The sequence below is a fragment of the Macrobrachium nipponense genome, chromosome 2 (assembly GCF_015104395.2).
Source record: "Macrobrachium nipponense isolate FS-2020 chromosome 2, ASM1510439v2, whole genome shotgun sequence".
Lineage (NCBI taxonomy): Eukaryota > Metazoa > Arthropoda > Malacostraca > Decapoda > Palaemonidae > Macrobrachium > Macrobrachium nipponense.
Window position 1 is genome coordinate 59,496,963 of NC_087201.1, and position 72,089 is coordinate 59,569,051.

The 72,089-nt window shown below is 37.8% G+C and overlaps 1 protein-coding gene and 1 long non-coding RNA gene across 3 annotated transcripts; both read left to right on the forward strand.

Moving 5' to 3' along the window:
• Positions 1-7,889: 7,889 nt before the first annotated feature.
• LOC135220625 (phenoloxidase-activating factor 2-like) lies at positions 7,890-27,581 on the forward strand. 2 transcript variants are annotated; one of them, XM_064257937.1, is made up of 9 exons: positions 7,890-7,959; positions 17,784-17,915; positions 20,024-20,172; positions 20,429-20,608; positions 22,858-22,982; positions 23,335-23,568; positions 25,006-25,207; positions 26,125-26,276; positions 26,933-27,581. In XM_064257937.1, the coding sequence occupies exons 2-9, from the start codon at positions 17,795-17,797 to the stop codon at positions 26,937-26,939; spliced, it is 1,170 nt and encodes a 389-aa protein (XP_064114007.1). In that variant the 5' UTR covers positions 7,890-7,959; positions 17,784-17,794; the 3' UTR covers positions 26,940-27,581. The 2 variants fall into 2 exon arrangements, with proteins under 2 accessions (XP_064114007.1, XP_064114008.1); XM_064257938.1 differs by having other exon boundaries at positions 17,794-17,915.
• Positions 27,582-31,646: 4,065 nt separating this feature from the next.
• LOC135221430 (uncharacterized) lies at positions 31,647-46,657 on the forward strand. The gene is made up of 3 exons (XR_010315944.1): positions 31,647-31,860; positions 39,149-39,372; positions 45,800-46,657. It is a non-coding gene; the product is annotated as an uncharacterized LOC135221430 (long non-coding RNA).
• The last annotated feature ends 25,432 nt before the right edge of the window (positions 46,658-72,089 follow it).

The following is a 72,089-nucleotide window of genomic DNA, read 5'->3' on the forward strand; positions in this document are numbered from 1 at the left end:
GTAAAGGTACTGAAACTTTCAAGGTAATGTTTATGTTTTTCTGGACACAAACAGGACTCTACGATTGATAAGCAATGAAATGAAATCTGGGATAACGAAATATAGTATTCATTGGATATGCCAACTATCTTATAACCACCTTATACCTACACGGTTCGCAAATCGCAGCGAGTTTTCGTAAGAGAATCCCTCCTTTTCGCGCAGAGGAGCGTTTAGTAGATATTCACCTTCGTTTCCTGCTACAAGATCCGTCAGGTTAGCCAGGGAGTTTATTCTTTCTTGCTTGGTCGGTGGACTGCGGAATGTTGTCCTGCATCCGCTCCGTCTGCATGCGGATGCGTCCATGTTTACATGAAGTGGATTATCCTTGCGTTCAGATACTGAGTGGTAAAGCTGCTATTTATATAGAATAATTGTGACTTGTGAATATGAGGTAAAGCTGTGAAGAAGAAGAAGATGTGTCACACGTTTTTAGAAGACTTCCAAATTTAGTTTTTTTTTTTTGCTTTCAAATGCCAAATGCTGTGAGCGTGTTTCCTTGTCAGTATTCCTCTGTTAACGCAATTATGGATATCCTTCTCTGGTGCCTTTGATGCTTGCAGGCACGAGGTTGCTCTTTTGCATTCTGCTCTCTGAGCTTTTGCGTAGTTGCGACATTGTCAAGTCGCTTAGGAGTAGAAGTCCCTTCTTGTAGTTAGCGTATCTACCTTTCCTATTTGACACTGGGTGCCTTGCAGTTTATTCATTCACTAGCAAGAAAATGTTCAGTATCCTGATTATGACAAGAAATTCACAATCTCACGAAGAACAATCTGTCATGAAATCCATAATTGCTTATCTGACATAGTAATATACTTCACTGTAAAATTGTGGATTTTTATGGCACAATCCTGATTATTTCATGATAATATTGAAAATAGAGAAATATGTTACTTTTGATATGTTACATGACTGCATTGTAGATTGAAATTAAGAAATTAAGAAAATTATCTTTAAATGGAATTATGTTTGGTGATAGGGTTGAGGTTTACTGATAGACTGAAATAGAGACAAAAAAATTAATTTACGAAGAAAAGAAATTGCAGACATTAACAAAATAAAGAAACTTTCACAGAAAAACGTAAGCTTTGCAAAGTGTGTGTGTGTGTGTGTGTGTGTGTGAGAGAGAGAGAGAGAGAGAGAGAGAGAGAGAGAGAGAGATTGTCTCTAATAAAACAATCCTAGGAATAATTACTTATCAAAATGCCGATCTGCAAGGAGAATACCTGACATTCAGAGGTTTTTGCACATTTTAGTAAATCTCTCTCTCTCTCTCTCTCTCTCTCTCCCTTCTCCTCTCTCTCTCTCGTCTCTCTCTCTCTCTCTCCTCCTCGTTCAGGTATAATTGAATTTAAGGTTTTCAACAAATCTTTTCAGATGAAATTGTTATACGTTTCTTGACCTTCACCTCTTGTCAGAGAGCCGAGCATCCTAAACGCTGGACCACGTTTCAAGTGTTGTTAGACACAAGGTATAGTCCTAGCGATTTTTTATTCGTGAGCTTCACTTCTCACTTTTAGCGTTCCCTTCCTGGCCCCTCTTGGCTTGGCTCAGTTCCGGCTTTACGCTTTGTTATTGCCATGGAGATTTGCATGGGACTCGTAGCCTCTTTTTTCATATATCTTCAGCGTTTTTGTGATTTTATCGTTACTATTATCTCTGCTTCGTATGTATAATGATACTTTATGGCATCAGTTTAACCCAATAGAAGATCACATTTTCCCGCTATTAGATTTCAATCATGTTTTTAACAAAATTCTATAATGCCTTCGATGCATACGTCTGTCAGTCATCCGATTTAAGAAGCTAACGTTTAGTCTGGTCAACTAATGCTAAGGTCACACATTCACGTATCAACGCACGCACGGCCACGCATGAGCGTAAATTGGTAGTTGGCAACAGCTCACGTCAGTAAACCGTAAATGTAACGTAAAACACACGTAAAATCGTAAATGTACGGCGACGTGTCGTCCGGGTGCTAAGCTCCGCCCACTAGGGCGCCGTAGCCCACTCCAGTTTTGAAATGTTCAAAACAAGTCGTGGGTGGTCACGCCAATGTCTCCTGACGTAGCTCCAGGCATTGCACGTGGGACCCACGGTGAATGCTGCGGGGTACGCACTAGGGTCACCTGCATTGTTCGCCGTCGTTGTTTTCTTTCCGCCGCGAAGCACGTGGGCCTCCTAATTGCGCTGCAGCCTACGGCGAAACCGATTCACACATTTACAACCCTGTACGACATGGCAACGCTGTAGCGTGGTATAAAAGGTCGGGTCGGCGCCCTCTGGTCATACTGTTTTGGAAAATCAACTTGAAAATATGGCCACAGGATTATCCCAAGACCTGACGGTCTCAGTTATTTCTTTCATTGACAATGGCGGATTTTGGAATAATCCTTTAGCACTGGCTCCTAATACGATTTCCACTTTCTCCTGACTTTTGACCGCTATCATCAATCAAACAATGAATTGGAATCTGTCAGAGGGATACAGGGTAATCCCAGGCTCTATTCCCAAGGTAGTATTCCAGCGTTCCGGTACACAAATCTCAACCAGAAATCAACAACCGGGTCATTTTCGTCAACAGGATTCCGGCATCTACCGCCTATACGTCGTCTGTCACACCTGCTCCAGTAAGAAATTAATTTATGATTACAAACGCAGGAACAGTAGAGGAGTTGGGGCCTGGTGTTATTGGTAAGGTTTCCTTTAGGCCATGAATAATCCCGGGTTGGACGAGTACTTATATGGACCCATGCAGTGCGAACCATTTGTGTGGGAGCAGGACTAATGGCTTCATAGCCCAGGGGCTGTTTCTCTGTGTCTCAGGTGGCTGATCACGATTCAGAATATGGAGACAAGGTTTCAATAAAAGGCGAGTGGGAAATGGATAACGAATATAAAAATACTGGGGAAATTTCTGACGAAGACAATTGTTAGGATGTCTAGTAGTCCTTTTTGAAATAACCTTTACTGCTTAGGCCAAAAATAACAAAAGACTTCACTTGTAGACAGCAAACGTATAGTATAATCTGTTAGAATAACTTTCACACACACACACACACACACACACACACACACACACACGAACACTTTCCCGGTAACACGGTATTCTCAGATTATGGAAGTGTCGAAGATATTTATTTCTTCTGAATAGCAGTCTTACAATAATGGTGTAACAAATAATGTAAATATCTAAGAGGAATTCCTATATACATCTAAAAAAATATTATCTTGAATAGGTAGAATTCCTATTTATTTTTAAGAATGTTTGATAAGTTAGTAGATGTTATTCTATATCGCTTAAATATAAATCGCCCATAGTCAACAGTTTTTTTATAAGTCTAAGTGTATGTCTGAATGGTAAAATCGAAGCAAGACAATTCTAGTGCTAATCTTATATAAGAGCTCCCAAAGCGTTCATAAATCATAATTCCTAAAACTACGTATTGTATTCCTTGTCGACTAGTTACTTGGTTATTGCTATAAATATAATTCAGAAATGGGGTTAATATATAATCAGTGATGTGCTCATTTACAACCATTATTCTAATTGCGTCTACTGAAATGTTTTTGTTGTACAATTAGAAAGTATATATCTTGGTAAATCTCTCTCTCTCTCTCTCTCTCTCTCTCTCGTCTCTCTCTCTCCCTCTCTTCTCTCTCTCTTCTCTCTCTCTCTCTCTCAATGATAATAAATCTCGATTTTGTGTGCATATAATTTTCAACTGTAATATTCAGCTGTGTTGTAGATGTCTTTCGCGGATTCAAACAGAATAAAAATAAAAAAAAATTAAAAACTGTAGTAATGTGCTCATACCCCTGGCAACAGCACAGCCCCACAACGGTGGGCGTAATCTTGACGTGAAGTTGATCGGCGTAAGTTCCAGGTAGACGTCCGACCTTGCTTTCTTTGCGCGTACATTTGCAGCGCAATTTACGTCGCTGGCTTTACGTCCGGTAGCCCGTGTCCTGTTTACCAGCTGTTCAAGGTAATTTCACCGCGATGATGCCCAAGATCCACATACGTGGGCATACGCCGTCGTGATACGTGAATGTGTGACCCCAGCATTATGGATGGATGGTGGCCGAGAGCGCACTCCTGATGCTTCGGCAGGTATCAACCGCAGGCCACTGGTAGCGCGAGGGATGGGGGTTGCAACCTGTTCGGAGAATCTATACTTGGAAACTTTGGCGAATCACCTAACCTAGAGTTCTTCTCTGAAGTGGAAACCTTTATGCATACATAACCACATTTAGACACAAATAATATATATATATATATATATATATATATATATATATATATATATATATGTAATTATGCGCGCACACACACACACACACACACACACACACACATATATATATATATATATATATATATATATATATATATATATATATGTATATACACACTTATAAAGATTTCCACTTTCAGAAGAAAGTGCTATGTGTCAGTTACTAAGACTGGATTTTACGACGTGGCAGCAAAGTTCCTCCCTTGCCTCAGCCGAAAGACATGCAATGATTAATTGGCGTAGTAATGCCAAGGAAAAAATAGCTTCACGGGTGAGGGCGGTATCACCTATGTTTAACGAACTACATATTGTTTAGCGTATTTTGCTACTTTGGTATTTCTGGGAGTATTGGTCAGCGAAAGTTTTGAAAGCATATTTTGCAAAGTACGACCAAGTTTCTTGTCCGTCTTTTTTCTTTGCCGTCATTTAGATGACTGATTCTCATTTTCTCTTCTTTGGAGCCCTTTCGTATTTCAAGGCAAGGTAACATGCTACTTATTTAGAAAACGTTTGTGCGATAACTTCGCATGTTAATTGTGAATTGCATTTGGAATCTGAAACCTTTGTCTTATAGATTATTTAACTGGTTTCTGGGAGCCGTGGATACTGACAGGATCAAGATCAATCTGATTGTGGAGGGCGTTGCTCATTCTGAAGTCATGGCCGGAAGGCATATTCCCGAACTCGAACTGAGTGCGGATTTTCCCTGAAAAAGCGGGACGCCATGTCTTAAAAACTCACCATAAAATCGTCTTGTAAATTATCTCACCATGTTTTCCAGACCCAAAGTTTCTTAAGGGACTTCTGTGACCTATCCTAACCTTAACTAACCTAATATAACATAGAGGCATGGCAAAAAAAAAACCGGGACTGGTGCAATACTAGCATTATCTCGGCAATTTGCGGCCGGGAGAGGATTTCAAGGTAACTCGGTCCAAGAATATATATATATATATATATATATATATATATATATATATATATATATATATATATATATATGTATATATATAAAATATACATATATATGTGTGGGTATGTATGTACGTTTTTAATTCATGTTGGTCCTGCTATCCTTACTGATACGTGAAACAAATGCAAGCACTTATAGCTGATGGAAGTGAGGAGTCATCGATGATAACTAAACAAGATAGCTTTAGTGGCGGGTCATATGATACCAAGAGTGAAGGCAACCATATCTAGTAACGTATTGAGATACACGGAGTAGGAGTAAGGCTATGAAGAGAAGAGCCAGTCGTTTAGGTAAAAAGGCCTAGTCAGCAAAGAGAATGACTAAACTTAATTCAAAATGAGCAAAAAAGAAAAAAATTAATTTTTACAAGAGGTTTTAGTACAGAGTTGAATTGGTATCTTTCATTAAGAAAAACTTTGCCAGAAATTCTTTTTCTAAAGTTCTCAAGTCATAGAGAAGGAGAAGAAGAAGACGAAGAAGAAGAAAAATAGAGGAAGAATAAGAGGAGAGTGATTTTGGTCGCAATGCTGAACAAAAGCAAAACTGTTTTAGAAATTCTGAGCAGTCAGATAGTTCCTGAGAACCAAATATCTACTTTTAAGTCCTGTCATTATTTTGATTTGCTTTTATTTTATTTTATCTTATTTTATTTTAAGTAGAGAAATTAACAAAAGGTTCGGAAACTTACATAAATCTGGAATAAGGGAACGAAATAACTTCAAAGTAAAATTAGTAAACCGTTGGATACATGTTTTAAAAAGTGTGAGAATACACATCTTAATGATGAAAAAGCTGAAAAAAGCAAGGTAACCAACTCCCCCACCCAACCTACCCTCCAGCCAAAGAAATCCTGGCTTTTGTGGTCTTAAGAGAGAGAGAAAAAAAATCAGCGGTAATAAAGTAGGAAGACCAGTCTGAAAGGGGCTATAGACCACTGATAACTAATAGAAACAAGTAAAAAATGCGGCCAAGTTTCTTCGCGCAATCGAGTCTTCTGTACAGCGTATAATGCGGTACGAGCGGTGGCCTGCTGTATAGTGTTACCAGACACACGATCATGGCTAACTTTAACCTACTGAGGCTAGAGGGTTGCAGTTTGGAATGTTTAATGATTGGAGGGTGGATGATCAACATACCAATTTGCAGCCCTCTAGTCTCAGTAGTTTTTAAGGTCTGAATGCGGACAGGAAAGTGCGGACGGACAGACAAAGCCATCTCAATAGTTTTCTATTACAGAAAACTAAAACGTAGAGTTATACCAAATTTTCTTTCTTTTCTGTCTTTAAGGTCGAATTTATTGAGGTCACTCGATAGCAGAGGGTCACAGACAAAAGGAACTGAAGACAATGAGAGGAAGTTGCATTAAAACACTGAACAATTAGAGGAGAAGAAATGAAACCTGAGCAAAGTTCGTGAATAAAGATAATGAACTGCTCATCATGAAAGTGCAAGGCTGTTAAATGAGTTCGAGAATAAGATGAGAATGGCTGCTTCAAAGACAGGTTGACAGGAGACGGGGGAGGCGAAGAATGGTGTAAAGCTGTTGGGAAATGTGATGAAGGGAAAGAGGAGAGATGGTAGGAAATAACATTCGGAATAACGGTGTTTTGATGTGAACGAAGACACAGGAAAGGACAATAATTATGCAGAGAACGTGATGGAAAAGTACGACTTGAAGTAGAGAGGAAAGGCACTGGAATATGTTAGAGAACAGAGTTCCAAAGAGGAAGGAGAAGCACAATAAACTCCTTTCGAGAACGAAGAAAATGCTGCTGGAATTAGGAAAAGAGGACTATGAAAAATGAGTAAAAAAAGAAAAAAAAAAGAGATAAAAAAGGCTTGGGAAAAAGCTTTAGGGGTTTGAAAAATGACGCCAGAGAATGAGTGAAGAAGTGAAATAATCTGCTAACGAGCAACAAATAGCAAGTAAAATTATTATTTAAATAATATTTGAATGAAGTCACACGAAATCGTATTTAAACCCACAGATATTACAGACAAATATTTTTCAGGTTGAGTGTGTGAGCCTATTGCAATTAAAATTTTCTTGTCCCCTCATGATCAGACTCCCGATGCATATTGCATGACTATTAATTAACTCCTTCTTCAGGCAATATGCCACCGTTATTTAACGGCGTCAGATAATTGTAATTAGATCTGCAAGATGGTATATCTCCATGTCTCGTGAATTTATGATGACTGTAGAATTGCGATAATATCTCGCCTTCTGGCCATCAGCAACAGATTCGCCTTAACGATTTTTCCACGCAACAAACGGAGGATAAACGTATTGACGTAACTTCGGAATTTTGATCACGTAACACGAAGAGCCAAAACTTGTAGCCATACCCGTTAAATCCTCATCACTTAACATTTTTCTCTGATATCACATCTTCCGTGGCAGCTAGACAGTCATTAGAATAAATTCTAATGAATTTCGTAAGATCAACGAAAATACGGGGCAAAGAAACCAAAATAGAAAAGAATAAAGAACAACAAGGCCGGCATTTAAAAAGGCGAACTGGCTACTCTGGCAGGACGCTACATAAGGTTGAGTTGGGCGAACACTCGGCATAGTAGATCGCAGTCGGGTCTTGGACCTCGTGCAACTGTCACCCTGTACTGTATTCAAGAAAACTTCAAGAAGAGGTACGTCTACCCCAGTTCAGATGATTGAGGTCCATAATCAGTACACGTGGGCTAAACGCATGTAATATTATATATGTATGCATATATATATATATACACACACACACACACACACACACACACACACACACATATATATATATATATATATATATATATATATATATATATATATATATGTGTGTGTGTGTGTGTGTGTGTGTGTGTATTATATATATATTATATACATACATATTATATCAGTCAAATTCAGATACGCTTTACTTGAACTGCCAGTCCATCCCATTCTAAGACTGATACCGTGGTGTTAGGCAGTGTTTTGTTTTGGGCTGGTGTTTATGAAATAGACGGCCATATTCACTTCCATTTACAAAAATCTGTTTGTTGTGCGTGCGTGCGTGTTTGTGTACTTGTGTGTATGTGAAGTGAGTGTGTGGATACGTGCTGCATGGATATTCATGAACGCGTGTTTCTGCATTGTAGCACACTGACACGCACCCGTAACCCGTAACTTCAAAGACATCAGTCAGTGGATGCTAGAATAATGCAGGATGAGAAAGACTCACTGCAGACATTAATTAAAACCTTTTACAGCATTGTGGTTTGTGGTGATGATGTGACGAAGTAATGAACGTGTGTTTCAGTGAATTTAGTCATCCAGAAAAGCTATGGATCTACTCATCATAAAGTAAAGGTGACGAAAAATTTGTGATGAAAATAACGAAAATATTTAAGGTGACCAATTGTGAAAGTATGAAATGAACAACTTATGAGATCACTGGAACCACGTCATTATAAAAAAAAAAAAATTGGAAAAACCTTAGGATGACTGGCAGCAGTGACCGTGACCTTCTGATTCGCGAAGAAATGAGAAGAAAAATGCCAAGGTAATGAGAAAGAATGAGTTTCACTCAGGGAATTACTAAGGTTAAAAGCAATTGGACCCATGAAATAGATCAAGGTGATGTAGAGAGAGAGAGGGAGAGGGAGAGAGAATGGGAGACATTGTATCTCAGCCTAAGGTTTCTCTGCCATCAATATTCTCTGGTCTGTCTCTCTCTGTCCCCTGCATCTGAATTAAGAATTGAGTGTCCATGTAAAAATGAAGCAGAAATGCGCACTGCATTTTCTAGCCTCGAAGATCTGCCTGATGAGCGCACGTCAGTCACCTCGTGGCTCAGTGTCCACGAAATTGATAACTGCATCTTACAAGGTCGAAATCTGAACCGCAGTGCTTTCCTGGTTGCGAACGAGAGACGAATATCAAAAGTGAGGCATTACTGTAATGTAATACGAAATGAGAACTTAAATACTTAATTCTTGCTTCGTGGTCATTTTGGCTTTATATATACTTTAGCTCAAGTTACGCAAGTTTGCAAAAACGTCTCTTTCTTCTTTAACTAAGATAGAGTGCGTAATTGCTGACAGTAATCATTATGACTATTACTATCATCAATTACGATCAACAGGACGTTTATTGAGGGAGATATCGAGTAATCACAAGATGAGAACAGTCTGGCGGAAAGAAATGGTCAGGCAGTTGCTGAGAGGACCCCAAAAAAGTTTCAGGTTCATGGAACTTAGACTCTCTCTCTCTCTCTCTCTCTCTCTCTCTGCGTTTATGTGTGTGTGGATTGTTTAGTATATATATTCGTACACTTTGCGTAAGATGTCTTTTACATAATTTTTTTTCGTAAGCTGTAAAAAATGCAAGACCTTTTTTCGTGATGTTCTTGATATTATATCATTAAAATATATGAAAGCTGCTGTTAAGTCTTGAAAAATAAAGTATTAGACTTATAGACGGAAGATTGTGCCGATGGACTCTTACACACAGTGGCGACAAATCGATCTTGAAAAAGCGGAAAATTCCACTTTCTGGAGGCAAATAGTATGATGACTCAGCAAAAACGGGTTTCGTATAGAGTTCATAATTACCGCATCATACCTATTGAATCGCGTAAGCTGAGGGACTTTGATTCAGGGAAAATTATATAAGAAGTGTCTACCATGAAATAATCATTAACTAAGCAAATTTTTGCCATTGATAATGATTTATCGAATGAAAACAATGTTCTATTATTTATATCCATGTGGGGGGGGGGGGGGGCGCACGTGGCTAGGTGCCACCCCGCCCTTAAATCCGCCACTGGATTCACAAGAACAATAGTCCTCACAAGAAAGTACGAGTGAGGTAGGAGAGTACGGACAAATCCCGCATATTACAGTGAATATGCAAGACAGATGTGCAGTCATTCGAATGTGCAGTCATTCGAAATTTGAAATTCCGTCTAAAATCAGAAATAGAAATGTAATCATAAAAACAGGTAACAGATAAGAGATGGTTATTCGTGATATTCCAACGCGTATATAGTAGAGGAGATCTTTAATTTGGATACTGGAATTCTTCTAACTGGAGATCTGGACGTTTATCTTATATATATATATATATATATATATATATATATATATATATATATAATTATTATATATATATATATATATATAATATATATATATATATATATATAATATATATATAATTGTATTTATATATATAATGTATATATATAATATATATAATATTATATATATAATATAGAGAGAGAGAGAGAGAGAGAGAGAGAGAGAGAGAGAGAGAGAGAGAGAAGCATAGATCATTCCAAGTAGGAGAAGGGCTAAATGGAAGTGGATTACAATCTATGCTGTACTTGACAGTATTGGAAGCAAGAAAAGGTGGTTGAGGACTGGAAGAAGACGGGCAATATACCCAGTGGTAGGAAGGAGCATTGCATTATTAAACTTGTGATTGGAAAGTGTTTGGAATATTTTTGGGAAAGAGTAAGAGGCGAACTTAACCAAAAGGAAGACTGGAGGGTGATGAGGATGACAGCAATGATTTCCCCAAATATGTACTGACATTTACTATGAATTTATTACTTATGTCTTTCAGTTACATTGACATTATTTAGTGATGAATATATTTTCAAACATTATGATACTATAATACTCTTGGCAACTATATCGTCGTTGTAATCCTAATCTTGTCTTTGTAGCTGGAATATTTTCTGGAAGAATATTAGGAAGACCTTAGATTAAAGGGAAGCAAATAAGTGGCCTTGGGCTAAATGTAACCTGGCATTTTCTTTTCGTGGATCACTTCAGTGAAACAATGGATATCGCAAAGGCCTCGGGATTAAAAAAAATCCAAAGGTGTTTAAAAAATACGGTTCTTTATTTGTAGGAATTTCACAGGCTTTCAGAAAAAACAGTTTTGCCATATTATTTCTTTTTAACTCTTGTGACCGGAGGCCTCATCTTATGCACACGAGAATGTCTTTTCTTTTATCTGTGTTACCGCATTAGGTTAACGTCATTAGCTACAAAGACTCGTTGTGCTGTACATACATGTGTAAATAGGTAAAGAGCACCTATAATTGTTTGTACATACCATTGCGTAAATATATCTCTTGTAGGTATACTCAACTTACATCATACTTTTACGTATACTTCATGTGGAAACGATTTCCACCTGCTTAAAGCAAATGATTTATTTCCGTTCTTAAATATCTGTAATTAAGTTATTGTTTGTTGTCAAACAAAGATGTTTTAACCTTGCCAGCACAGACGACAAGCTGGTGCATCATTTTTCCGTTGCTCCTAAAAACAATAGTGTCGTATTCCTGTTATTGTCATCATTTTAGGGAATCTCTATTGATCATATTTACTATCAGCTATTGCTTTTATTTATCAGCTATTGTATTTTTACTATCAGCTATTGCTGGAGCAGCATCCGTGTCCGTCCAAGGCCGTTTTTGTTTAGTCGGGGAAACTGAGGTTTGGCAGCGGCGGCAAAAGTTATGCCATGTCTCTTTGTTTTTGTGACAATAAATTAGGTTTGCAATGCAAATATTTTGAAGCCAAGTATGTTTCGATATTATCTTTAAATGCATATTTTTTTATATTTCACATGAACAAGTAAAACTTTTAATCTTAACAACGAAACTACGACGTGTGTGGTAACGCACGACTTCCTTACTTGCCCACTAGCGATCTTGAGAGTGCTTGAAAGACTATAGTCATCTAATTATTTTTAATAATTACCCCTTGCACTGGCGTAGGACAGTCCCCTGCACTCTTGAAACTCTCATACATTGAAATTATGGATTTTGTATGAGAATAAAATCCTATCTAATTCCAATTTCAGTAAGAGAGAGAGAGAGAGAGAGAGAGAGAGAGAGAGAGAGAGAGAGAGAGAGAGAGAGATGTGGGGGTTGTGGGGTATGGCTGTCTAAGAAGCAGCATTCAGTCGTGAGTCGTGATATGCACGCCGAGATGTCCCAACCGTCTGCATCTCGACTCCAATTATAGTCATGCAGAATGAAACCAGTTCACTGGTCAAATTTGCACATCAGTATTTGTTTTAATGCTATGAAACGTATTTTGTTTTCTCGCAAGGCTGCAGATAAGCATCACAATTTGAATTTGCAACAGTAGCTTCCATTGTCTGGTTTTTGACCCAAAGGCAACGTCTTCAGCAAGGTTCCAGCTATTATTAGCAGTTAAGCGACCTTGAAAGTCTTATCCTCAGTCACTGCAGGATCATGTTTAGAATGCTGGATAAGATCTGTCTTCCATTGCGACTGTTCTTGTAAGTTGACTGTTCTGTACATGTCGCCCTTTTTGCGAAACTCCCATAAACACGCTCCTCCTAGGATGATAAAAACTACAATTCAGAATTTCATAAAAAAAAAAAGATACAGTGGCATGCAACTGATCGTTCTGCCCCATCCCGGTTCTCTCTGTATCAGGTACAGAGCAGCAGGTCTTCATACTCTTAATAACATAATTTCCTCGTTAGCTTGGATGGTCAGAGGAATAATAATGAACATTTTTGTCTATATCTTATATTCGTTGTTATTTTCCTTATAATGCACGGTGAATTTCAGATGCTGTCCTATCTCCATGATCAAATATTTAACTAGTTTCGATAGTTATTTAATTATCCCTCTGGTTCGTTTCCAATGTTTTCTCTATTCCAAATGTTCTTCAGGAAAACAATGGAAGGAACGAACCGTTAAGTAATTCTACTGGCTGTTGTAAATGCGTATCATCGTATGCATAATAATGAACCTGTGCCAGTACCGTTGTCTCCTGTTTGTGGTCAAAACAAATGGCCTTGAGGATGTTCTTCTGTAAAATAAAGATAAAGGATATACTTCCCGTTACATTGTGGTACAAGTGGCGAAGGAATGGTAGAACGTCTCTTATCACTGAATTGTTAGACAACACCTCTTATTTAAGAAATGCATGGATCGAGCGTACACAAGTACAGACGCACATATCTACCAATGAATTTTTATTTTGCAACGCGTTGATAAACAATCGCTCACTTACTGTTTATCGTTTACTCCTGTTTTCCTTTTGATATGAGAATCCGTTGTATTCTGACTTAGCAGACAACAAAGAGGTGTCTCAAGCGCTAACACGACTCGTTCGGTTATTTAACTTATATAACCACCAGATCTTCCGGGTCCAGAGATTTCGATGCCACTACGTAGTGAGCCAAGGCTACTCGAGCCAACGGGCGATCATATCTTGTATGTAAGTAAATATGTAGAAAGAACATAACAAGAACAGATCTGATGCAATATCCATTAGTAAGGCTTAAGAGAGCTTTGGAAAGCGAATCTATGTAGTAACTTTGTGAAGTAGGTGGTGTTGAGAAACAACATGAAGGTCATTGACACGACAATTGTGTACGGTAAAATAAAGTTGATCCGTGGAAATACAACATTTTCAACAAGAGAAATTAGCTATGGTTCACCGAAGAGCCTAATAATAAAGGAAGACGGATTTTCTACGGTATTCCAATGCATACAAATTCTATCCCTTGAACTTTAAGATGCCACTCTCTTTCTTTCTCTTTTTTCTATCTTTCTCCTTTTCACATTGAATATTATACAGTAATGTTGTGGCTTGGGTTGCATGTTCATTCAACATGGTATAATAATGGGTTAGTCACTGATGTCTACTGACCCACTGAAAAACACGTCTAGCCTCTCGGGTTTTCCCGGGAATTCTGGCGGCTGGGTCCTGCAGTTTTTCTCCAGCTAACCCGGATTTTTAGCAGTAGAAATTTCGTACTTATGTTGGACTTAGGAGTTGGCATGCTCTGAGAGAGAGAGAGAGAGAGAGAGAGAGAGAGAGAGAGAGAGAGAGAGAGAGAGAGAGAGAGAGAGAGTAATTTTATAGGTTCAAACTTTTTGGACCCTCTTATTAATAATTGTTACCCCAATTCTTTTTTGCCACCTTGCATGTCTTGCAAACATTGCGGGTCATGTCTTGTGATGCCCGTAATATGAATGAGACTGTTGTTTATACCTGTCATTCCAGAAACTCAGCTCCACCTTATCTCTCTGTTGTATAACTGTAGCCTCGAAGGGAGATTTGCAACGTCACGTTCTGTGGCTATCCTCTGCCGGATCATCACTCTTTCGTTATGACTGGTTCCTCTCCGGTAATTTCTTCTGGCCTTTTCATCGCCGAATACCGATCTCTGCTCTTTGTTTGATTGTCACTGATATCCGAGTAGTGTCTCGGTTCAATGACTTTCACACTAACGTCAGCCCTCTCTCAATATTTAGTTGAGAGAAAAGTGTAGCTGAAGGAAAGTTTAAATATCCTCTGCTGATCTTTTACATAGTATGTTCAAGTATCAAGGACATTTTCGTTGCCACTACATTCTTCTTGCCTGGAATGTACCTGGCTGGCAGCTCCACCGAGTGAGCTATTAAGCTAACTTTGTAATGAAATTCCAGTAACTTTAATTTCATTTAAAAGTTAGCTTAATACTTACACAAATCTAGAAATATTTCTTTCATACTGAATTGCGTGAATGGTAAATATTTTGTCTTATTATTGATTAGTGAATATGTATACTTCTAAATTTTATGTTTAGATAAAAATCATACATTTACTGGCAAGAAGTTGAACAGCAATATATTTGTCTTTCGCTTGCGTTGTTTTTGTATCAGTATTGAGCCATTTCAAACCTTCAGCGATAAACCTTGGGTTAAGTCTCCGAAAAAAGGACTTTCTTAATGTTTCCAAAGAAGAGTCAGTGTTCATCAACACTGAAGTTTTGTTATTACGAATTTCATTGTTATTTAACTTCAAAACGCATTTCCATTATTATTATTATTCACGATAAACACATATTTCCATAAAACTAACTAAATGAACATGAATTGCTTCATAAATTTCCTAAGAATGGAATTCCAACATGTGAAAAAGTAGTAAAAAAAACGTTAGTAGAGAAAAATGTAGAATATTGCGGGTAAATTTATACATACTTAAAGAATAATCGAGGAAAGTAATACTGCTTTAGGAATTGAATATGAACATGAATTGAACTGAATGTGAGTTTAGGCCAAAGGCCAAATGCTGGGGCCTATGAGGTCATTCAGCGCTGAAACGGAAATTGACAGTAAATAGGTTTGAATGGTGTTACAGGAGGAAAACCTCGCAATTGCACTATGAATCAATTGTTAGGAGAGGGTGGAAAGGGAGATGGAAGAAAGAGAATATGAATGAAGGTACAGTAAAAGAAATGAAAAAGGTGGTAGCTAGGGGCCGAAGGGACGCTGCAAAGAACCTTAAGTAATGCCTACAGTGTACCGAAAGAGGTGCACTGACGGCACTGCCTCCTACAGGGTACTACTTTAGGCAATTGTAAGTGGCATTTCCAACCAGTTTTGCAGGTTGTCTAAAACTTAAGAGCGTCCAAAACCGAAGCAATGCCAGGAAAACTGTCCTACAGTTTTGCAGTGAGGGAATAAAATTTCCGTCGATCTTGGCAATGTGGAATCATGGTCCCTCTGCAGAATGGGAGATTTGGATGCTTACATGAGCAGCAGCACCTCGCGTGTCCAGGGACACAAGTGCTCAAGGTGGCTTGGCTGTGGAGGTCCTTTACTGAAACATGACTAAGGACAAATAGTATAAGACTTGTATAAATATGGACAATTACTCACTCAGTATGTATCAATATACACGTATATATACAGCTTTTGCCCTATACATATATTACATATATATATATATATATATATATATATATATATTTTTTTTTTTCTCGTTTCGAGGGCGTTAACAGAAGGGTAGCGACTTTTAGCTAATCTTTAGTGTGATTGCTGGCCTCATTAATTTTCTTGAGTCCTAACTGACCACAGTACCTATCATATCTATCTATCTATCTATTATCTATCTATCGGATCTATCTATCTATCTATCTATATATATATATATATATATATATATATATATATATATATATATATATATATATATATATATATATATATATACACACACACACAAATAAATAAATATATGTATGTATGAATGTATGTATATTTTACGCACACAAACACACATATATACATATATATAATTAGAGGGAGATTTCGTAACATATAACAAACTAAAAAGGATGTAAATTTTCCATGTGCTCAAGGTCAGTCAAGTATCTCATAAAAACATCATGTTTGTGCTTTTTCTTCCTCCTTTTTTTCTTTTTTTAATTGTCTTGCCGCAAACTGCGCACTATTCGATCTAAAGACGTCGTGCGGGAGACGTGGTGTGTATTTACTTGTAAAGAAATCTCCCGAGGCTCTAGTAACAGGCTTAGAAACTTGTACGCAAAGAGAATTCTAATCACACTTTCTTCCGGACTGCAACGCCCCTCTTAGGGAACACTGTTCTAAATCTACTGTTTCGTGTTAATGACGTATTTGTTCCTTTGCAATTAAAGAACGCTGCGCCTTTGTTACTGCAAGCATGCAAGTGTGCCCAGCGTTCCAAATAAAGAGTTGGGGTGTTGTATGATCACAGAGGCCGCATACCAATAGATTTTATATTTATTTTTTATTTATTTTTGATACAATTATTTTTTATCTACTTTTGATAGAATTATCGATCTGGACATAAATTTACAGCCCTGATAGGAGTCAAAAGTCTTTAATATTTTACAAATTAATGCATATCTCTTGGTTCTTTCCAGCATCTACACATTTTTCTTTTTCCATATTTGCTTCAGAATTTTGTGCTAGAGGAAAACTTCTCTTCCCTTAAAATGCGAACGTTCACATACATACACACCCACATGTATTTGTATATATATACTCATATATATATATTATAATATTAATATAATATTATCTATCTTATATATATATATACATATATACATATATATACATCATATACATATACATATACATATACATATACATATTCATATCATATACATTATACATATACATGTGATATACATTATTATATCTACATACATCTACATAATTAGATAATATAATATATATATATATCTATATATATATATATAAATATAATACATTTATATATATATATAAATATAAATATAATATATATATATATATATATATATAATATATATATATAGTATATATATATTATATATATATATATTATATACTACCATACATTACATACGAGTTTGTGTAAAAAACAGATAATCTTGCACAAAAGCTCACACTTGATACTTGAGATAAAACGGATAAATGAATAATGTTTAAGGAGACAGCTCATATCAAACTGTGCAGTCATTACGAAAAACTCAGTCTCTAACATAAAGGCACCAATTCTTTCCTTTAAAAGGCAATTTTGCACAATTTTTTGTTACAGTATTCTGATCCCTGGGCCTTCCTTTCTTTTACAATATAGTTGGATTCTGTATCGGATGCAGATTTGAATGGATGAAATATATATTTTTGTTTATCCAGTGCATTGCAGGATGTTGGTCTTCGCCTTGGTAATCCTTATGACGTCAGTCGAAGTGCGTTGTCAATCAGATACTCGCCTGGGACTCATCTCTTCACAGCTTGGAGTACCGCCGGTCCCTGGGAGTCCGTTTAGTAAGTTCATTTTCCTTTTTCTTTCCTTAACTTTCCATTCCTTAATACTTGATCATTTCTATTTGGAACCTTTCTGCTCTCGTACAACCAGAGTTCGGTAAGTTTGCACAGGACTAGCATAACATGTCGAAGAGGTATACTGATTAGTATTAGTTTCTCAAGTACATAAGTTTTGGATTAAATTAACTTTATGTGCATGCGATGTGAGTATTCATGCTTTTTATAGAAGTCTGCGTATGTATGTTTGTTTGGTATTTTAACGTTGCGTGGAACCAGTGATTATTCAGCAACTGAACCAACGGCTTTACGTGAGAATTCTGCCTATGTTAAGGTGAGAAATAAATATGAGAGAAATATATATACATATACATACCTGCATTTATATATATATATATATATATATATATATATATATATATATATATATATATATATATATATGTGTGTGTGTGTGTGTGTGTGTTGTATATATATATATATATATAGATATATATTATATATATATATATATATTATATATATATCATATATGTTTTTAATTACATTAGATTATTAAAGGGGAGAATGTATATGGAAACAGTGAAAACCCATTAGAATTTATAGTAGTTTTAATAACAATTAGTAAGCACCTAGGTATTCAAACCACCGAAACAGAACTTAAAACACAAGTTACGGACGAATTACATAAAAGCAACGACCCGCCGTACTGCGGCTTACAGCACAATACTCCAAGCTTTACAGCGACTCTTACATTAGATTCATATAAACCTTTACATAAATCTTGAGGCAACCACATTTACATCGCACAAGAAAACCTCTTAATCGCTAAACAATGCATTACCAAATTTTCTTTAGGAAATTTAAAACACTTTCACTTGTTTGCTGCGACCCTATGAAAGTCATCGTGTTTGGTCTTTATATGCCAGAGACCTGCTAGAAATACATGGACCCAATGATACCTTTTTTCACACAATCCTTGGGGACTGCCTCCTACGTCAAGCGCTTCTGCCTTCTGTTGCCTAATGTTACATTTCCTATGCCCTAGAATATTTAATATCTCAACCTTTTATTTTTTAATGTAATAAAACACATTCCTTTACATCTCCCCCCACTTTTTTTCCCCCGCGGCTCTCTCCAGTCCATGCTGAATCTCCACTTGTACGGTCTTACAGTAGCCACTTCACCATTCAGCTATTATCGGATACTGCCACGTCGTTGGTAACAGGCACTATCCTTTAAATATAAAAGGTTGATAAGTCAAGAGCGCTGAGCAGAATCTGCAATAAAATTTTCTTGCCTGCAATATGGTGAATATTAAGACAGAATGGTTGCAAAAATAAAGGCCACCTTGACATTCTCTTATGTTTACATTTGTTAATAAAGGTTTAATGGGTTATCAGTATATACGTCAATATCAAAATCACTGAAGCAAGTATACCTCAAAAGTGCATTAAACCCAAAATGAAACTTAGTGCTTCTTTTTCAACAATACTATAATTTAACTGGTGGCTATTATATTCTTTGAAAATTAAGATACAGGGTGTAAAATACAGTATGTTTCTGTAATGATATACTGCCAGTTCCTACTTCACTGAAGTCAACCTGTAACTTGAATGGTAGATTAAAATCTGGGGATTTCAGCACTGCCTTCGAAATTAACATTAGCTTGAGTTTATTAAAGGAATCGCCACATTCCTTTGACCAAACAAACTTTACATCCTTTTTCAGCAACTTTGTTAATGGGTAGGCTACATCTGAAAAGTTCTTGCAAAACTCTCTGCAAAAGTTTCATCACTCCACGTTTAGATGTAGGGAGGGCCAACATTTTTACGACCTCAATATGACAATTAACAGGATTCACTTGGCCACTTTTCACTTAGCTACTTCGTATTTCATGTCCTAAATACTGAACCAAGTTTTTCCAATTCACGTTTTGCAGGTTAACCGGAACATAGTAAACTTTTAAGAATTATTTTTTATGTGATCTTCACAGGTCTCTCCAGTATTATAATGTCATCTAAATATATACACAGATCGTTTAAGATGAACTTCATCTGACGTTGGAATGTAAGAGGTGCATTAATAAATCCCATTGCTTTACTTTGCAGCTGGCACTCCGAGACCTAACAACCAGCCAAGTGGTTGCTTTTGCCTTCCCAGCAACCAGGTGTGTCCTGGCAATCCTGGCAGTCCAGGACCAGGGGTTCCAAACACCTCTGGGGCTGGGGTTTTTGACGTCAGAATCGTCAACAGGAGGGTGAGTCATTGTTGTATTTTGCCTGCGCTGTAAAATTATGTGAACAATTTGATATGAGTTATTTGAATCTCACTGAGGAAAAGACCCACCCTCACCGTCGTAGCCGAGAGGGCAATCGTTTTTATTGCTTTTTTTGGCTGAAATGTATATATAGAATCTACTGGTCACTTTTTGCGAAATACGTATGCAATTGTTTGTGTGTATGTGTGGACATATGTCTATTTGTTATATATGTATACATTATTCTTTGTCACAGCCGCAACCTTGCAACGAACCCGGTAGTAAGGTGTGCTGTCTTGGAAATGCGAATCCTTCCGGAAACTTCATAACTAATCCTCCAGTCAGACCGAATCCAGTGATACCAAATCCTCATCAGATTGGAAAGACTTGTGGGGTGCAAAATCCAATCCCCTACAGGCAGGCACAGTACTCAGAGGTAAGCATGAACAAATGGTTAGTACATCGTGGCCATCACGTATAAATACATTTTGTCTATCTATCCACTCATATATGACAAGCTAACGATACAAGTAGTTAATAAAGTCATATATCTAGCTATCTGCTTTATAGCAGAATAACGTAATTGGTTAATATGATCATCTCTGTTTACTTATAAAATAACAGTATGCAGTTATTGAACGAGGCATAAAATGGCCCATCGAAAAATAAATAAATACATTAATGATATAACTTGATGTATAAAGCTGCAGCTAACCTCGAAACTTCAGAGCAGGAGGAGTTCATGAAGAGAAATGAAAGCAAATATGTATATGTTATTACTGATTCACCTTTTTTTTCATTGAGAATTGCGTAGTATGAACGAACCGCCAACCCCCTCACACAAATTGGAATTGATTTTCATTTACAGATTTAAAATCTTCGAAAAAATAAAAAAAAAACTTGTGTTGCAATTTTTTTTTTTTGAGAAACGCCGCCCTGCCCTGTAATGAAAAATTGTAGGTTGAACTTATTGAAGTGTGCATTTTACATTCTTGAAGTATGACGCTTAAAAGTTACCTGATTAAATAAGATTAAGTTACTCGAAATGCATAGTGCTTTACTGAATTTGCATAATTAATCATGTTCGCATTATGATACGTGATCAAAGGATCACGTATCATAATGCGATCATCACATTACACATATTATTAAAATTTTAGCAGAATGGTGGTTGACATAAAAGAATAAAATTACCATTACGCCTTCATCTTAATATGTTGATTTTCAAGCTCAAGGTTAAGAAAATAAAGCACATCACCTCCATGATTGAGAACTGCATCCGGTCTCTGCTTTCAGGCAGGATGCGATGTCTCCTCTCCAATCATCAAATTTGAACGAAAACCGGCCAAGGCCACTTGCAAGCACAACCACTAAACGCAAAATAAACTCTGAAAAGATGACCGTGAGAGAATTCTCTCAGTTCTTTCGTGAGCTGCAAAGATTTTTCTTTCATAAATATGTAGAAGAGCCGTTCAGAAATTATTAATATTATATTATATTATTATTTCAGTAGATGAAACCTATTCACACGAAACAAGCACACAGGGGCTATTGACTTGAAATTCAAGCTTCCAAAAAATGTTGGTTTTAACCTCCCACTGCAGACCCCACACTGCACCAGTAACTGATCATGATACAGAGCCAGTGATTTTTCATCGGACTGTGGAAGACGCAAACCCGCGACACCTGAGTGGCATTTCTTGACACTAACCACTATAGCAGACCAGTAAATGCAGATAATTACTTGAGGTTAATTGCTAGATGATGATTTCAATATGACGAAGTGATTAAAAATGTCCGGGATGCCATAGAGTGACGCTCTTGATCGGCATTAACCTTTTTCGCTGCCTTTCTATGAATATGCACACGATATATGGGAACATTTACCTCACAGCATTCTGAGGTTATGGTCTTAATCTGAAAAATGTCACAATTTCGCCAAATATTCAGCAGGTAAGGTTAACTTTCGGTCGAGATAGAGGGTTAACTAAAAGCTTTAGATACGGGCAATGTCTGCTTCCTTTGTTGTAGATGTATAGATATGTTTTCATGACCATTTTTCTTTTATGCTAGCGTCACTGAAATTAATCTGCTGAATTTACGTAATTATGTTTTATTTTCCTTTGTAACTGTTACAATTTCATATGGTGATAAATCTCTCTACCCCACACTCCACTTGTGACCATCCTTAGAACCATATTTGGCTCGGGTTCGACACCCTTCCCCCCACCTTAGTCAGCACATTCTTGTGGCATAGCTTAACAAACTCCTCCGGTCAATTTAATGATTTTGCTCCGGGGCTAAACTGCCACTTTCGAAACTTTCTCGAAGAACCGATAATCATTTAATAAGGGATCCTTTTGGCAATCATACCTACACAGTTGAGCTAAAACTACTTCAAACCAAACATTTTATTATTCTATCATCTTCTCTGTTTTTTTAATAGAGGGCCTACCAGAACAGTTTATTAGAAAACATTAAAGATTTTTAGGATAGGAAACTTATCAAGAAAAGAACCAATTAAAAAAAAAAAAGAAAACTTAGAGGAATAGACATTAAGATTTGTCTACCTGCAAAATACACAGATATTCTTCATTTTGTCCAGACAATTCCACATGCATTCAAGTGAAAAAATTCATTAATCATGTAAAAATCCATGAAGTATTTTTTTCTTTGTAAACATAGGCTGACTTCGGAGAGTACCCCTGGACGGCCGTTATCCTGGATTTCCAGAACAGATATTTGGGAGGAGGGGTACTTATAGCCCCCGACTGGGTCCTGACAGCTGCCCACAAGATCACCACTTATAAGTAAGTACTAAACTGGGTGTACGAAAAGACTGCCACCAAAGTAGAAAATATAGATAAACTAAATCTCCATCGGTTTCAGCTTTTGGATGCCCAGTAGTTCGTATTGAGAATCAAAGTTTTAAATACATATAGAATCATCTTTTTTTTTTCCTGTAAAAGGCCGTTCATGATATTTTCAAGTTGAAAAGATTTTAGTTTCATTTTCTTATGACAAGGCTAAGCTCTGCAGTTACGAGGCTTGAGTGTACAGATCCATTTTCATCTTTCATCTTTGAAGGGCAATTTTCCTGTAAATAGCTTAATCATATTAAATCGCATACCCTTTCTTTTCCTCAATCCCAACATTACTCAGCAACATCAAAGTGAGACTCGGCGAACTGGACGTGAAGAGTCCGCAGGACCACCCCCAGTACCCCCACTTGGAGGTCATAGTCGACCGAGTCATCACCCACCCGAACTTCAACAGCCAGAACCTGGCTAATGACATCGGTCTTCTCCACTTGTCGCGACCCGTTGACTTGGGGAAGTACCCACACATTGGCACTGCTTGCCTTCCAGAGCAGGGCCAGCTATTCTATGGTCAGAGGTAAGAATGTTTAAGTAACGGCAGCGAAATGTAGAGTAAACATTCAAGAAAGGTGGGATCTTTCTTAGTTTGTGACCCTCAGAAAAGTTCGTTATCTAAGAGCAATATTTCTTTGGGGTCATTATCTTTATGGTATTTACTGCCTTTTGTTTATGTTTTTACTGTCATCCCCAAAAGGGTTGAACGAAACACGCCCCAAAGGTGGATACGTACCGGGTTAAAACCCTTGGGGGTCACAATCCAGGAAAAATCCGAAAAGCCGGAAAAAGTATGATGTTAAATGAAAAAAAAGAATCGATGAAATATAACAAACTGAGATGAAGTCTGGTTTTGTAACGATACACTTCCAGCTTAAACAAGGATGGGACGGCTGTGATGGTTTCTTTTCCATACTTCTGCTTGCTTTTAAGATAGTCTCGCGAAAGTATAGAAAACCATTCTTATCAAATTTTTTGCAGAGAAGCCAAACAAAGGTAGTATGACTTATACCAAAGGAGGAGGGTACCTCATTTTCTTCCTCCTCATCTTTTCTCCGTCCACTTCAATTTACATTTTTTCCTTCTCCAGGGTTCTCTTCTTATCCTACTGTACTGTTTAATGGCTAAGCAGTAACTTCAAAACTATAAATAATATAGTCTAAAATAACAGAAAAAATAATAGTCTAAAATAAAGATTGTCCCTAAAAGTCTTAAGATTTAGTTAATTACTAGAGGAAAATAACTGACGTACATAATCAGGTTTATATAATGGAACACAGTGTTATAAACAACGTTATGGTCCTGATTTATCATTGAAACATTATTTTAAAAATGCCATACGTTCATGAGCTTGTATTTTAAGCAGAACTATGAAGGGCCCATGATTTAGTTTTTATTATGATAAAATGGAAAAATGGGATTATCGGTAGGTTCTACTATTAGCCATCGGGTATCTTTATTATTAATTGTCTGTAAAAGAAAACAATTGAGATAGCTTTGTCTGTACGTTTGCACTTTTTCTGTCCGCCCTCAGATCTTAAAGACTACTGAGTCTAAAGGGCTGCAAATTGGTATGTTGATCGTTCACCACCAAATCATCGAACACACCAAATTACAGCCCTTTATCCTCAGTAGTTTGTATTTAATTTAAGGTTAAAGTTAGACATGATCGTGCGTCTGGCAACGCTATAGAAAGGCCAGCACCTGGCCGTAGCTGAAAGTTTCATTGACCGCGGCTCATACAGCATTATACACTGTACAGAAACTTGTTTTAGTTATTTATTTTTTTGGGGGGCTAGACGACAAGAGCAAAATTACCAGTTAAGGGAATAGTTACCAACAGAGGATAGGACTGAATGATTCACTAACCTCTGTCTTAAACAATGGTGACCCCTCTCAGCTTAAAACATGACTATACCCAAATACTGTCGTCACTCTCAAAACTTGGATCTATTTCCAGCTGCTGGGTAACGGGATGGGGTAAAGACGCATTCGAGGATACCGGTTCCTTCCAAAATGTGCTAAAGGAGGTCGACGTGCCCATGGTTGATCCTTTCGTCTGTGAGGATAGACTACGAAGGTCTCGTCTCGGGCCCGGCTTCGTCCTGGATCAAAAGAGCTTTGTCTGCGCCGGAGGTATCGAAGGGAAAGACGCCTGTACTGTAAGTTGAACCAGATTAGCCTTTCTATTGTTTTTTTTCTGTTAATTGGAGAATCTTTTTCTTGTTTTATTTTGCGGTAAGGTGGTTAAAAATACCATTTAACTGATATGCTGCGGTCCTACATTTTTTTTATTTCATTGCTTCTCATGCAGGATGAAATAGCAACTCTTAACTGCATGTAGATATTGAAGATATGCTAGGATCTTTTGTTTTTCCCAAGTTTTACATGTTTACAAATGTTAGGAAGTGTAAGCTTTTTCCTGAATGTTGTTTCCTGGATGATGTTAAAATCTTAAGGGCCTTTTCATCTCCACAGTGTTTCAACAACAATTGTAGGCAGGTAATGAAAGGTATCTTAAATACATTAAATTGTGTTTCGGTACTGGTGATCTAATGATGCTGTGAACCTCGCTTGTTTCTTGCGTTATTTGAGTGTGACGATGGAATTTCTTTTATTTATGCAAAATTGTCTGCTAAGAGACAGTTTGCTTTCACTAGCCTTTCTCTGGCGAAAGTACTTAATTCGTACCATCATTCTCACTGAGGAACTCCACTTTAAATGTCTAATTAGTAATAGTCAATGGTAATTTTCTCACTCCCATCGTCAAAATAGTTGTACACATTGTTACATTAAGCAATACTGCTCATTTAAGAATGCAGCATAGTAATATCAGTTGGATCGGCCTGTTGCTATTCGGGATAGTTACACAAATACCTTGAGGATGTATAGAAAAACTGACTATTTTTTAGTAATCATGTCTTATAGTTTAACTTTTATGTTACGATTTTATTTCATTGCTTTATTTTGCCTTGGCTTGGTGTTTAACAGTGGTCGCATACGTAATTATGTCGTCCATTCAAATCCGGATTATTATTATTATTATTATAATTATTATTATTGTTGTTGTTGTTAACAGGGCGATGGGGGAGCGCCTTTGGTGTGTCTGTCTAACAGAGGCTGGACCGTCAGTGGTTTAGTAGCCTGGGGCATTGGTTGTGCTAGTAATGATATGCCCGGTGTTTACGTCAACGTGGCTAATTACGTCAACTACATTCGCCAGTACGTCAGGTATGGAAAATCGGAAAATCTAAGATGAGGTGGAATGTGCCTCATAAGATTCTCTACATGTATGTGATTGTATTAAGGAGTTTTGCGCATGAAAAGAGAGAGAGAGAGAGAGAGAGAGAGAGAGAGAGAGAGAGAGAGAGAGAGAGAGAGTTACAAGGACTTACACGGATTAGGATGTCTGAAAGTCTTATTAGTCCATCCAAGGAGAGAGAGAGAGAGAGAGAGAGAGAGAGAGAGAGAGAGAGAGAGTACCAAAAATGGTAAAGGGCCATGAAACAAATATGAAATAGGAGATATTATGAATTATTAAGCAAAATACAATTGTGAATGATGAAGAATACAATAATCTTAACTGGTCAGATAATATTCAGAACTTGGTTCATGTGGCACTTTCCTTACTGATTTTTGTTGATTACAAAAATATTTAGAACGGTTCTAAAAAAAAAAAAAAAAAAAAGGGAGGTCAACAAATATTATTCAAATTCTATGAGTTTATTATACATGTGTTATTATTTTTGTGGGTTACTTTCGTAATTTGTTTAAAGAAGAATCGATGAACGCAAATGCTACAACGGCCTGACTCTCTCTCTCTCGTTGCTGTTAAAAACGCTGTCCCTTTTGAGTGGAATAATGCTAACTAATATTTCTATTTGCAGGGTCTAGCAGCGGAGTAACTCCACAGCCGCTCAGCCGGAAACTAAAAAATTCAACACAACACTCAGATATCTTGTCCTTCAGATAAGCAGGACACATTACTTGTGCCTACTTCCACGTGTGTGAAGTTTCAAGGCAAACAGATATTATAGACTCCACTATAGTATCTTTGTTTCAAGGTGAACGAGCGGTTAATGAAAAAAAAAAAGGTTTCTACGCGAGTACACAAATCTACTATGCTGAGCTGGTGCTCTTACGTCATCTACGGAAGTTTCACCACACCCATAAACTCCCCATTCTTATAGATTTCTTATAGATGGCTTAGTTATGGCATAGATGTTTGATGTTTGTCATACTATAATCTTCGTTGAAAAAATTGTATTTCGCTATTTTTCTCTCCTTGCATGAAAGGCAAAACGTATGTCTCGTGTACAGTAATTGGATAGATCTATAGTGCCCAGTGCCATCTATCAGTTAGAATTGCAAGTTTATTCAGACGCTCCGAAAATTATGAAAGATCAGCCGTGTTTTCAGTGCTTATAATTTTGCAAAGAACTGCTTGAAAACGTTCAACATCGAAATTTATATTTAAGTTACTTATTTAGTGACTGATCATAAAACAAAAAAAGAATGTAAGATGAGGTGATTTGTGAATATTATATATATAGATATATATATCTATATATATATATATATAATATAATATATTATGTATGTATGTATGTATGTTATCTGTATGTTTAGTATGTATGTATGTATGTATGTATTATGTATGTATGTATACATTGTTTTACAAAAATAATTTATCAAATACACACTTAACATCAGTAATATTTATCCATAGCAAATCCCGTTTCGTAAGAACATCGACTCCTTCATTTAGCAAGAGTGATCAAAAACAGAAATACTTTTTCACCTGTGTAACTGAACGTTTGTCAGTCTTTGTACTTTATTTATTTATTTATTTACCCTACATATACTATAAGTTTTTCTATGAGCAACGAAGCCTCTAATACGTTCTCTGTCACCAAGCAACTGAAGTAGCTATGGTACTATATTTTAATAGGATATCTTGTGCAAACAATAAGAGAGTTATGTGATGATGAAAGTGATGGGTGCATTCTGCAAAATGCGTTACTTTTGTAGTTGTATCGAGAATTAAAAACATTGTTGTTAACTACTTTTTGTAAGGTACAGGTTAATAAACGTCTCTTAAAAGGATATTTGAATTTCATTGGACACAAAAAGATGATTTGTTTTAGCTATCCATAGAAATTTTTTAAATCCTATTCATAAAGGGTTAAATAAAAGTCCAAGCAAAAATTATGCATGACATGGCTAACTCTTAAGTTTATGGTGCGCTGTGCGCTTCTGATACCAAATATGGATCTATGATACGATATCATCACTAGGCATCTGCAGTAGGATGAAGACAGCAAATAAGAAATGATCGAGTCTTTGGTTTCATCTCTGTATAGAGTTTAATGTCATGCATATGGTCAAGATAGGCCTGTACCCAGAGTTTTTTATCTTTTATGGGGTGGCGGTTCTTTTTTCCCAAAGCTGAACCTTTTCTTCTATCAATGTAACTGCATAAATAGGTATATACAAGATGCAATACTTGAAAATGTTATTTTAGTTATATTAATAAGAAAAATTGGGTATGCAGTCTATGCCCGATTAGATGTTATTCAAAGTACTGACTTTGGTTAACAGAAATTTACTATTATCACTCTTGTATTTCCTAGTACTAGAGTAATGTTAATGGTTAGTAACAAAATTAATAAAAAAAGACTTGCCAAACAAAAAAAAGATTGTTATATATTACTTTGTAAGTACAGTTCAATGAAAAGGATAGTCACAGAAGATATATATATATATATATATATATATATATATATATATATATATATATATATATATATATATATATATATATATTTACGTATACAAATTTTGCATTCTTGGTAATCTGTTAATGGGTCCCCATACGTTACCTAGTCACTTATTAAAAAGGTGTTCCGTAGTTAAATCTAAACATGGTGTATATATTATATCACTATGTATAATCGTAGGCCAGGTAAATATGAAATCCGATAGTCAAAAGCATTTGAACCATTAAATATTATTGCTGACCATGTCCTGTACAATTTATTGTATACATCAAATAATCCAGTAATAAACAAGCAATTGATTCTTTACTAATCTATAATTATTGACGCCTTTTTTATTCCCATTTAACGCAGATAACAGGTAATTCTCATGCACATCTCTACCCTGTAGTTTCGTGCTGCGTGACGTCACTAATTTTTAGCGACATGTGGCAGGCAGCTCGGGAGTTTTAATCCGACTTATACTGCGCTCGGAGAGACCTTTTTGTTGACTTATCTCACTTTTGACCAAGTTGTGACTATGTTACTGGTATCTGGTTAGCCCACAAAGCAGGAATAAAAGAGGAAAAAGATGGTATAAGGTTGTTTTATAAAATCAAGGATAATAAAAGATAGATATATACTGAAAAAATATTAACATTAAAATACATAGATTATTTGTAAAAAGTATAAGATAAGATATTTGTTAAATTCTAGTAAATTTAAGTCAACCTGGATAAAATTTTGAATGTAATTCTGTTAATATTGTAAAATATTGTATATTTTCTCTAATAAAAGATAAACAAAACGTTTAAGCAAGTGCAGTACTTCGCTAACTTTAATTGCTGTTCCGAAAGTAAAACTTAGGCCTGGGTCACACATTGGTGATTTCAGACCGCGACTTTCGTAAGGGCTGGGTTTGGCGATCAGGCTCCTATAGTCGCGGGGCTTGGGCTCAACTAAAACAGAAAAGACAGCTGATATCGACTCCATGACGACTTCCGCAATGAACCATTACGACAACATTGCGCAAGTTGAGATGAGATTAGGTATTTGCGTAGTCGCACGCGCAAGTCACCGACGATTTAGGCCACACCCACTTTTAATGGTTTTTACAGGTCGACGAGTTCCGTGAAGGCATGACGATTATTGACGATTTATTTGCGATTTGGTTAGGCTTTGTTACCGACTGGAACTGTTACTTTCGCTGCTCTTGGCTGCTGAGTGAATAAGGTATTATTACCGTCCTTTTTTCATAGGTAGTTGGATATTATGTTTTGATTACATCAACTTACCTAATTTCTCGTACGTATCACATTTCACACTTTAAATAGTGCGATTACGGATCCCTGAAGAGCATAGGCGTAACTAGCAGTCTACTAATGTCGGGGGTTGCGGTGGCGGGGGAGTCGCAGGCATACACAAATTATAATACTCATTCTTTTTTTTAAGTCATATGGAAAAATATTCAGGTTGTTTTAAAATATTTAAGCCTATCAACTTGTGAATCACGTTTTTATATAACTCGCACTTGCTCAAATGTTTTTTCAACAAAAATTATGAACCTCTGACCATACTTGTAAATCCAAATAAGTTATTAGTGGAGTGGTTTGGCAATGAAATAAAACCCCTTGTTATGTAAACAAATTATAATTAAGAGAATCAAAATTAACAGTTGCTTATTGTGACTAAGAAAAAATATATTAGAATTAATCATCTAATATATCTGATATGCTTAAACAGTGAGATCAAAAGAAATTAAGACATTTGATTGCTACAATTAATGACTTTAGTTGATAATAATAATAATAATAATAATAATAATAATAATAATAATAATAATAATAATAATAATATGAAAATTAAGCTTAGGCTTTTACTACAAGCTTCATGAACTCAAAATGGGGGGACACCGTTTCAAATGGGGGGCGCGTGCCCCCCGTCCCGCAGTTACGCCTACGCTGAAGAGATGCGAAAACAGGTGATCATTTAATTTGCTATCGACTTCCTGAGCAATTTCAATATTCCAAAGCCCTATTTTCATGTTGGCTTTAAAAGGATTGACAAAGCCAATGCAACTGTAAACCCGTGTACATTAGATAAATTTATTGCATTAAAAGGTCGTATTAACAATGAAATATTTCGCTTTATCATGTTAACCTTCTGTTTACCAAATCAAACGTAGCAAACTTCCTACAAAATTTTCTTTTACGTATAACACTGCAGCATAATTACCAGGAGTTTGGATTAATTTCAAGTATGTTTTTATAAACTTTAATAATAGATTTTGCATGCTGCGATTAAAAATAACAACAATAGCTTGTTTTGACAAAGGTTTCTGTATAACGAAGGTGCTTGGTACTGTTTTAAAACTATTTAGTTAAGGAGAATCTTCACTACCGCTAATTACCGATGCATTCTAATAAATCTCGAATTTTTTGCCGGTTGCTGTTTTTATTTTACGATTGTTTTTGGTTCTTATATCTGCTTGTAGGTGTCGCAGGAGTTTCTCTTTTCTGAAGTCTTTTATCAGTTAGACAAAATTTTAATTTACGATAGAATAAAAATGTCTAAACTGAGTACATGCTCAAATAAAACTGTTTCATATCTCGCCCCTTTCTCACAATAGTTGACTAAATTTACGATTTGCAGTTAAAATCTCGTTTCCTGCGAGTCCAACTGTCCCGTTGATATCGAATGCAAAGTGAATTACTATTATGATACCATTTTAAAAGATTGATGTGTAGGTATATCGGTAAAGTTGTTAATGTGCTCCAGTTTAGAATACCGACAAATCGACCTCTTGCTGCGGCTCAACATTACTGGAACCTTGGTGACGGTCGCCTCCGTCTCTCAGAGCAGACGAAGGATTGTTTTCCGTTTCACCGTTTGAATTAGTTTGATATTTTAAGGAAAATCTTAACATTTTCTGAGTGTTATGATAGCGTGTTTAGAGAACCAGTGTGGAGAGTGTATAATTCTTCGAATGTCTTTGCATACATATGTAGGCCTACGGGAGATTGTGGATTCCACTGGGTGCCATAGACGGTGAGAAATAGGTAAGTTCGATACGCTTGTTATATTATGGTTAAAATGGCGTCTACATGGATGTAAACTCATCCATAAAAAAAACTTTGACAGCCTACAGGAAAGTTTAGTAGAAACTAAGGTAGGTTACCATGGAAATCAAACATTTTCAGCAAAAGTTATCTGTAGTATCCTGGGGGAAAATGTTGAGTGGAAGTCAAGAAGGTACTAAGGAAGGTAAATTGTGGAACCAAATGAAGATAAAATATCATACATATGAAATGTTTATTTACAAACTGAAAACACATTTGTAATTAGGGTAATTTCTCGCATAATAAGAGCGTTTTTGGCCCTTAAATTGAGGTATAAACCACTTGTTTCTGCGTTTTCCCAACGCCTAACCTGTAGGTGGTGTTAGTTTCAGAAAAATTTAACCTCATATTAGAATGTCATTATTCACTGAGGCCTGCTTAACTATGTATCAGTGACTGGTACTTTAGAATCTGTACAAAGAAATATTGAAAATTTGGTGCTGCTTTGGCCTAAGTACTTGGTAATGTATCCAAAACCCCGAATAGAATATGTATTTATATGGGAACGGGTTTTAAATGCTAGTTTTTTTTTCTTTTTTTTAGGCTATTTCGGAATTAATATTGTGGAGAACCATGGGAGGCCACACCTGAAAACCAGACTACCAAAGTCCAATACTTTAACTTAGAATAGGTTGTTTGGGGTGGATGTGGGGCGTTGTCGAGGTTGGACCAGTGACCAGTTAGGCAGGACTCTGTTAGTTAGGATATAGAAGGTTAGGTGAAGATACATCCTTACCTTTTACTCTATAATTTATGGTGCCGTAGGTCAGGTTATGTTGAAGGATGTAGGGAACAGACGGCAGGATATTACAAAGGTGAAGAAAAAACTTTAATCTACATGCTATACCTACTGGGATTGACAGAATGCAGAATCGTGATCCAGTATCAAGGTTAAATAAAAGTTATATTCACTATTTTATTCAACTTCAAATTATTTCAACCGCAACCATTCAATCAAACAGCTTTTCATTGTTCATAAGCTGTGATTGGTTTTCTGTGATTTTTCTCCATGATTCATTTTCAATGCTTGTTAAAAACTTTTCTGTCAAGATAGAGAGTTAGATATTAATAGCCCACATGAAAATGACATAGTTTGGAAATCTGCTGAAGGTAGATGACCATAAAAACAACCAGTGCTAAGTTGGTAAGGTTGATGTGATTATTCTAGGAAAATGTACCACATCCTATAGCCCAGGTTCCCCATGGATTTCTTGGAGTCTTCCTTAAGAGGGCTTGTCAGCTGGAGCTCTTGCCTGTAGTTCACGTTATTGTAATTCCAACATAAATTTTGAAATGAGGTTAATTGCATAACGTAAATGTTGCAGTGAAGTTTAAATAGAATAGTCATGTGCAGTCATTATACTAGTGTCAAATGTCAAATATTGTTTGAACACAGATGTGAAATGTTTGAGGCTCCTCTGTTGACAAATCCAGGTGGCTACACCTTCTTAGTTTGACGCACTGTTCTCCATTTATCACTTTAGTAGGGTTCACAGTGCCTGGTTTTGGACGGCACCAGTGGCGTAGCAAAGTTGGTGGGTGGGTGTTGGAGCGGCGCTCTGGCATCTTTGGAGCAGCTTCTTCAAGTTAAAACTAATAAAAAAAAAAACTATCTAAGATCAACTTGAGTCAGCTCTGATTGTCAAATCTCGCGATATCGTCAATAGAGTGTGAAATTACCAATCAGTTGGGCTTTGATGATGATGTTAGCGAATTCACTTCTAACAAAGATCGTAAGGTTCCGTTGTAAATCTGTTATGTTGATTTTGTTTTATCTATATGAAATAAAATAAACGATGGCGATTTTAAGGCTTAAAATGTGAGTTTAATTTTCACTACTTGAGTACTTTTTAGCACGGGAATGGAGCGGCACTTTCAGGGCCAATCCGGCCCGGGCGCCACAAACGCTAGTTACGCCTCTGGATGGCATTCTATTTGACTCTTGTATTTATCAAAAGACACCATTCTTCCTTGGATGGTAACTGGATCCTGAAGCATTTCCTACTTAGCAGTAGAATTCGTATTTTTTTTTCTCCAATAGAAATGGAAACTGCTTTCATTGGGATATTGACCGGTGGTTAGTGAGGTAACAAGCCTTGTTAGGATTTTCGGAAAATATATAGGACTATTTATTTTTCCAATAATATAAACCTTCCAAAGTTATCGATTTAATAATTAGACGTTATTAGCTCGGTATGTACCCACCTTTGTCGTCCAGGGTAAACTCGTGCTAAGTAAAGTAGACAGCCGCACGAAGATATCATTTATCAATATTATTTGTTGACCATACACAGTACTAGCCCCTCTAAACACGGCGTCCTAAGGAGCCCCCGCCATGCCTAGTACTAACACCTCGAAGTCCATGACGTAGATGGGTACATAATGGGTTAATACCATTTTGAGCTCAGTATTTGTTTTATCTTTAACTCTATCATTAGCATTCTTTTGTCTTTGACATAATAAAGCAAAATCTTAAGAAGCATTAGGTACAGTATCCCAAGTAGATCAGGGGAAAGTTTTCGTAGGTGGTTGGTGCCATCAGTTCACCTCATTCGGTGCAATGTAGGCATTACTTAAGGTTCTTTGCAGCGCCCCTTCGGCCCCTAGCTTTAACTACTTTCATTCTCTTTACTGTACCCCCTTTCATATTTTCTTACATCTTACTGTCCATCCTCTCCTAACAATTGTTTCATAGTGCAACTGCGAGGTTTAACTGTCAATTTCCGTTTCAGCGCTGAATGGCCATAGTTGCCCCAGTGCAAATAATGCCAACAATCTACATAAATCAAATCGGGAGATAGTAAACTGCGTTATAACGTAATATGCCGGGACACACATTCGCCAACTGTATTATGGTTCAGCTAGGCGAGTGAGAACGGGCGCGCGCTTACGATTTTATGGGTAACTCAAACTATACACTGTTTTTTTCCATCGGTCCATCCACCTGTGGTGTTTTCGCATGGTAACACGGCATCCCCAGAGCCCCGTGCTTTAAATAGTTACGCTATGTGTAAGTTTTAGGTAAATAAAAGGATATCTGGGTGTACATTTGCAACTGAAAACTGTTTTAATAATTTTCTGTATGCGAATTACACCGTTAATATTCGAAATAGGATATTATTTAAAGCCCGGGACGCAGTGTTACCATGCGCAAACACCGCAGGCGGATGGACAGATGGAAAAAACAGAGTATAGTACATCCCACGCCATTCCCATATGCCCTATGTGTATTTACATAGTAGTATTTATTGCGTATTATTTAGTGTACTAAATATTGTGCATATGTTTGGTATACTATGCGATATTAATACCTACAAATAATTTATTTACTGTGTACTTATTTCTTATTATACCAAATTATATTTATTATGTATTTCTTATTTATTATGCTAAATACTGTGTATATGTTTGGTATATTATATGATAAAAATACATTCAATCAATCAGAATTTATTTATTGTGTATTTATGCCTTATTCATTATACTAAATCCTGTTTATTGTGTGTTTATTTCTTATCTATAATGCTAAATACAGTGCATAACTAAAAATAAGAGGAAGTATGGTGTGTATGTCACAAAGACTATTATAGGCTAGCTTTTACGATGTAGTTAATAAATTATCTTCTCAGACTATGTATCAGTGACTTCCATATAAGGCAACTCATATCTTATTCTCACAAAGTCCCACAGACCCACACACCAAATTTGGAGGTGTACTCAGACAGACCAAATTTCTGACCCATGCAGAGTAAGGAATTCCCAATTTCGAAAACTCTCCATCTATATAACTATACTGTTCTAAGTTTACTGGATGCCTAAAGTTCCTCGTTGGACGAGTGGTGTTCGTGCTCGGCCACCAATCCGACGGTCCGAAGTTCGATTCTCGGCTCGTCCAACGCGGGATCAGAGGAATTTATTTCTGGTGATAGAAATTCATTTCTCGATATAGTGTTGTTCGGATCCCACAATAAGCTGTGGGTCCCGTTGGTAGGTGACCAGTTGGTTCCTAGTCACGTAAAAATATCTAGTCCTTCGGGCCAGCCATAGGTGAGCTATTAATCAGTGGTCTGCTTAAACTAAGATATACTAAGTTATCTTTTAACTGGATGCCTTAATGGCCACTTCCATGTGATTTAGCATTGGCCACATTTTGCGCAACGTTTGATGATAAGCTTCGTGGCCGTTTCGAATTGCGGTTTGCTTTACATGCTTGGTCGCCGCCCTTTTCCAAGGGGGGCTGCGCCTCTTGGTTTCCCTGGCCCTCTTCTTGATGTGGAGGTTGGCTGGCATCGAATTTGATCTCTGCCAGCTCCGGTGTTACAGGTGCCACTCCCCAAGTTATATAGTAGACTATTCATCTGGTTTTCACTTCTCACATGGTTTAAGTGTCTGACAGCTGTTCTGATGGTTGCCGCTGTTAAACCGTTGCTGTACTTCTGTTCTCCGATACATTTTGGAATGCAGCGACTAACTTGCTGATGTCTGTCTGCACACTGCTGCGGATCTTCATGATGATTATCGTCCTCTTTAGTCAACAGCTTTTCCTGTGGTAGGTCAGAGTCCTGTGCGCTGCCCGGTTGTTCCCAAGTAGGAAAAGTGGATCACTTTCTTCTTGCTGTGGCTCCATCAGCCCTCTGGAAAACACTTCAGGAGGAGTTTTGTCTTCGCCCCCTGCCACTGACCACTGACTTCTGCTGAGAGTGGCCAGTCAGACAACTACTAGTCTAGAGAAGTTTTTTCATTTGAGGACGAGAGCTTTTCTTATGTTATAATTAGTGAGACGGATGATAGTGTATTTTCGCATAAGCGTGAAAAATGACGAAGAGCTTGAACGTTAGAAAGAGCTTTATATGGAGAAAAACAACATGTTTCAATGTGAAACGTATCTCCTGTCAGAAAAAGGAAATTGTTTCATAAAAAAAATGGTCTGTTTGCATGGTGCTGTTCGGAACTTAGGAAAAAAGAAGACGTATACTAGGTATGTATATGTTGCAGGTAATTATGCAACTTGGAATCATTGTTTCATTCATCGTGAAGCTTTGGCTGTAAAAGGAATCCCTTGCAGCTCAAAAAATGTTTAAATTAAGCTGTAAAACTTTTCAATCTTATCAAATGAAGTTCAATGAATAGCCGTTTGTTAGAACAACTTTGCTGTGAAATGGGAGCTGTTCAGTCACGCTTGTTGTACCATACTGAAAGGTGGCTATGCCGAGGAAGAGCTCTAACCAGGATATATGAATTAAGGATGGAAATACTTATATTCCATCTTGAAAAGAAGTCTCCAATGGCAGAGCTATTTATTAGGGATGAATGGCTTACACAGCTATCATATTTAGCAGACATTTTCTCAAAGTTCAATGAACTTAGTCTAAAACTACAAGGAAAAGAGAATGATATATTCAAACACACCGAGGAAGTACAGGCATTTATGAAATCACTAAAGATTTGGCCAGCAAGGGTTAAAACAACCAACCTGTTTACTACATGTTCCCCACACTTTCACAACATATTGAGGAAAACTATTTAAATCAAGAATGTATGTACCAAATGAAAAAAAGATAAAGACTACTCCTTCAGTCTCTGTCAGCCAGCTTTGAGCAGTAATTTCCAGAAGAAAAATATCCATTTAAAAGAAAAATACTGGGTAAAATAAACGTTTGTATTTGGGAACGCAGATTCAGTTGTGGAATTAAACTTGACACCTATTAAGAAAGAAGAGTTAGTCCGGCTAACTAGTAGTAACTCATTAAGAGTTAGGCACAAGACATCAACATTGTCTTCTTTTTGGCTAAGCCTTTCCAAGGGCTGTCCCAACTTGAGTAAAGAAAGTGTCTTTCTCTGCTACCTCTTACAACCACGTATATGTTTGAGGCTGGTTTCTCAGTCTTAACCAAGTTAGAGGTAAAGGAAATAAATCGCCTTGGTGCCACCATTGATATGCGTGTCGCCCCATCTTCCTGCAAGCCAAACTGGTCCAGGATAATAACAAACAAGCAAGCCCATCTAAGTCAGTGAAATAGGTAAGCCTAATTGTAAATGAGTGGAAATGATTCCATGTTTGTATACACACGCACACCATATATATATATATATATATATATATATATATATATATATATATATATATATATATATTATCTATCTATATATATGTATAAATATATATTTATTATATATATATATTATATTATATATATATATATATATATATATATATATATAGATATATATATATATATATATATATATATATATATATATATATATATATATATATATATATATATATATAGATATATATATATATATATATATATATATATATATATATATATCTATATATATATATATATATATATATATATATATATATATATATATAGATATATATATATATATTATATATATATATTACATGTTTATAATTCTGATTATAATGCCTTTTTAACATGGTTATTACGTTTCAGTTTTTAATCTTTGCATTCTTTGATATTTCTGGTCATTTGTACAATATTTTTCTGTGTGGGTCGTGGGAATGATGTCATAGTAAAAAATGGATCAAGGCTGAAAAGATTTGAAGAACCCTGCAGCCTTTTATGGTGGTCCCTGTTTGAGAAGATAATTTATTAGCTACATCGTAAAAGCTAGCCTATAATATTCTTGTGACTTTCACACTATCCTTTCTCTTATTTTTAGTTATGCACTGTATTTAGCATCATAAATAAGAAAAACAGTAAATAAACATGATTTTTTTAACGAATAAGGCACAAATACACAATGAATAAATTCTGATTATTTGAATGTACTTTTATCATATAAAAAAAACCAAATATATGCACAGTATTTAGCATAATAAATAAGAAATAAATACATAATATATAATACATTATGATTTTGTACGTATAATAATAAATACACAATAAATGAATAAATTATTTGTAGGTATTAATATCGCACAATATACCAACGATATGCATAATATTTAGTGCTGAAAATAATACAATGAATACCACAATAAATGTAAATACACATAGGGCATTTGGGTATGGCGCGGTATGTGCTAGTTTGTTTGAGCTACCCATAAAATCGTGAGCGCGCGGCCGTTCTCACTCGTCTGGCCGAACCGTTCACAGTGTGAATCATTCTAAGCACTTAGAACTACTTTTGAGATTTGTGGCTCGGAGGTTTTTGAAACTTAAGGATTAAAATGATCTAATTTTATTTTCAGATGGGTACAACCAGAGCAATCAGCCTGCTCACAGAATGTAGTGGCCAAAGGCGGCAGGAGGGAAAACTCAAGTGGAGAACCCAGTTTGGTATTCGTCTGGTGGAAAGAAATTTTGAAGTACAGGAGCCTAGATAAAAGAGGATGAAGAACTGGAGCAAACTTTTGTCAAGGACTGCGATTAGATGAAGACTACAGGACATAGTGGTCATCGGTTGAAAGTTTTGGTTTATATTTTCACGTTCAAAGTTTTTTTTTTCTTTATAAATGTCGGTAGTACCAGTTAGGATGCAAAGTAGCCCAATTCTTATTCTGAGGTAGGACATTTAAACTTAGTGGAATATGATGTTGAAAAAAACTAATCTTGAACAGTCTGTCATAGTGTTTTTAGTATTTTGTTTTAAAATTCTTTTATAACTGAGAAATGCTAAGAAAGGTAGTATACACTACGCTGGTCTCAATAAATTAAGATTATACTCAGTAATACTCACCGAAGGTGGTCATAAATATCCGTTCCAGTACAGTGCTTGCATATATCAAGAAATTGTGGCGCAAATTATTCGTTAATTTGATTTGAAATCCTTTGAAAAGGAAACTGGCAAATAGAGATTTGAACAAGAGAAGCACGATGCTTCAAGTGGTTAGGATTTTAAACTTTAATCAGCCCATCTAGGCCCATAGGATGCCATATTTCTAAAAAGGTCGATTTAGATTTAATTGATAGCTACGAAACTGCTTGATCATTCAAGCAATCTGCATTGAATATGGTCATTATTTGAAACAGTTTAATATTTCATTCGCACACGGCTCCCGTTCAAGTAACTGCGTTGTATTGGAGTCTCGCCTAGATAACGTGATGAATAAGCCTAGCAACATTTTTTAATGATCGTATTTATTCTTTTATCAATAGTGTAACAACCGTTTAGACTTACACGTGTAATTGAAAGTATACTTGAAGCAGCCAGGTTACTAAGTTATCAAGTTAAGCAAAGGTGGGGATTCTACCCGCGTTTCATGTTCGTATAAACAAATGTAAAGTTGGGCTTCTTTGCTAGACGCACTGATATTAGAAATGAGGGATAAATGTTAAAGGTGATAGACAAGTTGTTGATCTTGTAGTCAGAAAGGTAAGTGTAGCTGACTTTTCTTAACACAGAAAGCAAAACTTTTTTGCTTTAATTCAACTCTGAAATTCTAGTTATAATTAAATCATTGTTTGTTTTGAGGAATGTAATGCCAGTTAGAATCCTGAATAGCTAAATTTTGAGGCATCATTTGATAAAATGTTCATTAATGAAGGAGTTTCCAAAAAGAAGCAAGTAAATTTCAGCTAAAAGTTAGCATAAATGTTAAATTTGTTTCAGGTGACTAGTATGACGAACTTCCAAAAGGAGGCTCTTCATATAACTGGTCTATGTATGTGTATTAAAGGATGCAGGCTTATTCGGACCTTGGCTGATCCGGACTTTGGCTGATTTGGATCGGATTCGGACCTTAGTCTTGGCTGATTCGGACCATTTGCTAGGCTGATTCGGACAATTGTTTAGGCTAATTTGGACCATTTGCTTGGTTGTTTCGGACCTTTGTTTTGGGTGATTCGGACCCATACTGAAAATTTTTTACTATACCGATGGCTATTTCTATATAAGCATTCCGCATCGCTCGTCCCCGCGAATACTAAAGCCACCAGGAATTGGGGTGTCAAATGTATTTCGCCGTGTTTAGTACGAGCCCCTGGGGGTTAATTACAGTCGTCCGAATAAATATTACTTAAAATTCTTGTTCAGGAGGTAAAACTGCATAAAAAAACCGCAACTGCCATAGTCTAGGTCGCCGCGGAATAGTAATATAGATCTACCTAGCAATGATATTAGGGATACCTTTGATGAACTTTCAGGCAAGGTGGGTGTCATTGGGCCAGTTAGAGAGCTTAAGGATTATGTTGACCTAACGTGGTTGCAGAGTCAGGTGTGGAAAATGGAGAACTGGTCAGTGTTTGGGCGCAGTATGAGGACAAACTATGTGGAGGGGTGGGATCATAAGCTGAACAAAAACGCCAAAAAAGTAACCTAGCATCTTATTCACTTATATCTTTAAGATACTTAGAGGCAAAGGAAATACCGAATCGGGTGAATTAATCTTGTTAAAGAGGGCAAATTAAAAAGACATCAAAGAAAGCAGGTCAAGGAACTACAAGGGCGTCATGAAACCGTGGGAGGATTATAATGGAAGGGAAATAACAACTGGTCAGCTACTGAGGAAATGTGCACATATACTATACTATGCGCCAGTGTAAATCAAGGGGCTATTTCGGGTGAATTTGGGCTTTATTTTAAGCTTTATTTTTACATGAACTATTTTAAAAATTACAGCAATATGTAACTGTACGAAATAAATGGTCCTAGAAACGTGAGACGAGTGGATTTCCATTGCTTCCCAAATATATTTTCATAATAGACTTTGGAATGATTATGGATTACAAACACTGAAACAATATCATAAAACAATGTCACATATGTTACATAATGTAAATATATATTAGCAGTGGCTGCTCGTCAGCAGGCACTGTGGAACTGCAGCACCCCATATAGATTTCATAATATATATGCACAAAATTATGAATATATACACAAATATGAGAAAATAAGTAGAGTTTATCAATAATCCTTTAAAATGATTACTATTCTCTTGTTTTTGTAAAAAAAAAAGAAAAAAAAAAGATTGAAACCATATGTGGAACTGCTGGCGCTTAGCAGTTCCTATTTTGCTAGTAGGGTGATAATGTAGCCAGCTCGCACGTAAAGCCCCGTACACACTTGGAAACATTGTTTGGAAACAATGTTTGGAAACGGTTTCCAAACAGTTTGGAAACTGTTTCCGAAAACCTGATTCCAAAACTGTTTGGAAACAGTTTTGCAAATTATTTGTAAACTACTTCCAAAAAATGTTTCCTGTCCACACCTCAGTTGTGGTCATTGCCTTAACATACCCTTTCAGTGCTGAGATCAAAGCTTCACAGACCTCAGGAACCACTGGCTGAGATGGTCTGCTTCGATATCCTGAAGGTGTACTACATGAGGCTCGTTAAGGAATCTCCACTTGCATAAACAATAAAATTAACAAATGTGGATTACAAAAATAGAATTAAAAAGGTGGATGCCGTGACGCGGATAGCTGATAAACTTTCTATACTGTAACCTGTGATGAGTGTAGAGGTTGCTGCAGCAGCGTCTGCATTTTACTTGGCACTTTTGATAAAGTCAAGGGAGGTCAAGAAAAAGAGAAAGATATGGGTGAGGAATTTTTTTGAAAAAGGACCCTATGGTGATTTGCTTTTGGCGGAACTGAAATTAGATGGTGGAGTGAATCAGTGTAATAGCCAGTCTCATGTCGGGTGTAATAGCCTTTGTGTATTTTGTATCCTTTCGAGATATACTGGGAGCCACCATCCGTAAAAGTAGTTCAAAGTCACTTGAGCACATCCGAACAAAATTGGTGAAACCTCCACCACTAATAACAGTTCCGCCAAAAGCAAATCACCATAGGGCCCTGTTTCAAAAAAATTCCTCACCCATATCTTTCACTCTTTCTTGACCTCCCTTGACTTATCAAAAGTGCCCAAGTAAAATGCAGACGCTGCTGCACGCAACCTCTACACTCATCACAGGTTACAGTTATAGAAAGTTTATCAGCTATCCACGTCACGGCATCCATCTTTTAATTCTATTTTTGTAATCCACATTTGTTACATCCCACAATGTAGGGGATGAATGCAGCAATTCAATTAGTTCTAGATTTTTCTCGGCAGACCACATGGTGTTATCGCTACAAGTCTCGAGTAGGTACTAAATTCATCATCGCCTCGGCCGCACACACACACACGCGCGCGCAGTGTTTCCCATTCTGGATGGGAAACAGTAATTCGTGAAATGGTGTTTGTTTGGAAATGGTTTGCAAACAGTTTGGAAACAGTTTTCCAAACTGATTGGAAACAGTTTGGAAACATTGTTTGCATACAGTTTGGAAACAGTTTTTCAAACTGTTTGGAAAACCGTTTCCAAGCTGTTTTGGAAACCGTTTCCAAACATTGTTTCCAAACAATGTTTCCAAGTGTGTACGGGGCTTAAGGATGATGGGAGCACTGCCCTCTCGAGCAGTGTTAGCCTAGTATTTGTGATAGTGATAAAATTAGTGACGATACTAATGATATGTAATGTGGTGTAGTTGCAATAAATGGGAAAAAATGATAACCACAATAATGTCTATGATACTAAAATTCAAAATAGCTTTCGGCAATGATTCTGCTGCCTTCCTCAGAGAGAGAGAGAGAGAGAATGTGTATGCTTGCGTCTGTGTTTTAGTGGGCGTTCTTTAGTCCTTTTTGTTTTATATAGGCCTATGTTATTCTATTTACTGTCATACTCAGTTTTGTACTATCTTAATGTTTTTTGTTTTCGAGTTTTTATCTTTTTAATGGTTTAATGATTTTTTTTTTGCTATGCTTAGTTTACATAAACTTAATATTTTTATGTAACCTCATATTCTCAATTTTCCGTCAGTCCGTCCGCCAGTCTCTACGCTGCCGAAGTTACTGCTTTGAATTTTAGTATGGTATTTTCATACTTTTTCAGTTTTGTTTACTGTTTCAAATTTGATTTGGGTAATCATCCATTCATCATATATATATATATATATATATATATATATATATATATATATATATATACTATATACTATATATATATATATATATATATATATATATATATATATATATATATATATATATATATATATATGTGTGTGTGTGTGTACTATATAATGTGTGTTTTTATGCAGTTAATATCAAGGAATTGAAAAAAAAAATGTAACAGCACCCCTATGAATGATAGCCAGGAGCCGCCACTGCATATTAGGTCCGAATCGGCCAATCATATGAAGGTCCGAATAAGCCTGGATAAAGGTCCGAATGAGCCATTACATGGTCCGAATCAGCCAAGGTCCGAATAAGCCTGTTCCCGTATTAAACTGCTGGAAGATGTTGAAGTCAAAATCAGTTACTAAAGGTTTACAGTATTCAAGTTGAAGTATCTTCTTGCATCATTTTACTGTACGTAAGATACTAGAGATAACATTATACAATATTGTACAGCCATGTATCTAAAAGGGCATTCTTGTTGAGCTACTCGTTAACAGAAAGTTTCTGAAATATGAAAGTTGTCGTCTTGAAAAGATAGCATAGATTTTTAGATGTTAGGACTAAGGTAGTTTACTGTAATTAGTGTGAGCAGAGCTTGGTTGGTGTGGAATTCCTCATAAACAAGTTTGCGTCTACTTGATGAGAACTTTTTTAATTGCAGGTTTCTGGGTAATAAGTCGTAAAAATATTTAGTGAAGCTTACAGATAAAGGGGTGTGTCCTATAATTTACTAATATGATTGTATTGTTTGGTTTAAACCAAAAAAGTGAATAATTCCCCTTCTTGGTTTCAATCCATGTCTCAAAATGTACTAGAAGTCACAAAGTGGTGTTTTTGTATGTTTGGTAGTTTAGAATTGGAAATATCAGAGTGGTTCTCAAAAGCAGGTTAACATTAAAATTATACGATGTTTTGTGGAAACTACCTCAAGAATAATGACCGAAAATTAACTCAGTGTCTTTGCGTGAAGGTATCTATTCCGACATTTTGAAGCTTAAACCATTTTTTTTTCTCACCACCGAAACTGGTATGATTAGGCCACCCGATGAAAAGGGAAAAATTTGAGATCATCGCACACAAGATTTTGTCCACCTTGAAAAACAGACAGTTAATCCTAAAGGACGGTTCGAGTTTTCTTGATAGTTATTAGCACGGTTTAGACCGTGGTTATTAGTGCAAACCCCAAGGTTACGGAAGCATTTTGTTTATCAAAATCTCTTCTCTTTATCGAACATTCAAAACTTAGACTGGGTAGCAAAATCTGCCTTCGTATTAAAACAACAATATTAATTGTTCCTAGTACACGAATATAAAATTTATTTGTTCATCAAGTAGTTATAAGGCTTCTAAGAAATTTGAATGCAGAGTTCAAAATATGGATATTGATTTGTATTAGTTCAGGCATCTATTATGTATTCAAGTATGGAAAATTGAACTTTGACCAGTATTTGCACCTAGAGGCAGTTTCGAAAATATTTACGTTTTCTAGACGTTTTAATAGCCCTCTTTCAGTAAGAAATTAGTTTTGAATATTATTTTGAGTAATACTAGATTTGTTAAATTTTAGATGTGAGCCATGTTGGTATCTATCTTTCATAAGTTTAAAAATATCTTAAGTGTGAAAGGATTTTGAGTCTTTATGTACGATAAACTTTCATAGATTTCCTTGGCAGATTAGTGGGTCGGTTTTAGAATCCGTTAATACAGTGATTACTATAGGTATTAAGAAGTTATTCTTTATGAACAAATAAATTCCTGGGCAATTGAAGACTAAACAACCTTTTATTCAAAGTAGTATTTTACGAATATGACATTACTTTCGCAAACAAAATTTAAGTTATAAAACTGTGTAGAATCTTAAATTGATATCTTGACAGGTGTTGATTTGAATTCATCGTACATCGAAAAGTACTAGTCTCAATAAATTGAGAGTAATTCTTGACTCCATCTTTCAGAATGTAATCGGTCGCTGGTTTGAGTAGAATGAACACATGGCCAAAAATCAGTGATGATGCATATTAAGGAATCGACAAACTTCAAGAAAATCCTTCACTCCAAGTTGCAAGCTCAATTGGAGGTCTGTGGCTTCAAGATCAGGAATCAGAAGCATATGTATCAGGATTCAAAGTTCAGGATTTATTCTTAATTTTGAAAGTTCCTGTGTAGAAGTGTTTACATAGAGGCTCTAAGTATTTGGATATTGTCTAATACAAGTTACCAGTTCTTTTGAGTAACGCTACAGAACCCATCTTGCTGCTCATTAATTATGTTTCTCTTCCTAAAATATCTAGTGATTTGCTGCCATTGATTTTCTTCGCATAAGATACTAGTGCTTCGAATCTTAGACGTACTCACGTCTTTCATTTTAGATTTTCAAGAAAGAATTGTCTTAAAATTACTAAATCTCTATAATTTTCAACTCTATATAACTTAAGTCATCCATTCTAACAACTTTGGTCACAGTGTTAGATTTTTTTCTAAATCATGGAACATACTAAGTCATTCTACATTTACTTGGAGCTTTGTCATTATAAATCTCACTCTTATCAGTGTATTAGCGTCTGGGGAAGCTTTTCCGCAAAGAATTTCTCACATGACGTATCGTGAACGTGGAATAAGGTTATTCAGTAATTTACAGTTACAGCCAGATTAGTTTTGATTATCTGTGATAGTTTTACTTGTAAGTCTGCCAATTCTTAATCTCTGTGATGATATCGTGTCAGCTCCATGAATTGGTATTTCAGTAAATTTAGGGCATCATCGTCTATAAATTATTAGAATTCCGAAGTGCCCAGAGAACATTTAAATCATAATGTGAGTACAAAGCTGAAAAACTTACCAGCAGCATTACTTTATCTTTAGAACAATGTTTATTGACAAATAAGTCTGTGGTATCAGGAAGTATTCAGTGATCGTAAAATTTGTGAAACTGCAACGTGGCTGAGGTAATTATTCCTGGTTTTGTGAGTATCAGAGTGTTACTTATCGTCCTGGGGCACTTCGACGTCATACCATTAAGCTTTTCAACTGTGAGTTGCAAAGTTCCTCCTGTAATATCATATTTTATAGTCCAAAATGCTTTTTTGTGTTCGTACCTTTGTCCAGAATGTTAGCTTTTCAATTTGATAATGTGCCGCTGTAGTTTTGATTATGTTTTCCATTCAAGTTATAGATACCTGCCGGTCAGTAGTTACATAGTATGTTCATATCATGAACTTCGGACTTTTGACGAATACCGTGCTTAGTCATGAGATTCCATTTTGCTTAATTGCCTAAGTTTTGGCAGCATTATTGGCGACGTGATTTCACTTTTGCTGGCTTAAGACGTAAATAATTTGGGTGCTTGCTTAGGATCTGCATTGTTTGGTTTGGATCTTTAGATTACTTTGCCTCATTTGTGAAGAAAAAAGATCTCAAGTATACTAGATTGGTTGATTTTGATTTTGTATTAATTTGAATTGTTACCTGGTCTTATAAGATGGTTCTGTCTATAAACTGTTTTTTCAGATAATGAAATTTCAGTTTATGATGGGGTTTCAGTGTTTTTCATGACACCCCTTGGTTTTAAGTGTGTTCATGACGCCCCTTAGTTTTCAGTGTTTTTGACAACCCTTGGTTATAAGTGTTTTCATGACGCCCCTTAGTTTTCAGTGTTTTTGACAACCCTTGGTTATAAGTGTTTTCATGACACCCACTAGTTTTCATTGTTTTTATGACCCTTTGGTTTTAAGTATTTTAAGTGTTTTTCATGACACCCCTTGGTTTTACGTATTTTCATGACACCCCCTTAGTTTTCAGTGTTTAGTGTTTTTCATGACACCCAATAGTTTTCAGAGTTTTTTTTATAACCCACCTTGGTTTTCAGCGTTTTTCATGACACATCTTGCTTTTCTGTTTTCATGGTATCCCTTGCTTCTCAGTATCTTTTATGACAGCCCTTGGTTTTTAGTGTTTTTCATGACGCTCCTGGGTTTGCAGTATTTTCACGACTCCCATTGGTTTTCATTATTTTCGTGACACCCATTACTATTCAGTGTTTATCATGACACCTCTTGGTTTGCAGTAATTTTATGACACCCCTTGTTTTTCGGATTTTTCATTTTTGACACACTTTTTCATCATTGCACTTTTTGATTTTTCAGCATTTTCATGTTTTTCATGCCACCCCTTGTTTTTCAGCATTTTTCACGTCACCCCTTGTTTTTCAGTTTGTTTTTCAAGTTTTTCACTCTTGTTTTTCCGTGGGTTTTCAAATCTCCCCCTTGTTTTTTCAGTGTTTTCCAGCCCCTTTGTTTTTCAGTGTTTTTCCCCAAGTCGGTTTTTGTTTTCAAGTGTTTTTCCAAGTCACCCCTTTTTTTCCAGTGGTTTTTCCAAGTTACCCCTTAGTTTTTCGAGTGTTTTTCAAGTCAACCTTCCTTGGTTTTTCAGCGTTTTTCAAGTCCAACCCTTGTTTTTCAAGTTTTTTTCCAAGTCACCCCTTCCTTTGTTTTTCCAGCGTTTCCAGTCACGCCTTGTTTTTCAGTGTTTTTACAAGTCACTCCTTGTTTTTCCAATGTTTTTCCAAGTCCACCCTGTTTTTTCAGTGTTTTTCCATCACCCCTTGTTTTTCAGTCAAGTCATCCCTTGTTTTTTCAGTTGGTTTTTCAAGTCACCCTGTTTTTTCAGTGTTTTCCAAGTCACCCCTTGTTTTTCAGTCAGTGTTTTCAGTCACTCCTTGTTTTTCAGTGTTTTTCCAAGTCACTCCTGTTTTTGTCAGTGTTTTTCAAGTCACCCCTTGTTTTTCAGTGTTTTCCAAGTCACCCTTGTTTTTTAGGGGGTTTTCCAATAACCCCTTGTTTTTTCAGTGTTTTTCAATCACCCCTTGTTTTTCTTCCAGTGTTTTTCAGTCACTCCTTGTTTTTCAGTGTTTTTTCAACCCGTTTTTCACTCCTTGTTTTTTCAGTTTTTCAAGTCACTCCACTTGTTTTTTCAGTGTTTTCCAAGTCTCCTTGTTTTTCATGTTTTTTTTTTTTTTTCAAGTCACTCCTTGTTTTTCAGTGTTTTTTCCAAGTCAACTCCTTGTTTTCAGTGTTTTCCAAAGTCCCCCACCCAATGTTTTTCAGTGTTTTTCCAAGGTCACCCCTTGTTTTTCAGTGTTTTTCAAGTCACTCATTGTTTTCAGTGTTTTCCAAGCACACCCCGTGTTTTTCAGTGTTTTTTGTTTCAGTTTTCACTCCTTGTTTTTCAGTGTTTTTCCAAGTCACCCCTTCTTTTTTGTTTTTCAGTGTTTTTCAAGTCCACTCCTTGTTTTTCAGTGTTTTTTCAATCATCCTTTTTTGCGTGTTTTCCAAGTCACCCCTTGTTTTTTCAGTGTTTTTCAAGTCACTCCTTGTTTTTCAGTGTTTTTCAAGTCACTCCTTGTTTTTCAGTGTTTTTCAAGTCACCCCTTGTTTTTCAGTGTTTTTCAAGTCACTCCTTGTTTTTTCAGTGTTTTTCCCAAGTCACACCCTTTTTCAGAATTTTTTCAGTGTTTTTTTCCAACCACTCGTTTTGTTTTTTCCCGTGTTTTTCCAGTAACCCCCCCTTGTTTTTTCAGTGTTTTCCCAATGTCACTCCTTGTTTTTCAGTGTTTTTCAAGTCACCCCTTGTTTTTCAGTGTTTTTCATTAGTCTCACTTGTTTTTTCAGTGTTTTCCACAGTCACCCTCCTTGTTTTTCAGTGTTTTCCAAGCCCCCTTCCCCTGTTTTTCAGTCGTTTTTTCCAAGTTTTTAACGGGTTTTTAGTGTTTTTTTCAAGTCACTTCTTGTTTTTCAGTGTTTTCTTCCAAGTCACCCCTTGTTTTTCAGTGTTTTTTTCAAGTCACTCCTTGGTTTTTCAGGTTTTTCCAAGTCACTTGTTTTTCAGTGTTTTTCCAGTCACCCCTTGTTTTTCAGTGTTTTTCAAGTTCACCCCTGTTTTTCAGTGTTTTCCATAGACACCCCTTGTTTTTTCAGTGATTTTCAGTTTTTTTCACCCTTGTTTTTTCATGACACTCCTGGGTTTGCAGTTATTTTTCACGATCCCCATTGGTTTTCATTGTTTTTCGTGAAACCCCATTACTATTCAGTGTTTTATCATGACCCCCCTCTTGGTTTTTCAGTAATTTTATGACCCCCTGTCGCGTTTTTCATGACACACGTTTTCTTTTTATTTTTCATGCACCCCGCCCCCCTTGTTTTTCAGCATTTTTCAAGTCACCCCTTGTTTTTCAGCGTTTTTCAAGTTACCCCTTGTTTTTCAGTGTTTTTCAAGTCACCCCTTGTTTTTCAGTGTTTTTCAAGTCACCCCTTGTTTTTCAGTGTTTTTCAAGTCACCCCTTGTTTTTCAGTGTTTTTCAAGTCACCCCTTGTTTTTCAGTGTTTTTCAAGTCACTCCTTGTTTTTCAGTGTTTTTCAAGTCACCCCTTGTTTTCAGTGTTTTTCAAGTCACATCCTTCCTTTGTTTTTCAGTGTTTTCCAAGTCACCCCTTTGCTTTTTCAAGTGTCAAGTCACCTTGTTTTTCAGTTGTTTTCAGTCTCTTTTTGTTTTCCAAGTCACCCCTTGTTTTTCAGTGTTTTTCAAGTCACTTGTTTTTCAGTGTTTTTCAAGTCACTCCTTGTTTTTCAGTGTTTTTCAAGTCACTCCTTGTTTTTCAGTGTTTTTCAAGTCACCCCTTGTTTTTCAGTGTTTTTCAAGTGTTTTTTCAAGTTTTTCACTCCTTGTTTTTTCAGTGTTTTTCCAAGTCACCCTTGTTTTTTCAGTGTTTTTTCAAGTCACCTTAACTTCCTTGTTTTTCAGTGTTTTCTAGTCACCCCTTGTTTTTCAGTGTTTTTCAAGTCACTCCTTGTTTTTCAGTGTTTTTCAAGTCACTCCTTGTTTTTCAGTGTTTTTCAAGTCACTCCTTGTTTTTCAGTGTTTTTCAAGTCACCCCTTGTTTTTCAGTGTTTTTCAAGTCACTCCTTGTTTTTCAGTGTTTTTCAAGTCACCCCTTGTTTTTCAGTGTTTTCATCTTGTTTTTCGTGTTTTTTCAGTCACTCCTTGTTTTTCAGTGTTTTCAAGTCACCCCTTGTTTGTTCAGTGTTTTCAAGTCACCCTTCAGTGTTTTTTCAGTCTCCTTGTTTTTCAAGTGTTTTTTTCATCTCCTTGTTTTTCAGTGTTTTTCCAAGTCACTCCTTGTTTTTCAGTGTTTTCCCAGTACCCCTTGTTTTTTCAGTGTTTTTCAGTCACTCCTTGTTTTTGCAGTGTTTTCCAAGTCACCCCTTGTTTTTTCAGTCAGTCAAGTCACCCCTGTTTTCCAAGTCACCTTGTCAGTTTTTTCAAGTCACTCCTTGTTTTTCAGTGTTTTTCAAGTCACCCCTCCTTGTTTTTCAGTGTTTTTCAAGTCACTTCCCGTTTTTCAGTGTTTTTTCCAAGTCACCCCTTCCTGTTTTTCAGTGTTTTTCCAAGTCACTCTTGTTTTTCAGTGTTTTCCAAGTCACTGTTTTTCATTGTTTTTCAGTCCCCCTTGTTTTTCAGTGTTTTTCCAAGTCACCCCTTCCTGTTTTTCAGTGTTTTTGCAAGTCACGTTTTGTTTTAACAGTGTTTTTCAAGTCACTCCTTGTTTTTCAGTGTTTTTCAAGTCACCCCTTGTTTTTCAGTGTTTTTCAAGTCACTCCTTGTTTTTCAGTGTTTTTCAAGTCACTCCTTGTTTTTCAGTGTTTTCCAACATCAGTCAGGTGCCAATCACCCCCTTGTTTTTCAGTGTTTTTCAAGTCACTCTTGTTTTTGCAGTGTTTTTCCAAGTCACCCCTTGTTTTTCAGTGTTTTTTTCAGTCAATCCCCTTTTTGTTTTTCAGTGTTTTTCCATCACCCCTTTTTTTTCAGTGTTTTTCAAGCACTCCTTGTTTTTTTCAGTGTTTTTTCAGTCCTCATTGTTTTTCGTGTTTTCCGCACACCCTTGTTTTTCAGTGTTTTCCAAGTCACTCCTTGTTTTTTCAGTGTTTTTCATTCACCCCCTTGTTTTTCCGTGTTTTTTCAAGTCACTCCTTGTTTTTTCAGTGTTTTCCAGTCCCCCCTTGTTTTTTCATGTTGTTTTCCAAGTCACCCCTTGTTTTTCGTGTTTTTTCAGTCCTTTCCTTGTTTTTTTTCAGTGTTTTTCCAGTTCACCCCTTGTTTTTCAGTGTTTTTCCAACTCCTTTGTTTTTCATGTTTTTCCAAGTCCCCCTTGTTTTTTCAGTGTTTTTCCAAGTCACCCCTTGTTTTTCAGTGTTTTTCAAGTCACCCCTGTTTTTCAGTGTTTTCCCCAGTCACCCCTTGTTTTTTCAGTGGTTTTTCAAGCTTGTTTTTTTCAAGTGTTTTTCAAGTCACCCCTTGTTTTTCAGTCAAGTCAACCCCTTGGTTTTTTCAGTGTTTTTCCAAGTCCGCCCTTTTTTTGTTTTTTCAGTGTTTTTTCAAGTCACTCCTTGTTTTTCAGTGTTTTTCCAAGTCACCCCTTGTTTTTCAGTGTTTTTCAATCACCCTTGTTTTTTTTCAGTGTTTTTCAAGTCACTCCTTGTTTTTCAGTGTTTTTCAAGTCACTCCTTGTTTTTCAGTGTTTTTCAAGTCACTCCTTGTTTTTCAGTGTTTTTCAAGTCACTCCTTGTTTTTCAGTGTTTTTCAAGTCACCCCTTGTTTTTTCAAGTTTTCCAAGTCAACACCCCTTGTTTTTTCAGGGTTTTTTCAGTCACTCCTTGTTTTTCAGCATTTTTCATGTTTTTCATGTCACCCCATATTTTTCAGCGTTTTTCATGTCGCTCCTTATTTTTCAGCAATTTTAAAGTCACCCCGTATTTTTCAGCATTTTTCAAGTTGCCCCTTATTTTTCAGCCTTTTTCAAGTCACTCCTTTTTTTCAGCATTTTTCATGTCACCTCTTCGTTTTCAGCGTTTTTCAATTCGCCCCATATTTTTCACTGTTTTTCATGTCACCCCTTATTTTTCAGTATTTTTCATATCACCCCTTGTTTTTCAGCATTTTTCAAGTCACCCCCTTTTTCAGCGTTTTTATGTCACCCCTTGTTTTTCAGTGTTTTTCATGTCACCCGTTATTTTTCAGCATTATTCAAATCACCCCTCGTTTTTCACTGTTTTTCATGTCACCCCTTGTTTTTCAGCGTTTTTCATGTCGCCCCTTATTTTCAGCAATTTTAAAATCACCCCTTGTTTTTCAGCATTTTTTAAGCCACCCCTTATTTTTCAGCATTTTTCAAATCACCCCTTGTTTTTCAGCATTTTTCAAGTCACCCCATGATTTCCAGCATTTTTCATGTAACCCCTAATTTTTCAACATTTTTCAATTCACCCCTTTTTTCCAGCGTTTTTCAAATCACCCCTTGTTTTTCAGAGTTTTTCAAGTAACACCTTGTTTTTCATCGGTTTTCATGTCACCCTTTTTTTCAGTGTTTTTCATGTCTCACCTTATTTTTCAGCATTTTTCATTCACCCCTTATTTTTCACCGTTTTTTATGACACCTCTTGTTTTTCAGAGTTTTTTTTTAGGTCACCCCTTTTTCAGTGTTTTTCATGTCACCCTTTTTTCAGCATTTTTCATGACCCCTTGTTTTTCATCATTTTACAAGTCACCCCTTTTTCTGTGTTTTTCATGTCACCCCTTGTTTTTCACCATATTTCATGACCCCTTTTTTCAGAGTTTTTCAAATCACCCTTTTTTTAGTTTATTTCATGACACCACTTGTTTTTCAGAGTTTTCAAGTCACCCCTTCAGTTTTTTTCATGACACCCCTTTTACATCAGCATTTTTCAAGTCACCCCTTTTTCAGTGTTTTCATGTCACCCCTTGTTTTTCAGAGATTTTCAAGTCACCCGTTTTTCAGGTTTTTCATGACACCCCTTGATTTTCGGCATTTTTCAAGTCACCCCTTTTTGAGCCTTTTTCAAGTCTCTCCTAATTTTCCAGGCTTTTTCAAGCCACCCTATATTTTCAGCCTTTTTCAAGTCTCTCCTAATTTTTAAGCCTTTTTAAAGGCAACCCTTATTTTTCAACCTTTTTGAAGTCACCCCATATTTTTCAGCCTTTTCCAAGTCAACCCTTATTTTTTTATCCTCTTTCAAATCACCCCTCATTTTTCATCCTTATTCATGTCACCCCTCATTTTTCATCCTTATTCATGTCACCCCTCATTTTTCAGCCTTTTTCAATTGACACCCCATTTTCAGCATTTTTCAAGTCAACCCTCATTTTTCAGTCTCTTCCAAGTCACCCCTCATATTTCAGCTTTCTTCAAGTCACCCCTCATTTTTCAGCCTTTTCCAAGTCACCCCTCATTTTTCAGCCTTTTTCAAGTCGCCCCTTATTTTTTGCCCTTTTCAAGACACCCCCTCATTAATCAGCCTTTTTCAAGTCACCCCCTATTTTTCAGCGTTTTTCTTGTCACCCCTTTTTCATTGTTTTTCATGTCACCCCTTATTTTTCAGCCTTTTTGATGTTACCCCTTATTTTTCAGCATTTTTCATGTCACTCCTTATTTTTCAGCATTTTTCATGTCACCCCTTATTTTTCAGCATTTCAAGTGACCCCTTATTTTTCAGCATTTTTCATGTCACACCTTATTTTTCAGCAGTTTTCAAGTCACCCCTTGTTTTTCAGTGTTTTCCATGTCACCCTTTTTTCAGCGTTTTTTATGTCACCAATTGTTCTTCAGCATTTTTCATGGCCCCTTGTTTTTCAGCATTTTACAAGTCACCCCAGATTCTGTATTTTTCATGTCACCCCTTGTTTTTCAGAGATTTTCAAGTCACCCGTTTTTCAGGTTTTTCATGACACCCCCTGATTTTCGGCATTTTTCAAGTCGCCCCTTTATTCAGCGTTTTTCATGACGCTCCTTGTTTTTCAGAGTTTTTAGTTTTCAAGTCATCCCTTTTCAGCGTTTTTCATGACTCCTTGTTTTTCAGAGGTTTGAAAGTCAACCCTTTTCAGGCGTTTTTAAAAATCACACCTTTTTTTCCAGGTTTTTGCATGTCACCCCTTAATTTTCAATGTTTTCACAAGTTACCACTTATTTTTCAGTGTTTTCATGCCACCCCTTGTTTGTCAGTGTTTTTCAAGTCACCCCTTGTTTTTCAGCATTTTCCATATCATCCCTTATTTTTCAGCGTTTTTCAAGTCACCCCCTTGTTTTTCATCATTTTTCAATTAACCCTTATTTTTCACCATTTTTCAAGTCACCCTTGTTTTTCAGCGTTTTCAAGTCACTCATATTTTGTCCACATATTCATGTCACCCCTGTTTTCAACATTTTTCAAGTCACCCATTATTTTACAAGCCTTTTCAAGTCACCCCTTATTTTACAGCCTTTTTCAAGTCACCCCTTATTTTACAGCCATTTTCAAGTCACCCAATTATTTTACAGCCTTTTTCAAGTCGCCCCTCATTTTTCAGCCCTTTTCAAGTCACCACTTATTTTCAGCATTTTTCAATTCGCGTCATTTTCAGCCTTATTCAAGTCACCCTTATTTTCAGCCTTTTTCAATTCATCCTAATTTTTCAGCCTTTTTCAAGTCGGCCTGTATTTTTCAGCCTTTTTCAAGTCGGCCTGTATTTTTCAGCCTTTTTCAAGTCGGCCTGTATTTTTCAGCCTTTTCCAAGTCGGCTTATATTTTTCAGCCTTTTCAAGTCACCCCTTATTTTTCAGCCTTTTTTCAAGTCACACCTCATTTTTCAGTCTTTTTCAAGTCACCCCTTATTTTTCAGCCTTTTTAAAGTCACACCTCATTTTTCAGCGTTTTTCAAGTTGCCTCTTATTTTTCAGCCTTTTTCAAGTTGCCCCTCATTTTCAGCATTTTTAATTCACCCCTCCTTTTTCAGCCCCTTTCAAGTCTCCCCTCATTTTTCAGCCTTTTCCAAGTCACCCCTTATTTTTTTAGCCTTTTTGAAGTCACCCTTCATTTTACAGCTTTTTCAAGTCACCCATTATTTTTCAGCCTTTTTCAAGTCACCCATCATTTTTCAGCCTTTTTCAAGTCACACCTCGTTTTTCAGCCTTTTTCAAGCCGCCCCTCATTTTCAGCTTTTTTCAACTCGCCCATTATTTTTCATCCTTTTTTTTAAGTCATCCCTTCTTTTTCAGAATTTTCGTCACCCCTCATTTTCAGCTTTTTTTCAACTCACCCCTTATTTTTCGGCCTTTTTTTTTTAAGTCATCCCTTCTTTTTCAGAATTTTTCAAGTCACCCCTCATTTTTCAGCCTTATTCAAGTCACTCCTTATTTTTCACCCTTTTTCAAGTCACCCCTCATTTTTTGGCATTTTTCAAGTAACCCCTCATTTATAAGCCTTTTTCAAGTCACCCCTCTGTTTTCAGCCTTTTCAGGTAACCACACCCCTCATTTTTCAGGCTTTTTCAAGTCGCCCCTCTTTTTTTCAATCTTTTTCAAGTGATCCCTCATTTTTCATCCTTTTTAGAGTCATCCCTCATTTTTCAGGCTTTTTTAAGCCACCCTATATTTTCAGCCTTTTTCAAGTCTCTCCTAATTTTTAAGCCTATTTAAAGACAACCCTTATTTTTCAGCCTTTTTGAAGTCACCCCATATTTTTTAGCCTTTTCCAAGTCACCCCTTATTTTTTATCCTCTTTCAAATCACCCCTCATTTTTCAGCCTTATTCATGTCACCCGTCATTTTCCAGCCTTTTTCAAGTCACCCCTCATTTTTCAGCATTTTTCAAGTCACCCCTCATTTTTCAGCATTTTTCAAGTCACTCCTTATTTGTCAGCCTTTTTCAAGTCACCCATTATTTTTCAGCCTTTTTCAAGTCCCCCTCATTTTTCAACTTGTTTCAAATCACCCTTTATTTTTCAGCATTTTCAAATTGCCCCTGTTTTTTAGCCTTTTTTCAAGCACCCTCATTTTCAGCCATTTTTCAAGTCACCCTCACTTTCCGCCATGTTTCAAGTCGCCCAATTTTTCAGCCTTTTTCAAGATGCCCCCCCCATTTTTCAGCTTTTTTCAAGATGCCCCCATTTTTCAGCCTTTTTCAAGTCACCCCTCATTTTTCAGCCTTATTCATGTCACCCCTCATTTTTCAGCCTTTTTCAATCACCCCCATTTCTACATTTTTCAACTCAACCCTCATTTTTCATCTTTTTTCAAGTCACCCCTTATTTTTCAGCATTTTTCAAGTCGACCTCCATTTTTCAGCCTTTTTCAATTCAATCTTATTTTTCAGCCTTTTTCCTGTCACCCCTTATTTTTCAGCATTATTTAAATCGTCCCTTGTTTTTCATCATTTTTCGAGTCATCCCTTGTATTTCAGCCTTTGTGAATTCACCCCCCATTTTTCAGCATGTTTTCAAGTCACCCCTCATTTTTCAGCCTTTTTTAAGTCACCCTTCATTTTTCAGCCTTTTTCAAATCGCCCATTATTTTTCAGCATTTTTCAGTCACCCCTCATTTTTCAGCATTTTTCATGTCACCCCTCATTTTTCAGCCTTATTCAAGTCACCCTTCATTTTTCAGCCTTTTTCAAGTCACCCCTCATTTTTCAGTCTTTTTTAAATCACCCCTCATTTTTCAGCATTTTTCAAGTCACCCCTCATTTTTCAGCCCTTTTCAATTTACACCCCATTTTCAGCATTTTTCAAATTAACCCTCATTTTGTTCATGAAACTTACCTGTCAGATATATATATAGCTGTATTTTTCCGAATCCGACAGAAATTTAAACACTTACGACACACGCAGTGGGAGTCAGGTGGTTAATACCCACCCATTCCCGCCGCTGGGAGGCGGGTATCAGGAACCATTCCCATTTCTATTCATAATTTTTCTGTCGCCGGTGCTGAAAACACCTGATTGCAGCACCTCCGTCCAGATTTTGGAAACTTACTAGCTACTTGAGTATCCCTTTTGGTTTTTTCTTTGGTATCTGAATTGGATCGGTGGCTTGGCACACGTTGACTTTGGATTGATTTGAATTTGGTATTGATTTTTCTTTGATCAAGATGTCAGGGTCTAGTTCTGCTAGCGCTAGATTTCGTTCTATGTCCGAATGTAGAGGTAGGCTACTGAAAGCTTCAGTAGACCACATTCTGTTTGTAAGGTTTTTGCAGGGGGAATGAATGTACGTTTGAAAGTCGTTGTAAGGAGTGTGAAAGATTAACAGAGTCGGAATGGAAGGCGTATGAAACCTATCTTAAGAAACTTGAGCGAGATAGGTTAAGGAGGTCTTCCTCCAGGAGTGTTCAGGTAGGCAAGATTTTATTTTAATGATTCATCCTGCTAACCCTCCTTCTGTAGATTATGCTCCTACCCCTGTAGTGTTGCCTCCGGCCCCTGAAACAGTGTCGGTAGAAGGTAATACTTTATCGCTAATTCTTGAATCGATCGTAACTTAGAATCAAAGTGTTAGCTCTGGAGAGCAAAAGTGAAGAGAAGTGCAGTGAAAGTGCCCCTTGTGTAGTGGAGGGTGCGTCAGATCGCCTCATTCGCGCCTCTAGACATAGACCTCTGCTTGACTCCCAGGTTACGGGGAGAGAGCATGTGCGAAAGTCGAAGGAGGGTTACGAGGAACCCCCACCGATCTGGCGTGCCTTCGGCAGCTTCTGACGAACTACCCAGACTGCCAAGGAGCGTGCGCGTGCACGTCTTCTCAAGGAGTGCTTTTCTTCTTCTGAAGCTTCCTCCCCGTGCAAGGGGTGGAGCTCTCATACCGCATCACGTCCGCTGAAAAGGACGGCTCGCGTTCGGGACGCTTCACGTCCAAGTTGTTCTCCGGAACTTTGCTCGTCGCCTGATAGTGCGTTTGCTGCTTTTCCTCCGCAGAAGAAGCGTAAGGATTATTCGGAGGCGGAGTCTTTCCTGGATGTTTCTTTCGAGCGCCGCAGTCGCTCTAAGGTGCGTGAATGTGTCGGTTCCTGGGAGTAGGAAGAAGGCGTCCCCTCGCCACTCGCCTGCTCACAGGATCAGCCCCTCCCTCCCCAGAAAAGGAGGCTTCACTACAAGCAAGATTCTCCAGTCTCTTCAGCAGCAACTTCGAGATGTTTTTTGTTTCTTCGAGAGAGACTGTTCCACGTCGCCGTAAGAAGGATGACAATCTTCCTGTGAAGAGGTCGAGGCGTTCTCCCTCTCCCTCTCCTCGCTCGTCTCCCTCTAGAGTTCGTTCTGCTCCCCAGCAACTTTCTAGAGGAGGCGAGAAATTCGTTTCTCGCTCTCGTGAAGCGGTTGTTTCCGCTGCCTACAAAACTTGTTGATAAGAAGCGCGTTTCTTTAGATGCCGAGCGCGCTTCTGTGAAACTCAAGCGCGCTTTAGTGGACGCGAGCGTGATTCGGTGCAAGGTAAGCGAGCGCCAGTGGACGCTCAGCGCGTTTTAGTGGACGCTCGGCGCGTTTTAGTGGACGCTCGTCGCGCGCAGTGGACGCCAGGTGTACACCTGTTGCTGTCGATTGCGCGCTTCAGTCGGCGCCAGTAGATTGGCTTCGGACGCCAATGCGCGCGCCTACGGACGTCAGTTTACCACCTCCGCAAGCGCAAGCGGAAGTGGGAACTCTTCCTGTTCGCCGCTCTTTCTCTTTTGAGAAAGCTCGTGACTCTTCCTTACTTCCTCCGACTTCTCCAGTGTCTGAAGAGGAAAATTAGTGACGCTTTTCGTCGAAGTGGGACGAAGAAACAGCAGTTGGCTCCAGTTTCGACGGACTACAAGGTTTTGACTCGTTTGCTACAGTCAGTCTTGCAGACACTTTCCAACCTGAAGCTTCCACGTACTCCTCCCTCTCAGTTTTCGTCATCCAAAGCTACTAAGATCTCGGGCTTTGTGAAAATGAAGAAGTCGCTTTCTACGAAGCAAGCTTTTCGAAAGGTCCAATATTGGATGGAAAAAAAAAAAAAAAAGAAGGAAAGCTTCAGGCAAGACTTCTTTCGCTTTACCACCTTCAAGACTTTGTGGCAAAGCTGGTATTTGGTATGAGACGGAGAAAATGTCGAGTTAAGCTTCCAGCCTCAGCTCAAGGAGACTTTGGTAGTATTGTGGATGCCGCCAGAAGATCTTTTCTGTCTTCCTCTAAGGTCTCTTGGACGCATAGTGAGTTAGACTTTCACCTTAAAGGCCTCTTCAGGACACTAGAGGTCTTTAATTTTCTTGACCTGGTGCCTAGGAGTATTGGATGCAGGTCCAGGAGTTCTGATTCCATCAGTCTGGGGGAGCTGTCCAGTGTATTGTCTTGCATGGACAAGGCCGTCAGGGATGGTTCTGAGGAATTGGCTGCTCATTTCAGCACGGGACTGCTTAAGAAGAGAGCACTTTTTTTTGCAATTTTACTGCAAAGTCGGTCTCACCAGCGCAAAAAGCGGATCTTCTTTTCGCTCCTTTCTCAGAACATCTCTTCCCCCAGTCTATGGTAAAGGACATAGCTGCCAGTCTCCAGGAGAAAGCAAACCCAAGACCTTCTGGCACAGTCTTCTAGGAAGCCTACAACTACTTCGTCTTCTGGGTCCTCTGCTTGAAGAAATCGAAGCCCTTTCGATCTGCTTCTTCCTCGAAGCCAGCCCCTCGAGGAAGAGGCTCTTTCAGAGGCAAGACTCCCGCTCCTTCCAAAAGCAAGAAGTGAGAGGGAAGTCCTTCAGCCACCGGTAGGAGCCAGACTTCTACATTTGCGAAAGCATTGGGAAGAGAGAGGTGCCGACGCTTGGTCTCCTGGACATCGTCAAGAAGGGGTACAGAATTCCTTTACTGATGTTACCCCCGCTGTCTTCGACACAAAGGATTTGTCCTTCGTATCAGGGAGAAAAGCAGAAAGTGCTTCACGATCTACTAGATCAAATGATCGAGAGCAGGCGGTGGAACAGGTCTTCGGACGGAGTTCTCCGGGGTTTTACAACCGTCTGTTCCTGGTGCCGAGCATTCAGCCAGGGGGGGGGTGGCGCCCCGTTCTGGATGTCAGCAGTCTAAATCGCTTCGTTACCAAGCAGAAGTTCAAGATGGAGACACCTCAATCCGTGCTTGCAGCCTTAAGACCGGGGGATTGGATGGTCTCTTTAGACCTTCAGGACGCATACTTTCACGTCCCCATCCATACCCGATCAAAGAAAATACCTGCGGTTTGTCCTGAAAGGGAAAGTTTTCCAATTCAGGGCACTCTGCTTCGGTCTCAGCACGGCGCCGATGGTGTTCACCGTTCTTATGAAGAATGTTGCGAGGTGCTGGCTCCATCTTGCGGAAATAAGGATCTCTCTCTACCTAGACGACTGGCTTATTCGAGCCTCATCGCAAGAACCGGTGGTCTGAAGGACCTTCACACGACTCTGTCGTTAGCGAGTCCCTGGGACTTCTGGTGAATCTCGAAAAGTCGCATATGACTCCTTCTCATCCTTAGTCTATCTGGGGATTCAGATGGACTCAGTGCTTTTCGGGCTTTTCCTGTCCAGGGGCGACAACTTCAATGCCTAGACAAAGTGTCAGCCTTTCTAGGGTAAGGAAACATGCTCGGTGAGGGAATGGATGAGTCTGCTGGGACCATTTCCTCACTGGAGAAGTTTGTTTCTCTGGGAAGGTTGCACCTATACGACCACTTCAGTTCTCTCTCAAGCAATTGGTCACGCAAACAGGATCTAGAAGAGGTCTTGTTTTTGACGGAAGAAGTGAAAAAGCACCTCAAATGGTGGTGGTTGGATCCAAAGAAGCTTGCGGAAGGACTTTCGCTCAAGCTTCGGAACCCCGACCTAGTGTTGTTCTCCGACGCGTCCTCCACGGGTTGGGAGCAACACTGGGAGGGAGAGAAGTGTCAGGCACCTGGAGAGGGGAAAGGTGTCCTGGCACATCAATCTAAAAGAACTTCAGCGGTTTACCTTGCTCTAAGGTTCTTCCAAGAGGAAGTCTCAACAAAGTGGTTCAGATAAACTCGGACAACACCACAGCCTTGGCATACCTCAGGAAACAGGGGGGAACTCACTCTCCTTCTCTGTTCGCCATCGCGAAGAATATCCTGATTTGGGCGAAGTCGCAAAACGTCACGATTCTGACAAGATTTGTGTCAGGCGTTGGAAAAAACGTGCGAGCGGACCTTCTCAGTCGGCAAGGACAGCTTCTGCCGACGGAATGGACCCTTCATCAGGAAGTATGCCAGGCGCTACTGGAAGCTGTGGGGACGTCCTCATGATGGACGTTTTCGCAACTTCCCGAACGAAGAGACTTCCGCTGTATTGCTCCCCAGTTCTGGACCTGGGAGCAGTGGCAGTAGACGCCCTACTGTGGAATGGTCGGGACTAGACATTTACGCTTCTCCCCCATTCAAAATCCTCGGGGAAGTAATGAGGAAGTTCGCTGCATCAGAAGGAGCGAGGATGACCCTCATCGCCCCCTTCTGGGCCAGCGGCCGACTGGTTCACGGAGGTGATGTCCTTCCTGGTAGACTTTCCAAGGACTCTGCCCCTAAGGAAAGATCTACTCAGACAGCCCCACTTCGAGAGTACCACAAAAACCTCCCCGCTCTGATTCTGACTGCGTTCAGACTATCAAGAAGTTGGCCAGAGCAAGGGGTTTTTCAAGACCTGTGGCAACGGCGATTGCCACCGCAAGGAGGCCCTCCTCAATCGCAGTTTACCAATCAAAGTGGGCTGTCTTTAGAAGTTGGTGCAGAAGGAAGGCTTTTCCTCACCTCAACCTCTGTGAGCCAGATAGCAGATTTCCTTCTTCACCTTAGGAAAGAAGCGAAACTAGCCGTTCCACGATTAAAGGCTACAGACGCGTGCTTTCTGTGGGTCTTCAGGCATAGAGGACTCGACTTAGCGAATGATAGAGACATTCATGATCTCACTAGATCATTTGAGACTGTGAAAGTTCTCCAACCGAAAGTACCATCGTGGAACTTAGACGTGGTACTTAAGTTTTTCTCATGTCGAGCCAATTTGAACCGCTCCATTTAGCCTCGCTTAGGAATCTTACTAAGAAGACCATTTTCCTAACCGCTCTGGCGACGGCGAAGAGGGTTAGCGAAATTCAAGTCATAAGCAAGCACATTGGGTTCAAGGATCATAGTGCAGTTTTGTTCCTTAAGTCCTACGTTCTTAGCAAAGAACGAGAACCCTTCCAACCCTTGGCCGAGGACGTTCGAGATCAAAGGGTTGTCGGAGCTAGTGGGGACCTGAAGCTGAGAGTGTCCTGTGTCCTGTCAGGGCTCTCAAGTTTTATTTGCAGAGAACCAGAGCATGCAGAGGTTCTTCCGAGAACTTGTGGTGCTCTGTGAAAAAACCAGATCTTCCGATGTCGAAGAATGCACTGGCGTTCTTCTTAAGAAGTACGGTTAAGAAGCCCATGAAAAGTGTAGTGAAAGTGACATGGAGCTTCTGAAAGTGAAAGCCCACGAGTTGAGGGCTATTGCTACTTCGGTGGCTTTTCACAAAAATATGGCAATCAAAGATATTTTGGGCGCTACTTATTGGCGAAGCAATTCGGTGTTCGCTTCACACTACCTGCCGGAGGTGAAAGCAACATACGAAAATTGTTACTCGCTCGGACCATATGTCGCTGCAGACACTGTTTTGGGGCAGGAGGTAGCGCTCATCCTATCCTTTAATGGTTTAGGGGAGTTTTTTAATTGGTGTTATGGTTGTGGGGTTGACCGCCTGCGGCGGATCTCCCTTCCATTAGCTTAGTCTAAGTGGGGTATACTTTTGGTAGGCTACGCCAGGTGGTTTGGTTTTACTTCGTTGCCCTCATTTGTATGGTCAATGGTCTAGTCACGTCGTGGTCGCCCTGTTGCCCACAGTTGAGATCATCTGGAGTGCACCAGCTTTATAGGTCTCTACCTTGCTGGCAACTCTAGTAGCACAAGCAGACTTACGCGGCAGTAAGTCCACGAAGTCAGCTATGCTAACAGGGTTAAGGAAACCAAGATATCAATTATCTGCATATATATGTTTCCTAAAATCTTCTATTCGGTGGCTACTCCCACCACCAAAGGTGGGATTCAGCTATATATCTATCTGACAGGTAAGTTCATGAACAAAATGAATATTGTAATGATACATTAAGTTTGTTCATACTTACCTGCAGATATATATAATCAAGTACCCACCCACCTCCCCTCAGGAGACAGTGGAAATAAAAATTATGAATAGAAAATGGGAATGGTTCCTGATACCCGCCTCCCAGCGGCGGGGGAATGGGTACTAACCACCTGACTCCCACTGCGTGTGTCGTAAGTGTTTAAATTTCTGTCGGATTCGGAAAAATACAGCTATATATATATATCTGCCAGGTAAGTATGAACAAACTTAATTGTATCATTACAATATCATTTTTCAGCCTTTCCAAGTCACCCCTCCATATTTCAGCTTTATTCAAGTCACCCTCATTTTTCAGCCTTTTCCCAAAGTCACCCCATCATTTTAAGCCTTTTCCAAGTCACCCTTCATTTTTAGCCTTTTCCAAGTCACCCCTCATTTTTAGCCTTTTCCAAGTCAGCCTTCATTTATTGCCTTTTCCAAGTCACCCTCATTTTTTAGCCTTTTTCAAAGCCATCCCTGATTCTTCAGACTTTTTCAAGTCACTCCTTATTTTCCAGCTTTTTCAAGTCACCCCTCCTTTTTCAGCCTTTTTTCAAGTCACCCCCTTATTTTTCAGCCTTTTTTCAAGTCACCCCCTTATTTTTCAGCATTTTTCAAGTCACCCCTCCTTTTTTCAGCCTTTTTCAAGTCGCCCCTCATTTTTCAGCCTTTTTCAAGTCATCCTTATTTTTCAGCTTTTTTCAAGTCACCCCTCCTTTTTCAGCCTTTTTCATTCCCCACCCCCTTATTTTTCAGCCTTTTTCAATTTTTCCCCCCAATTTTTCCACCCTTTTTAAGTCAGTGCCCCTCCTTTTTCCAGCCTTTTTTCAAGTCCGCCCCTCAATTTTCAGCCTCAAGTCACCCTTATTTTTCAGCATTTTCAAGTCCACCCCGTTTTTCAAGCCTTTTTCAAGTCCAACCCCCCGCCTCGGCCTTTTTCAGTTTTCACCCCTTCCTTTTTCAAGCCTTTTTCAAGTCACCCTCATTTTCAGCCTTTTTTCAAGTTTTTCCACCCCTATTTTTAGCCTTTTGGAAGCCACTCCTCATTTTTTCAAACCTTTTTCAAGTCCTATTTTTAAGCGTTTTTTCAAGTCACCCCTTATTTTCAGCGTTTTTCAAGTCACCCCTTATTTTTCACCCTTTTTCAAGTCACTCCTCATTTTTCAGCCTTATTCATGTCACCACCATTTTTCAGCCTTTTTCAAGTCTTCCATCACAGCCTTTTTGAAGTCACTCCTCATTTTTTCAACCTTTTTGAAGTCACTCATCATTTTTTCGCCTTTTTCAAGTCACCCTTATTTTCAGCATTTTACAAGTCCTTATTTTTCAGCCTTTTTCAAGTCCTTATTCTTCACCCTTTTTCAAGTCACTCCTCATTTTTCAGCCTTATTCATGTCACCCCACATTTTTCAGCCTTTTTGAAGTCACCCCTCATTTTTTCAGCCTTTTGAAGTCACCCTTCATTTTTCAGCCTTTTTGAAGTCACCCTTCATTTTTCAGCCTTTTTGAAGTCACTCATTTTTCAGCCTTTTCAAAGTCACTCCACATTTTCAGCCTTTTTCAAGTCACCCCTTATTTTTCAGCATTTTCCAAGTCCTTATTTTCAGCCTTTTTTCAAGTCCTTATTTTTCAGCCTTTTCAAGTCACCCCTTATTTTTCACCCTTTTTCAAGTCACTCCTCATTTTTCCAGCCTTATTCATGTCACCCTACATTTTTCAGCCTTTTTCAAGTCACCCCTGTCTTCAGCATTTTCAACTCAACCCTCATTTTTCAGCCTTTTTTCAAGTCCCCCACCCCTCATTTTTCACCTTTTTTCAAGTCACCGACCTATTTTTCAGCCTTTTTCAAGTCGCCCTTCATTTTTTCAGCCTTTTTCATGTTACCCCATCATTTTCATATTTGTTCAAGTCACTCCTCATTTTCAAGCCCTTTTCAAGTCACACTTTATTTTTCAGCCTTTTTCAAGTCACCCCTTATTTTTCAGTCTTTTCAAGTCATCCCTTTTTTTCAACCTTTTTCAAGTTCGCCTCTTATTTTTCGGCCCTTTTCAAGTCCCCCATCATTTTTCAGCCCTTTTCAAGTCCCCCATCATTTTTCAGCCTTTTCAGAGTCACCCCTCATTATTCATCCTTGTACAAGTCACCCTCTCATTTTTCAGCCCTTTCAAGTAACCCTTTATTTTAAAGCCTTTTTTTGAGCAACCCCTTATTTTTTTTCAGCCTTTTTCAATCACCCCTTATCTTTCAGCCTTATTTTTCATGTCACCCCTCATTTTAAGCCTTTTTCAAGTTCCTTATTTTTTCAGCCTCTTTTTAGGTCACCCCTTATTTTTCAGATATTTTAAAGTCAAACCCTTATTTTTTCAGCCGTTTTTAAAATAAGCCCTCACTTTTCAGCCCTTTTCAAGTCCCGTCATTTTCAGTATTTTTCATGTCCCCCCTCATTTTTCAGCCTTATTCATGTCACCCCACATTTTTCAGCCTTTTGAAGTCACCCCTCATTTTTTCAGCCTTTTTGAAGTCACCCTTCATTTTTCAGCCTTTTTGAAGTCACCCTTCATTTTTCAGCCTTTTTGAAGTCACCCCTCATTTTTCAGCCTTTTTCAAGTCACTCCACATTTTCAGCCTTTTTCAAAGTCACCCCTTATTTTTTCAGCAATTTTCCAAGTCCTTATTTCAGCCTTTTTCAAGTCCTTATTTTTCAGCCTTTTTCAAGTCACCCTTATTTTTTCACCCTTTTTCAAGTCACTCTCATTTTTCAGCCTTATTCATGTCACCCTACATTTTTCAGCCTTTTTCAAGTCACCCCTCGTCTTCAGCATTTTTCAACTCAACCCTCATTTTTCAGCCTTTTTTCAAGTCACCCCTCATTTTTCAGCCTTTTTCAAGTCACCGCCTATTTTTCAGCCTTTTTCAAGTCGCCCTTCTTTTTCAGCATTTTTCAGTTACTCCCCCTCATTTTCATATTTGTTTCAAGTCACTCCTCATTTTCCAGCCCTTTTCAAGTCACACTTTATTTTCAGCCTTTTTCAAGTCACCCCTTATTTTTCAGTCTTTTCAAGTCATCCCTTTTTTTCAACCTTTTTTCAAGTCGCCCTCTTATTTTTCGGCCCTTTTCAAGTCCCCCATCATTTTTCAGCCCTTTCAAGTCCCCCATCATTTTTCAGCCTTTTCAGAGTCACCCTCTCATTATTCATCCTTGTACAAGTCACCCTCTCATTTTTCAGCCCTTTTCAAGTAACCCTTTATTTTAAAGCCTTTTTTTGAGCAACCCCTTATTTTTTCAGCCTTTTTCAATCACCCCTTATCTTTCAGCCTATTTTCATGTCACCCCTCATTTTAAGCCTTTTTCAAGTTCCTTATTTTTCAGCCTTTTTAGGTCACCCCTTATTTTTCAGTTATTTTAAAGTCAAACCTTATTTTCAAGCCTTTTTAAATAAGCCCTCACTTTTCAGCCCTTTTCAAGTCCCGTCATTTTCAGCATTTTTCATGTCCCCCCTCATTTTTCAGCATTTTTCAAGTCACCCCTCATTTTTTAGCCTTTTTCAATTCAATCTTATTTTCAGCCTTTTTCATGTCACCCTTTATTTTTCATAATTTTTAAGTTATCCTTGTGTTTCAGCCTTTTTGAAGTCACCCCCTCATTTTTCAGCAGTTTTCAACTCACCCCTCAGTTTTTAGCCTTTTTCATGTCATTCCTCATTTCAGCCTTTTTCAAGTCACCCCTCATTTTCAGCATTTTCAAGTCATCCTTATATTTGCATTTCAAGTCACCCCTCATATTTCAGCATTTTCAAGTACCCCCTCATTTTCAGCATTTTTCAAGTCACCCTCATTTTCAGCATTTTTCAAGTCACCCTCATTTCAGCCTTTATCAAGTCACCCCTCATTTTCAAGCCTTTTTCAAGTCACCCCTCATTTTTCAGCATTTTTCAAGTCGCCACTCATTTTCAGCCTTTTCAAGTCACCCTCATTTTCAGCCTTTTTCAAGTCACCCCTCATTTTTCAGCCTGTTTAAGTCACCCTCATTTTCAGCCTTTCTCTAGTCACTCCTCTTTTTAAGCCTTTTTCAATTCACCCTAATTTTAAGCCTTTTTCAAGTGATTTTCCTCTAATTTTTCAGCCTTTTTGTCAAGTCACCCTTTTTGCAATTTCAGCCTTTTTCAAGTTCACCCCATCCTTTTTCAGTCACCCCTTTTTATTTTTTGGAAGTCAACTCATCAGCCTTTTCAAGTCACCCCTTATTTTAGCCTTTTTCAAGTCCACCCCTATTTTGGAGCATTTTTCAAGTCAACCTTCATTTCAACCTTTTATTTTCAGTCACCCTCATTTTAGCCTTTTTTAAGTCACCCCTCTTTTCATCAGTTTTTCAAGTCACCTCTTTCACCTTTTTCAGCATTTTTCAAGCACCCCTCAATTTCAGCCTTTTTGAAGTCACCTCCCAATTATTTTTCAAGTCATTTTTTCAATGTCATCTCAATCATTTCAGCCTTCAAGTCACCCCTCAATTTCAGCCTTTTTCAAGTCACCCTCAATTTCAGCCTTTTTCAAGTCACCCCTCAATTTAGCATCTCAAGTAACACATTTTACAGCCATTCATGAAGTCACTCCCATTTATTTCAGCCTTTTCAAGTCACCCTCATTTGCCAGCATTTTTTCAAGTCAGTCAATTCAGCTTGTAAGTCACCCTCAATTTTCAGCCTTTTTCAAGTCACCCTCATTTCTTTTTCAGCCTTTTTCAAGTCACCCCTCATTTTCAGCATTTTCAAGTCATCCCTCATTTTCAGCTTTTTCATGTCAGGTTCTCATTTTCAGCCTTTTTTCAAGCTTTCAAGTCACCTCATCAGCCTTTTTCAAGATCACCTCATATGTTTTTCAAGCATTTTTCAGTCACCCCCTCATTTTCAGCCTTTTCAAGTACCCCATCATCAGCATTTTTCAAGTCACCCCTCTATTTCAGCATTTGCAAGTCACCCCCTAATATTTAAGATTTTGCAAGTACCCCTCCAATTTTCAGCCTTTTTCCAAGTCACCCCTCATTTATAAGCTTTTTCAATCTAAAACCCTCATTTTCAGCCTTTTTCAAGTCACATTTTTTCAGCATTTTTCATGGTCATTTCCTCATTTTCAGCATTTTTTTCAAGTCCCCCCCTTTTCAGCATTTTTCAAGGTCACCCTCATTTCAGTATTTTTTCAAAGTCACCCCTCATTTTCAGCCTTTTTTCAAGTCACCCCTTTTTATTTTTAAGCCTTTTTTCAAGCCCCTTTTTCAATTTCAGCCTTTTTCAAGTCACCCCTCAATTTCAGCCTTTTTCTTTTAGTCAACCCCTCATTTTCCGCATTTTCAAGTCCCCCTCATTTTTCAGAATTTTCAAGTCACCCCCTCATTTTTAAGCCCTTTTCAAGTCACCCTCATTTTCAGCATTTTTCAAAAGGTCACCCTTATCTTTCAGCATTTTTCAAGTCACCTCATTTTTCGCTTTTTGAAGCACCCTCAATTTCAGCCTTTTTCAACCCGCCAACCCCCCCTTTTCAGCATTTTAACAAGTACCCCTCATTTTCAAGCCTTTTTCAAGCACCCTTCATTTTTCCCCAGCCTTTTCAAGTCACCCCATTTTCAAGCCTTTTTCAAGTCACCCCTCAATATCAGCCTTTTTCAAGCTCCACATTTCAGCATTTTTCAAGTCTCCCTCATTTTTCAAGCATTTTTTCAATCACCCTTATTTTTCAGCCTTTTAAGTCACCCTCATTTTCCCAACATTTTCAAATCACCCCTCATTTTTCAGCATTTTCCAAGACCCCTCATGTTTCTTTTTCTTTATTAAACCCCTCATTTTTCAGCATTTTCAGTCATGTTTTCCCAGCTTTTTTCAAGTCTCCCATTTTCCGCGTTTTTCAAAGTCGCCCCTTATTTTCAGCCTCAAGTCACCCCTTCATTTTCAGCCTTTTTCATGTCATTCCTCATTTTCAGCCTTTCAAGTCACCCCATTTTCAGCCTTTTCATGCATTCTTCATTTTAGCCTTTTTCAAGTCTACCCCTTATTTTAAGCCTTTCTCAAGTCACCCCTCATTTTCCAACATTTTTCATGTCACCCCTCAATTTCTGCATTTTCAAAGTCACCTCTCATATTTCAGCATTTTCAAGTCACCCCTCATTTTCAGCCTTTTCAAAGTCACCTTATTTCAGCTTTCTCAAGTCACCCCTCATTTCCAAACATGTTTCATGTCACCCTCATATTTCTGCATTTTCAAGTCACCTCTCATATTCAGCATTTTTCAAGTCACCCCTCATTTTCAGCCCTTTTTCAAGTCACCCCTAAATTTTCAGCCTTTTTCAAGTTCACCCCTAATTTCAGCCTTTTTCAAGTCCCCCTCATATTCAGCATTTTTCAAGTCACCCCTCAATTTCAGCATTGTTCAAGTCACCCTTCAATTTCAGCCTTTTTTTGAGTCATCCTCATTTTAAGCCTTTTTCAAATCACCCCTCATTTTCAGCCTTTTTCAAGTCACCCCTCATTTTTCAGCCTTTTCCAAGTCACCCCTCATTTTCAGCCTTTTTCAAGTCACCCCTCATTTTCTGCCTTTTTTCAAGTCACCCCTCATTTTCAGCATTTTGTCAAGTTCACCCCTAATATTACAGCAATTTTTCAAGTCACCCCTCATTTCAGCCTTTTGTTCAAGTCACCCCTTCAATTTTCAGCCTTTTTCGAGTTAACCTTATTTTCCCAGCCTTTTAAGTCACCCCTCATTTTTCAGAGTTTTAGTCATCCCTCATTTTCAGCCTTTTCCAAGTCACAACCTCATTTTTCATCCTTTTTGAAGTACCCCCAACCCCTCATTTTCAGCCTTTTTTTCAGGTCACCCCTCATTTCAGCCTTTTTCAGGTCACACCTCATTTTCAGCCTTTTTCAGGTCACCCCCTCATTTAAGCATTTTTCAAGTCACTCCTCATATTTGCTCAGCCTTTTTTTCAAGTCATCCTCCTCATATTTCTAGCCTTTTTCAAGTCACCCTCATTTTCAGCCATTTTGAAGTCACCCCTCATTTTTCTTTTCAGCCTTTTTCAAGTCACCCCTCATATTTCCGCCTTTTTCAAGTCACCCCTCATTTTTCAGCATTTTTAAGTCACCCCTCATTTTTCAGCATTTTCCAAGTCACACCTCATTTTTCAGCATTTTTCAAGTCATCCCTCATTTTCAGCCTTTTTCAAGTCACCCCTCATATTACAGCATTTTTCAAGTCACCCCTCATTTTCAGCCTTTTTGAAGTCACCCCTCATTTTTCAGCCTTTTTCAAGTCACCACTTATTTTCAGCCTTTCCAAGTACTCCCTTATTTTTCAGCATTTTTGAAGGTCACCCCTTCAATTTCAGCCTTTTCCAAGTCACCCTCCATTTTTAGCCTTTTTCCAAGTCACCCTTCATTTTCAGCCTTTTCCAAGTCACCCCTCATTTTTTAGCCTTTTCCAAGTCGCCTTCATTTTTAGCCTTTTCCAAGTCACCCCTCATTTTTTAGCCATTTTTCAAGCCATCCCTGATTCTTCAGACTTTTTCAAGTCACTCCTTATTTTCCAGCTTTTTTCAAGTCACCCCTCCTTTTTTTCAGCCTTTTTCAAGTCACCCCCCATTATTTTTCAGCCTTTTTCAAGTCACCCTTATTTTCAGCATTTTTCAAGGTCACCCCTCCTTTTTCAGCCTTTTTCAAGTCGCCCCTCATTTTCAGCCTTTTTCAAGTCATCCCATCCCTTATTTTTCAGCATTTTTCAAGTCACCCCTTATTTTTCAGCCTTTCAAGTCACCCCGCCTTTTTCAGCCTTTTTCAAGTCACCCCAAACCAAACCAAAAAATCCAAAACCCCCTTTTTTCAGCCTTTTTCAAGTCATCCCATCCAAACCAATCTCATTTTTCGCCAAAAAAAACATTTTTCAATTTTTCAAAAAAAAAATCATCAAAAAAAAAAAAAAAACAAACTCACCCCTTTCTTTTTCAGCCTTTTTCAAGTCACCCCTCATTTTTCAGCCTTTTTGAAGCCAATCCTCATTTTTCAAAGGCCTTTTTCAAGTCACCCCCTTCATTTTTCCAAGCCTTTTTTTGTTTTTGCCAAGTCTCATTTTTTCAACCTTTTTAAGTCTTATTTTTTTTAAAGCGTTTTTCAAGTCACCCCGTCTTTTTCTGCGTTTTTCAAGTCACCTTTTTATTTTATTTCTTCAACCCTTTTTCAAGTCACTCCTCCATTTTT

Excerpts from the sequence above, each read along its gene's own strand:
- LOC135220625 (XM_064257937.1), top strand. The coding sequence starts at position 17,795 with ATGTTGGTCTTCGCCTTGGTAATCCTTATGACGTCAGTCGAAGTGCGT. Across the intron at positions 17,916-20,023 it reads GGTCCCTGGGAGTCCGTTTA|CTGGCACTCCGAGACCTAAC; the intron begins GTAAGTTCATTT and ends TTTACTTTGCAG. Across the intron at positions 20,609-22,857 it reads GGCAGGCACAGTACTCAGAG|GCTGACTTCGGAGAGTACCC; the intron begins GTAAGCATGAAC and ends TTGTAAACATAG.